General features: G+C 36.3%; 4 protein-coding genes across 4 annotated transcripts; 3 read left to right on the top strand and 1 right to left on the bottom strand.

The window, feature by feature from the left end:
• Positions 1–2036: 2036 nt before the first annotated feature.
• Positions 2037–6302, top strand: LOC110873531 (uncharacterized WD repeat-containing protein C2A9.03). Its single transcript, XM_022122466.2, has 9 exons — positions 2037–2257; positions 3308–3446; positions 3626–3880; positions 3973–4107; positions 4192–4302; positions 4390–4481; positions 4576–4681; positions 4769–4855; positions 5723–6302. The coding sequence occupies exons 2-9, from the start codon at positions 3312–3314 to the stop codon at positions 6134–6136; spliced, it is 1335 nt and encodes a 444-aa protein (XP_021978158.1). The 5' UTR covers positions 2037–2257; positions 3308–3311; the 3' UTR covers positions 6137–6302.
• A 21666-nt stretch (positions 6303–27968) lies between these two features.
• LOC110873548 (photosystem I reaction center subunit V, chloroplastic) lies at positions 27969–28636 on the top strand. The gene has a single exon (XM_022122488.2). The coding sequence runs from the start codon at positions 28082–28084 to the stop codon at positions 28523–28525; it is 444 nt and encodes a 147-aa protein (XP_021978180.1). The 5' UTR covers positions 27969–28081; the 3' UTR covers positions 28526–28636.
• Positions 28637–31672: 3036 nt separating this feature from the next.
• On the top strand, positions 31673–46867 carry LOC110873547 (chloride channel protein CLC-f). Its single transcript, XM_022122486.2, has 9 exons — positions 31673–32599; positions 34082–34478; positions 35179–35373; positions 39803–40257; positions 40344–40448; positions 41731–41949; positions 43515–43724; positions 44858–45090; positions 46407–46867. Exons 1-9 carry the CDS (start codon positions 32225–32227, stop codon positions 46486–46488), a joined length of 2271 nt encoding a protein of 756 aa, XP_021978178.1. The 5' UTR covers positions 31673–32224; the 3' UTR covers positions 46489–46867.
• A 291-nt stretch (positions 46868–47158) lies between these two features.
• LOC110873546 (probable WRKY transcription factor 2) lies at positions 47159–51664 on the bottom strand. The gene is made up of 6 exons (XM_022122485.2): positions 51399–51664; positions 50335–50786; positions 49359–49484; positions 48698–49263; positions 48452–48610; positions 47159–47787 (listed from the first exon to the last, which is right to left on the bottom strand). The coding sequence occupies exons 2-6, from the start codon at positions 50749–50751 to the stop codon at positions 47310–47312; spliced, it is 1746 nt and encodes a 581-aa protein (XP_021978177.1). The 5' UTR covers positions 50752–50786; positions 51399–51664; the 3' UTR covers positions 47159–47309.
• Positions 51665–72089: the final 20425 nt, after the last annotated feature.

Genomic DNA, 72089 nt, shown 5'->3' with positions numbered 1-72089 from the left:
TCTCGAACCCGCTAACCCACTGGCCCCCCATCCCACGAACCCAACCCCACCGGCTAACCCACTGGTCCCTCCCATCCCACGAACCCGCTATGGCATCCTGGACCCATGAAGAAGAAATGACTCTCGTCACAAGCGTCGTTGACGCTTTGAAGGGGCGGCCACCGGGCCAAACAAAATATTGGCCGGAAGCATTCGCAGCCTACCGACATGACGTCGGTAACGACCGCCACAACCTCAACGCGTGCTAACATAAATGGCGCGAGTGGTAAACAAATGCCCCAACCCAAGCCCCACCATACCCCACGATCTAAACACTTGAAAGTGGTAAACTTCAAAATCAACCAATGAGAGTGTGCCATGTCATTCAACCTTAAGAGTTTAAACTATGCAGAAAAGTGTTGGTAATGGTTAGACACCTCATGAATTGGTAAACTTTTTATTTTATTTTTTTAAACTAATATATTTAATATTTAAACATGTATTTTAACATAATAAATGTAGAATAAATTAAGAACAACATTACATTAAATTAAAAACATTAAAATTACATTAAATTAAAAAACATAAAAATTACATTAAACTGAAATAAATTAAACTAGTATTCGTCGGAATTGACCAAAAAGTGGGGTAAATTTTGACTTGCGAGATGATTCATGAGATCGTGTTTTAGTCTCCAATGCGTGTCTTCATCACATTGACGTTCAATATAACTCCTTCGGTTAGATGTGTCTGTGTCTTGAAGTTCGGCTTCTTCGGTGAGATTTTGGAAAAAAAGAATGCTACTATCGGATGAATCGTCGCTACTATCAGGTGGAAAAAATAACGGGAGTTCATCCGCCATTTTGTTCTGTAATGATTGGGTAACTGTTTGGTATTTTTTGGTTTGGTTGGGGTATAAATTTGAATGTATTTGAGTATGATTTATGTTAGGTATTTATAGTTTAATTTTAAAAAGAAAATATAATTCTTTTTTATTTAAACGGCTATATAGTCGTTGGTCATCATCCCCAACGGTCAAATTTGTGCCTTTGTCGATCGTTATGCAGTCACCGAGGAAGAAACCTTACTGCACGGCAAAAGGGGTTGGCGACGGTGTTCCTGAGTGGCAAACCAAGTTTACCGCACCCCTTTGCCACCCACACCATACACCCTAAAAGAGGTTTGTGAGTGGTTTCATTATTTAATTTCTTTTACAAATTTTGACCTCTTATCTTTAATTTTTTACACATTATATACCCCTTAAAAGTTACAAGTTGGACCCTTTCACTTTATTAATCTTAATATTTAAACTTTAAGCTTTTATTTTTACCCTTTTAGTTCTTTTTTACGGTAATGTTTAATGTTTAGGTGTAAATTTTACAAGTTAACACGCTATGTGTGTGTTTGATTAAACGATTTTACGTTTATTATTTCACGATTTAACAACCCCGGCGCAACGCGCGGGTCCCATATCGACTTAGTTATTCTTTTATGTGTTTTGCATTTTGGTATAATTTTTGTGAGTTAACACACATTTTTTATGATAATGTTTTACGTTTCGGTGCAAATGCAAGGTAACACGTTGCGTGTGTGTGGTTTAGCGATTTTACATCTTTTTTTTGTTGTTTAAACGATCCCATTGCAAAGCGCGGGTCCTAAATCGATTTCGTTATTTTTTTATTTGTTTTACGTTTTGTCTAATTTTTACGAGTTAACATGCCACAATATGCATGCTTGGTTCAACGTTGTTACATCTACTTTTTGTTTGATTGAACAGTCTTACCACAAAACACGGATCCTAAATACTAAATACTAGTTAAACAAATACATGAATTTATTATTTTAAGAGTTTTAACAAAGTTTCAAAATTCAAACAATAATAATAATAATAATATTTCAACAATTGGTGAGATAACGGCGTGAAGTAACGATTGTTGGTGAGGTGAATGAGTCAAATAACGGGGTTGGTGAACGGATAAACAATGTTAGAATGATGCAACTGTTGACGTCTATATATAACCCCGTTACTTTCCCCCTTTTCCCTCAAATGTCTTTTTTGCGCCCAACCACTAAATAGAGTTACCAAACGCCCTTCTTTCTCTCTCTTCTTTCTCTCTCTATATATACATACATACACACATATTTCTATATATATTCACAATTTCAGAGCATTTCCGCCAGTGATTTCAAAATTTCTCGACTATAATTCCTACTCCGTGACCTAATTTCCGATTACAAACCGTTTAATCGACGTTTTGATCTTCAAAATTTGACTCAGGTTCGTCGATTATTTTGATCATCATCGTTATTGTGCAATTGTGTTGGTTATATGCATATTATTTTTGGTTGATATACGTGTTAAATGTTGAACTAGGTTTAATTCTGTATTGATTTCTCTATTTATCTAAAAAATGAATTCATAATCTGAGTTGTTCAGTTGTTCATCGTGATTATCGTCATCATCGTGCAATTGTGGTGATTATATGCGTATTTCTGACTGTTATACGTATTAGTTGTTGAATTAGGTTTACTTCTCTATTGATTTTTGTATTTGTTTGGAAAATTAGAAAATGAATTCATAATTTGAGTTGTTCATGGTGATTATCGTTTTCATCGTGCAATTGTGGTGGTTATTTGTTAGCATATGCGTATTCCTGATTGATATACGTGTTAATTGTTGTATGAGGTTTATTTCTATGTTGATTTCTGTATGTATCGAGAAAAGGAATCCGTGATTAGAGTTGTTCATCGTGATTATCGTCATCATCGTGCAATACTGGTGATTATTTGTTATGACATGTGTATTCTTGGTTGATATACGTATTTGTTGTTGAATTAGGTTTATTTCTATGTTGATTTTTGTATTTATGCAGAAAAGGAATCTATAACTTGAGTTGAAACGGTCAAATATGGTTGATTTTGCTGACATCGATCGAATTTGTTTTGATTCAATTGGATAAGTTGTTAGTTTCATGACACTGTGATAATATATTCTAATTTAGATAATTTCGATATACTTTTGATTTTTTTGGATGAAGAAGAGTGGTTATGATTATCTAGGGATAAATTTTAATGGATCTCAGTTTCAGTGCTAGTCGGATTCATTATTTTTCGGTTTTTTTTTTTTTTGCACTATCGGTACCGAACTGGTATCGATACGGCATTCGATTTGTGTTTTTTCACATTTTTGGTTTCGGTATTTACTAGTTTTAGGGTGAAATAAATAGGATTGAATAGGCTGACTATCTGTTTATGCATACGATTAGTTGAAATTGCTATTGAGATGATGGATTTCCTTCATTCCTTGATGAATTTACTTATTTTGTAGAATCATGTCACGCTACCATGAAGATGATGAATATGTGGCTGATGAATATGAAATGGAAGATTTAGATGATAATATGGATTATGAGACTAATGACAGAGATATTGGTTCAGACTCTGATGGGGATGAATACGAGTACATGGTTTGTTTTAAATCCCTTGGAATTTATACACATAATGTTAAAATAATGTTCAACTACAATATACTGTTTTAGATATTTATTACCTTGACTAATAAATAATGATATTGAAATAATGTTATGTTTCAATACACTGCTTAAGATATTTGTTACATTGACTAATAATATCAAATATACTGTAGAGTAATAAGCTGCAAGATACTTCTGCTGCTCAAGCAAGAAGAGGCAAAGATATTCAAGGTATTCCATGGGAAAGGCTCAGCATCACTAGAGAAAAATATCGGCAAACTCGACTCGAACAATACAAGAATTACGAAAATATCCCTCAATCCGGGGAGACATCAGAAAAGGCATGTAAAGCCACAAACAAAACGGGCATGTTTTATGACTTTAGACGGAGTTCAAGATCCGTTAGATCGAAAATTCTTCATTTTCAGGTTTGATTTCTCACTCTTCACACATACATAGGTTATTTGCATCATTTCTAGTACGCATTCAATAACCTTTTGTTTGTTTGTTATCGATGTAGTTAAGAAACCTAGTATGGGCTACATCAAAGCATGATGTCTACTTTATGTCGCATTCCTCTGTCTACCATTGGTCTTCCTTAAAATCCAAGAAGACTGAAGTCCTTAACTTATATGGACGCGTGGCACCATCTGAGGTGCGTGTCTCCGTTCTTTTTCGTTCAAAAATTTCACATCATTTGAATTTTAGTAGATCGTGATTTAGAACTTTCGGTTTACAGAATCACCCTGGAAGTCTACAAGAGGGATTTACTCAGACCCAAGTTAGTACAATTGCAGTTAAAGATAATTTGCTCGTTGTTGGTGGGTTCAAAGGAGAACTTATATGCAAGGTAACATTTTTATAATCATGATTGTATAAATAAACTTGGCCATATAACATGTGTAACATTTTTATAATATTTGGTTATTGACTGCAGATTTTAGGTAGACCTGGAGTTAGCTTCTGCACAAGGACAACTTATGATGAAAACGCTATAACTAACGCTCTTGACATCTGTACTACCCCAAGGTATATTTTTTTGTTTTCTTGTCGTGAAACTAAATTTATGATTTGGAAACCGTCTTTTAATTTTTATTGAATATTTTCCTTGTCTTTTATGCAGTGGTGCGGTCCATTTAACAGCTTCAAACAACGATTGTGGACTCAGAGAATTTGATATGGAAAATTTTAGGATGACTAAACACTTCCGTTTTCCTTGGCCAGTAAATGTATGCTCTCTTGAGATAACGTTAATTCTGTTGTCTTCTTCGATTATGTATGTAGATTAATTTCTTGTTTATTGTTTATGAATGCAGCATACATCTACTAGCCCTGATGGAAAACTTCTTACAGTTGTCGGGGACAACCCTGAAGGATTGTTGGTGGACTCCCATTCAGGAAAGGTAAATTTGTTATTCGCGAATCGCGATATCATTAACTTTGACTATGTTGACTCTTTTTTTTAGTTTGACATTTTTCTAAGAAAGACAACTTTCAAAACTTTGATAAAACCGTTTCAACGTCTAAAAATGTCTATTCAAGTCAAAGAAGGCGATGGCGCCAATAACTTTGACTGTGTTGACTATTTTTGGCATAGCCCTGACATGGCGTTGACATCAACGTGAATCCCGAAAACTGTTTACGTGCTGAGGAGGTTGAAGATGACCTTAAAATTGAAAAGAATAACGTACACAAATGATCCCTATAGTTTACCAAAATTTTGGATTTAGTCCCTAGCTTTCTAAAAGTACACGGATAGTCAGTGTGGTTGGCACTTTGTAACGCATTCAATCCCCAACTTTACCAAAAGTCACGGGGATGGTCCCTTTGCACTTTGTAACGCATTTAGTCCCTAACTTAAACAGGCTGAAACCTTTGGAGACTGTAATTTGGGGACTAAATGCGTTGCAAAGTGCAAACCACAGGGCCATTCGTGTACTTTTGGAAAACTAGGGACCAAATCCAAAATTTTGGTAAGCCACAGGGGCTATCCGTGTACTTTGCTCAAACGAAAATTTTGAAACTCGGATGTTTTCATACAATCTGGTTTCCCAAAATATAAATTGGATTGAAGTTGGCAACATTTTTATACAATTTGATCTATTTTAAAAGTCCAATCTTAAAAAAAGTACAATGTTATTCACTTTTGATATATAAATAAATATAATGTATATAACAAAAAGCTTGTTGAATGTTTGTAGACAATGTTAAAAACCTTGTTACTATTTAGTGTTTTTCGATGTTTTAAATGTAAGTTATAATGTTTGCAGACAGTTGCATCCTTGAAAGGACACTTGGATTTCTCGTTCGCATCCGCATGGCATCCCGATGGTCAAACGTTCGCGACAGGGAATCAAGATAAAACCTGCAGAGTTTGGGATGTTCGAAACCTGTCAGAATCCGTAACAGCGCTTAAGGGCAACATCGGAGCCATTAGATCTATACGTTATTCATCCGACGGTCGGTTCATGGCCATGGCGGAACCCGCTGACTTTGTGCACGTGTTTGACGTCAAAAGCGGTTATCAGACAGAACAGGAGATTGATTTCTTTGGTGAGATATCGGGTACAACGTTTAGTCCTGACGCAGAGTCGCTTTTCATCGGAGTATGGGATCGTGAGTATGGCAGTCTACTGGAAATGGGACGGAAGCGCAATAACTTTTATTTGGATTCGCTATTTTGACGATGCGGAATCGAATAAAGTGATGATTTTGTCAAGTGTAAAAATCTTTTTTTTTTGTCATGTGTAGAAATATAGAGATGTACAGAAGCTAGCAAAGAGACTGGCTATTGAAATCAGAGTTATGTCACAAGACTTTTATATATATTAAACTTCTATTGCATTCAAAGGGGTATTTAGGATTAAGTTATAAGAACATGTGTTGTGGATCTTAGTTGATTGTTGCACTTACAACATAAGGAGTATCACCGATGGCTATATCTGAAGGTGAAGGCGGTTACCGATTCTATTAAATTCTTTGAAATTGTTTGTTCTCAACATTATGGATTAGGTGAGACTTGTGGTTTCAAGAACATTTATATCCTCTTCAATTTTATGATGTTCTTTGACATCAAACAATAAGTTTAACTAAAACTATACAAACACAATGTGTATTATTGTTCATACACACAAGTCAATAAGAAGTTAAGAACATATTAAACATGCTATAGCATATAACCTTCTTACACTAAGTGTAGTGTGTTAACAAAAGCAACTGTGACGTAAGCAATGAGGTTTTAACTAATTTACCATTTCACAAATCACAAGGCTATAGTATTTTAACTAAAATTTTAAATTTTAAATACAAGAATAAAATAAAGAATTTGGTGATTGGTTGCAGTGATGGACCCCATCCCAACTTCGACATTCACACCCTGTAAGATTAAATATATTACGTATTAATATTTAATCTGTAGCCATCATAATCATTTACATTATAGAGATCAAAATATATAATAACCTATTAAATAATTAGTTGGTAATTGTTGATGGACCATATTACCCTTAGTAACTAATTAGGTTTCCTCCTGGGTGCTTATATAAGGAGAGTTATGTGGAGGTTTAGGGGTTACTCAGTTACACAATTACAAACACCCCATTAGACCATAACATCAATAAGTTCGGCCTCCTCTCCGAAACCGATATCCCTTTTCGGTTTTCTTAGCCCCATCATCAGTTAGCATCCTAAGGAGGAACCAGATCACCTTGACAAAGATGTCGAACTCCATGTCGTCTTCTCTCACTGGATTCTCCTCTGCAATGTCTGCGGTGACAGGTATGATTTATATTGTTTTCCTTCATGTATAAACAGAACTGAACCAACATGTGGTATCAGAGCATATGTTGATTAGTCAGTTCTGTTTTGTATCCATAATTCTGGGATTGAAACTTGGAAAACGGAATTTTGAAACCTTATGAATATAACAGCCGGTTTCGAGTCGGTCATGTCCACTCGAGATCTCTGTTTTCGGGAAAAGATTAATTATATGTTCACCGAATTAACTGAATTATGTTTTTTAGCCGAAATCTGTTTAGAAGTCTTAAAAGTTTCAGGTTTCGGGTTCCAGAATTTTATTTTTATGATTAGGGTTCATCGCATGTTCTTAGAAAATTCGAAAATTCTGTTATGATTAGGAATGTGATTCGGATTATGAAGTGTTTTTCCTGATTTGATCTGTTTTGTCCTCAATAGATTTTCGAAAAAACTGTTATTAGATAAACAGTTACTATTTTTTTTTCAAGATATGTTGATAAAATTAGATCACCTTAAAACAGGAAATAATATCTCATAATCCCTTAGATTTCGAATTTTCAGTTATGTTATCACAATTAACAGCTGTAACAGGAAGTTTCGAGATCATCAGATTGCGACTAGAGACCATCAGTCTCGACTCGAGACCATAAGGTCTCGACTCGAAATCATAAGGGAGCAAAAGGTCTACAACTCGAGACTATAACGTGCTGACTCGAGACAAAGGTCTCGACTCGAGACCGTAACGTGATGACTCGAGACAAAGGTCTCGACTCGAGACCATAACGTCACAACTCGAGACCGTGGTTGCGACTCGAGACCATAACGTCATAACTCGAGACCGTGGTTGCGACTCGAAACCTCATTATTTTAGGCTGTTTAAATGTGAACTAAATAAATGGTTTTGTAATTTACTTAGTTAACTAATCAGAATCAGATAATGTTTTTTGCAAAACCAGAATAGCTTAACTTGAATGAGCTTTTGGTATATCATTTCTGGCCAAAGCTGACTTGATACATCTACTTATCATTCAAGTATTACGAAAGCTATGCTAAGTGTGCATCATAAGCATGAATGTTTTAATATCTGGCCAAAGCTGATTTAATTCTTTCATAGATGGCATACTTAGCAAGTGCATAACTAAAGTGATTGTTTCAATTTCTGGCCAAAGCTGATTTGTTACAACCACTTTGCACATATGCTTAAATGATTACACTTCTGGCCAAAGCTGTTTTGTCTTCGTTTAAGTAGAATTTTTTAGTTAAGTCTATTATTTTGATGTTAGTAATAGACATTATCACAGCTTCATTATGTAAAATGGTCATTATTTTGCTTGCCTTAGTTTAACGTGCCCTTAGATCACATTAGGATTTCTTCCTTAGTATCATAACTTGCTCATCTTATTTCCACTATCAGCACCCAACTGCGGGATTCCACCTTTGACTGGTGATAACTTTGCTGCATGGAAGGATGCTCTCATGCTTACTCTCGGATTGCTTGATTTTGATTATGCTCTAAGAGAGAAAAAGCCAGCGGACCTTACCACTCAAAGTACTGCTGCTGAGCAGTTAACTCATGAAAAGTGGACTAGGTGTAACCGCATGTCTCTCATGTTTATGAAGCAATCCATAAGCAATGCAATCAGGGGAGCTATTCCTGATTCTGAAGATGCTAAAACCTACTTGGAACATGTGGAGGCGCAGTTCAAAGGGACGTCTAAGGCGCACGCTAGTACTCTTATTCTCAAGCTGGTGACAACTAAGTATGATGGGAGGAGCGGCATTCGCGAGCACATCATGATGATGAATGACATGGCCAATAAGCTGAAGGGGCTGGAAATGGAAATCAGTGATGGTTTCCTTGTTCATTTTATCATCACTTCGCTTCCTTCGTCCTTTGAAGCATTTAAGATCAACTACAACACTCAGAAGGAAAAATGGACGATGAGTGAGCTGGTCGCCATGTGCGTACAGGAGGAAGAGCGCATGAGGATGGATCGCACTACTGATGTTGCCAACTTCACCACCTCCAACTCTAAGAAAAAGAAGAACAATTATCAGAGGAAGGATGCTTCAAAAGTCCAAAGGCCTAATCCTAACTCTAATACAAGTGCAGCTTCCAGCTCTAAGAACTCCTTAGGCAGTATCCGCTGCAAGTTCTGTAAAAAGACAGGACACATGCAGAAGGAATGCCCTGACTTTAAGGAGTGGCTGGCTAAGAAAGGTAACGATTATTTTATGATACTTGAGTCCTATAATTTAAGTGTTCCTGCTAATTCTTGGTGGTTTGATTCTGGTTCTATGGTTCATGTTACCAATTCTACTCAGGGATTCCTTTCAATCCGGAAGCTGGAAAGAAACCAAAGAACGCTTAAGGTTGGGGATGATCGAGAATTAGAAGTGAAGGCCATTGGAACATTACAATTAGTTATGAAAACTGGTTTATGTATTAAACTTTATGATACCTTATATGTTCCTGAGGTAACTCGGAACCTTGTATCAGGACCAAAGTTAGACATGGACGGTTTTATTGTTTCCCATGGTCATCGCAAACTCTCTATCCTATATGATTCTGTTCTTTATGGTACTGGTGTTCTGGATGGTGGTCTCTATAGATTAGAACTAGATGATGGCTTTTCCAAATCTTTGTTGTCATATAACATTAATGAATCACTCACAAAGATGGAAGAGAAACGAGACTTAGAGACTTCATCCATGTTGTGGCATCAGCGTTTAGGCCACATTTCAAAAGAGCGATTAAATCGTCTCGTAAAGGATGAAGTCTTACCTCCTCTCGATTTCTCTGACTTTGGAACATGTGTCAAATGTCTTAAAGGTAAAATGACATTAGCGAATAAGAAAGGTGCCACTAGGAGCTCTAATTTATTAGAACTCATTCACACTGACATTAGTGGTCCCTACCAAATCGCTGGCATAACAGGACATACTTCATTTATCACCTTTATTGATGATTATTCTCGTTATATGTACTTGTATCTTATTAAGGAGAAATCTGAATCTCTAACAACTTTTAAAGATTATAAGGCTGAAGTTGAAAAGCAATTAGATCGTCAGATTAAAGTTGTGAGACCAGATAGATGCGGTGAGTATTATGGAAGACATACTGATGTGGGTCAAGCTCCTGGTCCATTTTATGAGTTTTGTAAGGGCCAGGGGATTGTGAACCAATACACCATGCCTGGTACACCTCAGCAGAACGGTGTCGCTGAAAGAAGAAACCGTACCCTTATGAACATGGTGCGCAGTATGTTAGCCAACACTAACTTACCATTATTCCTCTGGACTGAAGCGTTAAAAGCAGCTGTTCATATACTCAATAGAGTTCCTTCTAAGTCTGTCCCTAAAACTCCTTATGAACTTTGGACAGGAAGGAAACCGAGTCTTAAATATATGAAAGTATGGGGCTGCATTGCTGAAGCAAAACTTTACAATCCTTTCCTAAGGAAACTTGACCCTAAGACAGTTACCTGTTTCTTTATCGGGTACCCTGAGAACTCGAAGGGTTATCGTTTCTATTGTCCTTCCCATGTCACCCGTATTGTTGAAACCAAGCGTGCCGCGTTCCTGGAGGATTTCAAGGTCAGTGGGAGCAGTACCAACCCTTACGAAGAATTGCAAGAAGTACAAGACGCGGGGGGGGAGAGACTCGTCGCTTACCATTACTCCGATTACTCCTCTTGTACCCAATGCAACTATTGTTCCTGAAGCTACTGCACCAACTCCAAATTCACCTCTACAATCAGAACCCATTATACCTCATGACGAAGGCACATCAAACACTCAAAACCAAGACAACGCTGAACCCGATAATCCACTCAGGAGGTCATCCAGGCAAAGAAGGCCTCCTAATTGGGATGATTATTTTACCTACCTGACTGAAATGGATCCCGGAAAGCTCAATGATCCTATCTCTTACAATGAAGCCATTAGCAGTGATCAGTCTTCTGAATGGAATAAAGCAATGATTGATGAGCTTGAATCCATGAAGAAAAATGACGTTTGGGATTTGGTAGAATTACCCAACGGAGTCAAACCCGTAGGATGCAAATGGGTGTTCAAAACAAAACTGGATCCGAATGGGAACGTTGAACGCTACAAAGCGAGATTGGTTGCAAAGGGCTACACTCAGAAAGAGGGAATTGATTATCAAGAGACGTTTTCACCTGTCTCTCGTAAAGATTCATTAAGGATCGTCATTGTCACACCCCAACCGATGGCGGAATCATCGGGGCGCGGCACTGAGCGAAACAGATTGTTCAGAAGTTTCCACAACAACTATCATACAATTCAGTTATTTAACACGTCCCATACCGTGTCCCAAATAATAACAAGTTATCATAGAAATCAACCAAACAATATGGGAACTGTTCCGACGACTCATGTTCTTAATTATTACAGACCGAATGTAAATATTGTTTTAAGACCTCTAGACGGCTATCCGTAAATCTTACTGACTACAGGTGCCAGTACAAGATCTACAGATAATTATGGCCCTGGAACAGATACGTGGACACTATTCTAAAGTCACGGGCTCCTAGAAGCTTATTATTGCCTCGCTTCCCTAGCACGCTAGTAGCTTAAACACCTGTCACATACGTTAAAATAAAAGTCAATACATATAATGTAAAGGTGAGTACACAAGTTTGATATAGCATATAGAGTTCGAATAGTTTACGCATAACCAAGCACGTACACAAGGGCAAACGATGCATGTAAATTATCAACATGGGACCATCGATACCAACGACTTCGGGTTGAATGTCCGAGACAGTTCGCAATACATGATTACCACCGTAATCCATGCAAGAAATTGTCCTTAGCAACCCCCGTGTGAACGGGTGCTGAGTCCAAACTATAGTACTACGTTGCTAAAGCAGGTAGATAGCACTCCACGTGTAAACATAATGAACAGCAATCATTTAGACAAGTAATACATGCAAGTAGGTTAGCGTTCAAATAGTTTGTGTTGTTTGTGAATTTGATAGATTACGTATGTAACACCCAAAAGTGCTGAAAGCAAAAAGGGATCGAGTATACTCACAGTGGTTGATCGTGGATTGAAGGGAGCACTGAGAATAGGTTAGCCTGAATAGTTCGATAACATAACGATGAGTAACGCGGAAAAAGTAAACAATGTACTTGGATCGAGTAGGCCATTCGATCGGACAGCAGTTCGATCGAGTGGGCTGTTCGATTGGTTTAAAAGTCCGTTCGAACATCCATTCGATCGGCTGGCTGGCTCGATCGGCTGGTTCCTTCAAGTGGATTGTTTCTTCCTTTGATGTGAAGGATGTGTTTGTGTATGATGGTTTGTACTACCTTTCAAGTTGGCCGATCGAACAGCTGTTCGATCGGTTAGCCCAACCGATCGGTTAGCATTGCATTGTTTTCAAAATATGTCATTCGATCGGCTGGTATGCTCGATCGGGTGACATTCCAATGTTTCGAAAAAGTATAAGTGTTTTAAAGTATAGTATCTCATGATCCGAGCAGTAGTGATTACAATCGAGTGGCGTAGTCGATCGAACAGTACCTCGTCAATACTACACTTTTGTGAGTTGGTGGGTCTAAGTGCTAGTCGATCGGTTAGCCTAGCCGATCGGCTGGCATAGTCGTTCGGTTGGGCTGTTCGATCGAACAGCCTAGCCGTTCGGCCAGCTTCTCGATTCGGTTAACCTTTCACCTAACACTTGGTTATTCCCGTTAATTGTTGATGTTTTAGAGATATTTTGACTACGAGTTGAACCACAAAACTAGAGTCCCCATTTAGCCTACTAACTCGAGCAGGAATCACCCAAACTCGGTCAGAGACGGTTTGGAACCCAAGTTTAACGTTTAACCCGGAATCGGTATATCTCTAGGTAGAACCCGAATCTTGAACCATGTGTTTGTTTAGATTGATTTGTAAATCGGTTCAAGTCCCGTTTTCACCTTTTTGAGTGTAAAAGAGTTGAAAGATAGATGAAAACCCATCTTCCAAACCTTTTCCACCGTGAAATGTTAAGATCTTTGGAAGATTTTAGGTTATTGATGTGGAAATCGGTTAGATCTAGCTTATTCATAGTTGAATGAAGTCAAGAACATGAAGTTCTTGATGAACACCAAGAACACCATGATGACATCACTCAAGAACACCTAGATCTTGGTGATTTCATGGATGAAATTCAGATTTTGAAAGATAGAAAGATGGAGAATCGATTAATGAACAAAAACGTACAAGGATTAGAGTGAAATACTTACCGGTTTGAGAGAAATCTGAGATTTAGTGAGAAGAAGAGGCTGGTCGGTCAGAGCTTTTCCAAAAGTGGAAAGTTTGACAAAGACAGCCCTATTTATAGGCTTCCAAAAGAGGAAAGGGTCAGCTGATCGAACAGCATCCCTGATCGAGCAGCTGTCCGATCGAACAGCCTGTTCGATCGGCTAGCCTGTTCGATCAGGTTGCCCTGTTCGATCGGCTAGCCTGTTCGATCAGGTTGCCCTGTTCGAACGGCTTGCCTAGTTTTGAGTGTTTCGCGACGATTTTTGATATTTCGACTTCGATGAACGATGATTTGAGGATGATAGAATTCCTAATCAAATTACTTTTAGTCCTAACTACTATATCTAACATACAAGCATCCTTACAACCATTTTGGGTTCGATTTTCATTGAGTTTGATTCACCTTTGAGTCTTGATTGATTTGATCGATTCACCACACACTTTTAGCATAAAAGTAAACATGCACAAGTAACACATAAGGCACACACACACGTATAAAAGTACTAAAATCCCCACACTTGAGTTTGATGATTGATTTGATTCACCTTGGTTATTGATTGACTAGCTTTATTGCGTTGTTACTTCCTATCATTCACAGTCGGTCGTTGATTCACAGTTCGATTATCGGTCGATTAATTTGATTATACAACACTTACTCCAAATAATACGAAAATCAAAATGAAACTAAAGTGAAATTAATCTTTATTAATCTCTAATTCCAATAACAGTCAACTCTTGACTTTGACTTTGACTTTGGAAAACACGGGGTGTTACAGTCTCCCCTCCTTTAGGGAATTTCGTCCCGAAATTAGGCCGAGAACCGTACATCGCCGTGTGATTTTTACCAATTTGATGCTTCAGATCTATCTGAACAACTGCGGGTACTTGGCCTTCATGTCACTTTCGAGTTCCCAAGTGAACTCCGCGCCTCGTTTGCCTTCCCATCGTACCTTTACAATAGGAATGCGAGAGCGTCTGAGTTGCTTGGTCTGTCGGTCCATGATTTCGACAGGCTTTTCCACGAAGTGTAGCGTCTCATTGACCTGAAGATCGTCGAGTGGTATTATCGCGTCGTTGTCGGCTACGCATTTTCGAAGGTTTGAAATATGGAAAGTCGGGTGGACATTGCTGAGTTCTTCCGGTAATTCGAGTTTGTAGGCAACTTTACCGATCCTTTCCAGAATCTTAAAAGGTCCAACAAATCGAGGCGCAAGTTTCCCTCTTTTGCCGAATCGGACTACTCCCTTCCAAGGTGATACCTTTAGGAGCACGTAGTCGCCAACTGCAAATTCGCGGGGCCTGCGTCGTTTATCGGCGTACATCTTTTGTCTATCCCGGGCCTTTACCAAGTTTTCCCTTATCTGGTGGATCTTGTCAGTCGTTTCTTGTAGAATCTCGGGCCCAGTCAATTGTGAGTGACCGACCTCGTGCCATACAATAGGCGAGCGACATCTCCTACCATACAAGGCTTCGAAAGGTGCCATTTCGATGCTGGAGTGATAGCTATTATTGTACGAAAATTCGACCAATGGTAGGTGTTTGCTCCAACTACCACCGAAATCGATAACACACGCACGGAGCATATCTTCAATAGTACGAATCGTTCTTTCAGTCTGCCTGTCGGTTTGTGGGTGGAATGCGGTACTCAAATTCAGCGTCGTACCTAGAGCTGCTTGAAAAGTTTCCCACAATCTCGATGTAAACCGAGCATCGCGATCCGAAATGATGTCTCGAGGCGTACCATGATTCTTAATGATCTCGTCGGTGTAGATTTGGGCTAGCTTGGCCACCTTATAGTCTTCTCGTATTGGCAGAAAGTGGGCTGATTTGGTTAGACGGTCGACTATAACCCAAATACTGTCGTGACCTGATGGTGTGGTCGGAAGCTTAGTTATGAAATCCATAGCTATGCTTTCCCACTTCCATACGGGTATCGGCGGTTGTTCGAGTAAGCCTGACGGTCTTTGGTGTTCAGCCTTGACTCTTGCACAAGTTAAACAGCTACCAACATATAGAGCAATATCCCTTTTCATCCCAGGCCACCAGTACTTGTAGCGGATGTCCTGGTACATTTTGTCCGCACCGGGATGAATGGAATATCGGGATTTGTGGGCTTCGTTCATGATGATCTTTCGCAAATCTGTCCTCCTCGGAACCCAGATTCGGTCCAGATAATAGAATATCCCGTTGGCTTTGCTCACGAGCTGAGTTCCATCGTGATAGATTCGTTCTTTCTTCAACGTACGCTCGTTAAAGCAAGCGTGTTGTGCTTCGCGGATGAGAGCTTCGAGGTTATACTGAGCCTGGATGTTTCGAACACCTATCACGTAATTCTTTCTGCTGAGGGCGTCTGCAACTACATTCGCCTTGCCTGGGTGATAACGGATCTCACAGTCGTAATCGTTGAGAAGTTCTACCCATCGGCGTTGACGCATATTGAGTTCTTTCTGGTTAAAGATATGTTGTAAGCTCTTGTGATCGGTGAAGATCGTACACTTTGTACCATACAAGTAGTGTCGCCAAATCTTTAAGGCAAAGACAACTGCGCCTAGCTCGAGGTCATGGGTTGTATAGTTCTTCTCGTGGATTTTGAGCTGTCGAGATGCGTAAGCTATAACCTTGTCTCGTTGCATGAGAACACAGCCAAGTCCAAGGTTTGAAGCATCACAATAGACAACGAAGTCATCGCTTCCGTCCGGCAGTGTAAGAACTGGTGCATGGCACAGCATGTGTTTGAGGGTTTGGAAAGCAGTCTCCTGCGCGGTTCCCCACACAAAAGGCTTGTCTTTATGAGTAAGGGAGGTAAGTGGTACAGCAATCTTTGAGAATCCTTCGATGAATCGCCGGTAGTAACCAGCTAATCCGAGAAAAGAGCGAACTTCTGACGGATTCTTTGGCGTAACCCATCCCTTGACTGCCTCAATCTTTGCAGGATCAACGTGTATACCCCGACTATTCACAATGTGACCCAGAAATTGAACCTCCTCCAACCAGAACTCACACTTGGAGAACTTGGCGTAGAGTTGGTTTCCCTGAAGCAACTCGAGAACCAATCGCAAATGCTGCGCATGTTCGGTCCTCGACCTGGAATAGATCAGGACATCGTCGATAAATACAATGACGAAACGATCTAAGAACGGCTTACACACGCGATTCATCAGATCCATAAAGACCGCGGGTGCGTTGGTCAAACCAAAAGGCATGACAACAAATTCGTAGTGGCCGTATCGGGTTCGAAAAGCGGTTTTGGGTATATCTTCCTCTTGAATCCGCAACTGATGGTAACCTGAACGTAGATCAATCTTGGAGAAACACTGAGCACCTTGTAGTTGGTCAAACAGATCGTCGATTCTTGGTAAAGGGTATCGGTTCTTGATGGTCAGCTTGTTCAATTCCCGGTAATCGATGCACATTCGGAACGACCCGTCCTTCTTTTTGACGAAAAGGACTGGTGCGCCCCATGGAGAAGTGCTCGGGCGAATGAAGCCTTTTTCAAGTAACTCTTGGAGTTGGTTTGAGAGTTCTCGCATCTCAGATGGAGCGAGTCGATATGGAGCTTTGGCTACTGGGTTGGCTCCTGGAATAAGGTCGATTCGAAAGTCGATATCACGACTTGGAGGTAATCCAGGAAGATCATCAGGGAACACCTGAGGAAATTCTCGGACGACAGGAACATCCTTGACTTCAACTTTCTTTCTCTTGTCCGTCTCAGCTACAACAATGTTGGCCAAAAAGGCTCGATATTCCTTGCGGAGATATTTGCGAGCTTGAAGACAGGACATGAGCTTGAGATCTTTCGCAGTAGTTTCACCATAAACACATAGAATTTCACCACTAGCTAGCGCAAAACGAATCATCTTATCGGAACACACAACTTCAGCACGGTTTTCACGAAGAAAGTCCATGCCTACTATGACATCGAAACTTCCGAGCTGCATTGGAATGAGGTTAATTGGGAATATATGATTGTTGAGCTTGAGAGTACAATCACGGAGCACAGAATTGACAGCAATGGTTCTTCCGGTAGCGATCTCTACTTCGAAAGGTGACGAAAGATAAGAGCGCTTACGTCTAAGAAGCTTCTCAAATTCGAATGACACAAAGCAGTTATCGGCTCCAGTATCAAACAAACATGATGCATATATACCATTCACGAGGAACGTACCATTGACCACGTTGTTGTCAGCTTGAGCCTGGCGTGCGTTGATGTTGAAAGTTCTGGCGTGAGCGGCTTGTTGTTGAGGCTGTTGTTGTTGTTGCTGGGGTTGTTGAGCTTCTTGTTTCACCACCCTGTTCGGGCACCGGTTTGCGAAGTGGTTAGGGTCGCCACATGCAAAGCAGGTCCGAACATTGTTTGCTGGGGCCTGTGCAGCTTGAGGAGCTTGAGGAGCAGGGAGTAGAGCCTGGTTGACAGCGGCTTGAGCTTGAGCTTGACGGGGACCATAGCGACAACTCGCAGTGAAATGCCCGTAAACGTTGCAGTGGACACAGAAACGGCAGGCCACACCCACCGAGTGATGATAAGAACATGTAGCACAGAGTGGGTGGGGGCCGGTGTACGCACGCTTCGCTGGCGGCGCATTGATCACTGGCGCAGTGCGCTGTGGTTGCTGCTGTTGTGGCGGTACTGACTGAAGAGGAGCAGCATTGGTTGCGGCAGCACAACCCTTGTTCTTCCTTCTTCTTCTTGAGGACTTGGAGACTTGAGCAGTAGGGTTGTCGGTTGATGCGGCAGTAACTTGATGCAATGACTTGAGTGGCTTATCCCAGACACCAGCCTTAACTCGCTTGTCGTTAATCTCAGCAGCGAGTAGGTAGGTTTCCTCGATTGATGCGGGTTTGGCGGCGAACACATAATCTGCAATACAATCCGGAAGAGCACGGATGTATTTCTTGATGGTCATCTCGGGAGTCTTGACCTGGTCTGGACAGATAATGCTCAGTTGTTTGAAACGGGCAGTGAGACCAGCATTGTCTCCCTCCTTTTGCTTGATACTCCAGAACTCATCCTCCAACTTTTGGCGTTCGTGGGGAGGACAGAACTCGTCCATCATGATCGCTTTCAATTCCTTCCACGTCAGCTCGTATGCAGCGTCGTTCCCGCGCTTGTTCCTTTCTGCGGTCCACCAGTCCAAGGCTCGCGACTGGAAGACACCGGTAGCATTGAGAGTACGGAGGTGATCTGGGCATCCGCTTTGACGAAGGGTGACTTCTACCGAGTCAAACCAATGAAACAGAGCCGTAGGGCCATCTTCACCGGTAAACTCTTTTGGCCCACATGCCTTGACTTGTTTGAAGCTAAAAGTAGCTTTGTTGGAGTCTTTGGGCGTGAGGGTTCGGGATTCCTCAGATGACTTGCTTGCGTTCTCGAACACATCACTGACGGCTTTTGCCACGGTCTTAGAGATGATCGCGGCCAGACGTCGATCTCTTTTCTCCTGGCGGGTAAGACGCGAGTGTGATCTAGGTTGTCCAGATGACGACATGGTCTGCAATAGACATCGTCATAGGGCTCAACACAACAAATTCGAATCTCGCACGTCTTAGTTTACTAAGGCTTAGAATCACGTCGCATCTCACGTCACGTAATACATATAAACACGTAAGCACATAATCATAGAGGCACATAAGCACAGAAGCAATTAGAGCACATAAGCAATTAAGCAAATAGAGCACTTAATTTCCTAAACACGTACGCACTTTTATCACAGAGGCGGTCAGAAAACAGAAACCTATAACCACAAGTCGAGTGTCGTTCGTTTTGCGTATCGGATAGCATCACATTGTATCGTCTAACTTAGTCGTATAGCGTAGCATAGCACACCGGTTTCGTTTAGATCACCTCAACAGGGATTTGAATCGAGATAGGATAGCAACAAAGGTCACGCAGATTGATAACAAATGGAGTAACCAACAGATCTTAAAACACGTAAACAGGTAAATCATATAAATTCAACAAAACAACACTCAAAATCGGAAAATGGATTGTCTGCGGCTACTAGACTTTGACTAACCATGGCAAATTAACTATTCACAGTTGACTTGTCGTCACTTTCGACTCTAGGGGACATGTTTCTGCCTCGATTCTTGGGCATTATGCATGCGCATTCTAGGCCATACTCGTGAGTTCAGGTCGTTGGAGTCCGTCAATTGCCTTGGCGAGATAAAATAAAGTTGGAATAACTGCCAAGGTTAGGGTTTCACCCCTAGCTCAGCAATTTCTTCCTTATTTTAAGAAAATTTAGAGGAAGTTTTCATCAAATTATGGGTTTCAGCCCCGAATTTGGTATAACTTTCCCCCGTTTTGTTGATAGAAATTAGCACAAAGTATTTGGCAAAAATTTGTAATTTAGGCAGGAATTTGCGGGTTTCACTCCTAATCCCGTCCAAATTACAAAATTTGGCTCGGAGTTCGGATGTAATGATAGAATAGAAGGGAACAACATAAAATAAGCACATAAACTTGGTCTCTTGGTTCCTAACTATAGTCTAGGTCTCTAAGACAGCGATCCGGACTAGACCGTGTCTAACCTAATTCCCTATAGTTATGGCTCTGATACCAATCTGTCACACCCCAACCGATGGCGGAATCATCGGGGCGCGGCACTGAGCGAAACAGATTGTTCAGAAGTTTCCACAACAACTATCATACAATTCAGTTATTTAACACGTCCCATACCGTGTCCCAAATAATAACAAGTTATCATAGAAATCAACCAAACAATATGGGAACTGTTCCGACGACTCATGTTCTTAATTATTACAGACCGAATGTAAATATTGTTTTAAGACCTCTAGACGGCTATCCGTAAATCTTACTGACTACAGGTGCCAGTACAAGATCTACAGATAATTATGGCCCTGGAACAGATACGTGGACACTGTTCTAAAGTCACGGGCTCCTAGAAGCTTATTATTGCCTCGCTTCCCTAGCACGCTAGTAGCTTAAACACCTGTCACATACGTTAAAATAAAAGTCAATACATATAATGTAAAGGTGAGTACACAAGTTTGATATAGCATATAGAGTTCGAATAGTTTACGCATAACCAAGCACGTACACAAGGGCAAACGATGCATGTAAATTATCAACATGGGACCATCGATACCAACGACTTCGGGTTGACTGTCCGAGACAGTTCGCAATACATGATTACCACCGTAATCCATGCAAGAAATTGTCCTTAGCAACCCCCGTGTGAACGGGTGCTGAGTCCAAACTATAGTACTACGTTGCTAAAGCAGGTAGATAGCACTCCACGTGTAAACATAATGAACAGCAATCATTTAGACAAGTAATACATGCAAGTAGGTTAGCGTTCAAATAGTTTGTGTTGTTTGTGAATTTGATAGATTACGTATGTAACACCCAAAAGTGCTGAAAGCAAAAAGGGATCGAGTATACTCACAGTGGTTGATCGTGGATTGAAGGGAGCACTGAGAATAGGTTAGCCTGAATAGTTCGATAACATAACGATGAGTAACGCGGAAAAAGTAAACAATGTACTTGGATCGAGTAGGCCATTCGATCGGACAGCAGTTCGATCGAGTGGGCTGTTCGATTGGTTTGAAAGTCCGTTCGAACATCCATTCGATCGGCTGGCTGGCTCGATCGGCTGGTTCCTTCAAGTGGATTGTTTCTTCCTTTGATGTGAAGGATGTGTTTGTGTATGATGGTTTGTACTACCTTTCAAGTTGGCCGATCGAACAGCTGTTCGATCGGTTAGCCCAACCGATCGGTTAGCATTGCATTGTTTTCAAAATATGTCATTCGATCGGCTGGTATGCTCGATCGGGTGACATTCCAATGTTTCGAAAAAGTATAAGTGTTTTAAAGTATAGTATCTCATGATCCGAGCAGTAGTGATTACAATCGAGTGGCGTAGTCGATCGAACAGTACCTCGTCAATACTACACTTTTGTGAGTTGGTGGGTCTAAGTGCTAGTCGATCGGTTAGCCTAGCCGATCGGCTGGCATAGTCGTTCGGTTGGGCTGTTCGATCGAACAGCCTAGCCGTTCGGCCAGCTTCTCGATTCGGTTAACCTTTCACCTAACACTTGGTTATTCCCGTTAATTGTTGATGTTTTAGAGATATTTTGACTACGAGTTGAACCACAAAACTAGAGTCCCCATTTAGCCTACTAACTCGAGCAGGAATCACCCAAACTCGGTCAGAGACGGTTTGGAACCCAAGTTTAACGTTTAACCCGGAATCGGTATATCTCTAGGTAGAACCCGAATCTTGAACCATGTGTTTGTTTAGATTGATTTGTAAATCGGTTCAAGTCCCGTTTTCACCTTTTTGAGTGTAAAAGAGTTGAAAGATAGATGAAAACCCATCTTCCAAACCTTTTCCACCGTGAAATGTTAAGATCTTTGGAAGATTTTAGGTTATTGATGTGGAAATCGGTTAGATCTAGCTTATTCATAGTTGAATGAAGTCAAGAACATGAAGTTCTTGATGAACACCAAGAACACCATGATGACATCACTCAAGAACACCTAGATCTTGGTGATTTCATGGATGAAATTCAGATTTTGAAAGATAGAAAGATGGAGAATCGATTAATGAACAAAAACGTACAAGGATTAGAGTGAAATACTTACCGGTTTGAGAGAAATCTGAGATTTAGTGAGAAGAAGAGGCTGGTCGGTCAGAGCTTTTCCAAAAGTGGAAAGTTTGACAAAGACAGCCCTATTTATAGGCTTCCAAAAGAGGAAAGGGTCAGCTGATCGAACAGCATCCCTGATCGAGCAGCTGTCCGATCGAACAGCCTGTTCGATCGGCTAGCCTGTTCGATCAGGTTGCCCTGTTCGATCGGCTAGCCTGTTCGATCAGGTTGCCCTGTTCGAACGGCTTGCCTAGTTTTGAGTGTTTCGCGACGATTTTTGATATTTCGACTTCGATGAACGATGATTTGAGGATGATAGAATTCCTAATCAAATTACTTTTAGTCCTAACTACTATATCTAACATACAAGCATCCTTACAACCATTTTGGGTTCGATTTTCATTGAGTTTGATTCACCTTTGAGTCTTGATTGATTTGATCGATTCACCACACACTTTTAGCATAAAAGTAAACATGCACAAGTAACACATAAGGCACACACACACGTATAAAAGTACTAAAATCCCCACACTTGAGTTTGATGATTGATTTGATTCACCTTGGTTATTGATTGACTAGCTTTATTGCGTTGTTACTTCCTATCATTCACAGTCGGTCGTTGATTCACAGTTCGATTATCGGTCGATTAATTTGATTATACAACACTTACTCCAAATAATACGAAAATCAAAATGAAACTAAAGTGAAATTAATCTTTATTAATCTCTAATTCCAATAACAGTCAACTCTTGACTTTGACTTTGACTTTGGAAAACACGGGGTGTTACAGTCATGGCCCTAGTAGCTCATTTCGATTTAGAGCTGCATCAGATGGACGTTAAAACCGCTTTCCTTAACGGAGATTTGGACGAAGATGTTTACTTGAAGCAGCCTGAAGGCTTTAAACCTGAAGGTCAGGAGCATCTAGTCTGTAAGTTGAAGAAATCCATTTACGGGTTGAAACAAGCATCACGTCAGTGGTACCTCAAGTTTGATGAAGTCATGAAGAAGCAAGGTTTTATGAAGAATCAAGTGGATCAATGCACCTACCTCAAGATGAGTGGGAGCGACTTTACTATACTTGTCCTTTACGTAGATGATATTCTATTGGCAAGTAATAGTTTAGACATGTTGCATGAGTCGAAACGGTTACTCTCGCATAACTTCGACATGAAGGATCTCGGAGATGCTTCTTACGTCATTGGCATTGAAATTCACCGAGATAGAAACAAAGGGATCTTAGGATTGTCCCAAAGGGCCTACATAGATTGTGTCCTCACACGATACAACATGCAACAATGCAAACCCTCCGTCGCTCCAGTAGTTAAGGGAGATGTTTTCGGTTCATTCCAGTGTCCGACAACAGCGGTTGAGAATGAGCAAATGAGCCAGATACCTTACGCGTCAGTAGTCGGGAGCTTGATGTATGCTCAAGTCTGTACTCGTCCAGATATCGCTTATATTGGTGGAATGCTAGGCCGTTATCAGACTAATCCTGGCTTAGATTACTGGAAAGCAGCTAAGAAGGTACTTCGATATCTGCAAGGGACGAAAGACTATAAGCTGACTTATAGAAGAAGTGATCATTTAGAAGTGGTGGGCTATTCTGATTCTGACTTTGCCAAATGCAAAGATGACAAGAAATCCACTTCGGGCTATATCTTTATGTTAGCAGGCGGCCCTATCTCTTGGAAGATTCATAAACAACAGTTGACCACAACTTCCACAATGATGGCAGAGTACATTGCTGTTTATAACGCAACCTGTCATGGAATGTTGCTTAGAAATCTGGTCGCTGGACTCAAAATCGTTAATTCCATTTTTAGACCATTGAAGCTTTACTGTGATAATTCAGCTGCCGTTAGTTTCTCGAACAGTAACAGTTCGACTGGAGCTGGTTTATATCTCGATACGAAATATCTATTTGTACGTGAACGTGTTGAGGAAAATAATCTTTGTATCGAGTATATTAGTACTAAGGATATGCTTGCGGATCCGATGACTAAAGGTCTCCATCCTAAGGTTTATGAAGAACATGTTCGGAATATGGGATTTAGTAAAGACCTTATTTGAGCATATTGTACTAGCTTATGTTTTATGATTAATGAAATTTCCTCAAGTTTGATTTTGTATGTCTGTTAGAATATGTTCAACCGGTATAATGGCATATAGACAAATAAAAGTTACAAATCAAACAAAGGGCTTACGCGTATTTTGATCATGATGATTAGGTTTTAAATTAAGGGTATAGTATGATTAATGGGGGTCCTGAGTCGCATAATGATTCAACGGCTGTATTTTTCCGCTATAGTACTTGTTTAAGGCTAAAATGAGTGTTAACTCCTGATCAGGCTTATCTAATACTCATAGTAAATGATTACTCGGCTAAGTGGGAGAATGTAAGATTAAATATATTACGTATTAATATTTAATCTGTAGCCATCATAATCATTTACATTATAGAGATCAAAATATATAATAACCTATTAAATAATTAGTTGGTAATTGTTGATGGACCATATTACCCTTAGTAACTAATTAGGTTTCCTCCTGGATGCTTATATAAGGAGAGTTATGTGGAGGTTTAGGGGTTACTCAGTTACACAATTACAAACACCCCATTAGACCATAACATCAATAAGTTCGGCCTCCTCTCCGAAACCGATACCCCTTTTCGGTTTTCTTAGCCCCATCATCAGTTAGCATCTTAAGGAGGAACCAGATCACCTTGACAAAGATGTCGAACTCCATGTCGTCTTCTCTCACTGGATTCTCCTCTGCACTGTCTGCGGTGACAGGTATGATTTATATTGTTTTCCTTCATGTATAAACAGAACTGAACCAACACACCCATCAAGGGCTTGGCGACAAAGGCCTTGGCGACAAAGGCCTTGGCGCCCACGTGGCGGTGTCTGGCACCGGGCTTGGATGAGAAGGCGTGGGCATTGCGCCGCGCCCACTATGGATAGTCTTGTGATACTCTTCTGAGCATACGGTATCCTTTAAACCTAGGTTTCATTACTTCACTTCTGAGTTCTGAGCTTGTTTGCTTGCATGAGCAGACCCTGAACTGCTTGTGCATGGGCTGCATTAAATACATATCACATAATTCAACATTTCAAGTTTTCAACCCCTCATTCAAACCTTGATTTGATTGCTTCAGTTGTCATTTTCAGCATTTCAAAGTTGAAACACAAATAGTTGTGTTTGATCTTTTGTAACCATACTTGGTCAATTAAATTTGTTACATCACCATTTTGGAAATTTTAAGCTTAAATTAGGCATAAAACACCATTTTTACCAAAATCTACCAATTTCCATCCTTCAATCAAAACTTTGAATACATTGGTGATCTTTCATCATTCATTCTCATCCATTAACGATGGTTAAAACACTTTACAATGAAAAATCCCTCTTTGAGTCAAATTAGTTTTTTCTTTTGAACTGTGAGTTAAATTATATCGGACACTTTTCCAAAAACTCAAATAGGTATAGCTTGAATTAAACCATATATACTAGATTTGTTGAAGTTGCGTGTTGCGGCGAAACGGAGCAAATGATAAGGTAAAACAAACGTTATTTGAAAAAAAAAAAACATCTTGTTTAGAAAGCCAAACCGTCAGAAAATTGGTTCAGTTTATCATCGTACCGTTGAAAAAGAAGCATCTTGTTTAGAAAGCCAAACCGTCAGAAAATCGGTTCAGTTTATCATTGTACCGTTTTATGATACCAAATAAATACTTTATTTTGAATACATGTTTGTTTTTAACAAAACTTATACGGGAATGTCAAGGGAAAAAAAAATAATGAATCTAAGTTATTAATACGAGAATGTCAAGGGAAAAAAGGAAATATAATTTTGAAAAGGAAAAAATTATTATTAAAAATAGAAAATAAGTAATAGAGGAAATATGGTTTAAGAAAAGAAAAAAAAATGAAAATATGTTAAAAAGTGAAAAACAAATGTAATAATTGAGTATTACACTATTAGTGCTTCCGTAGTGGGGTGCTTTGCCCGAACATAACGCCGGGAACACCAAAACTTGGGGCGGCATGTTTAAAAATTTTTGGGCCGCGCGATATGCATAACGGCGTGATATTTGATTTTATTGTTTTTGACCGTTGGTAAACGGTCATTTATCTAAAAAAAATTCATTTTTTTTCAAACTTTCATTTAAATAATACCCCCTTCTCCTATATATTATTATAAAATTAAAATTACTATTCATGAATCTTCGTCAACAATATATATATATAGGGTGGGGTTCTAGAGTGAACACCAATGTATTTGTGAACTGAGTGAACAAATCCTGACCATTGCTTTACACACATGTATGGCTAGGATTTCATCATCTAATCGTAAATACACTAGTGTATTTCATCATCAAATCCTGGCCATTGGTTTACACACGTGTATAGCCAGGATTAGTTCACTCAGTTCGCAAGATACACTAGTGTTCACTCTTGAACCTAATCCTATATATAATATATAATATATATGATTAATGATATTGACCTGGGGGTCTCACAACAGCCTCTCTATTCCTACAGGGTAGAGGTAAGGCTATCTACATCCTACCTTTCTCAAACTCACCTTAATTTTACTATTAGTGAGATTTAGTGAATATGAAGATGATGATATATGATTAATGAATCCTAATTGTTATGATTTCAAACCTTTAGACATAATAGTCCATAAGTTTTCAGGTTTTAAGTTTTGGGCCAAACATATAATGAAAACCCAATACCCAACATCTTGATTTCAGTTGTCAGCACATACTTGAAACTTCTATATCGTGAATCTGTACGATCACGTCACACAGTCGCGCCGTACTGGCTCACTCTGGTGCGTCGCGTATGTCACATCAGTTTCCATGCGTCAGTGCACGCAGACCCACCTGGGTCATGCGCCATGTACCCCGTGCGCATGTATGCCACGTCACCAGCAACCTGGTCCTTGCGCTTCACCACGCGCACGCGGTCAAAAATACAAAGGCGGCTCTCGGCGTTGCGAGCGTGCGAAGTGCAAAGTGTCACATTGTGCCCATCGCCCACGCCACTCCATCCATGAAACAATTAGGATGAAATGTTCCCACTTAAACACCCCTTTAAGTTTCATCTCTCCTCCTATGTGGGAGTGTGGGACAAGGTGCCACTTTCCCAATTTTTCAGCATTCAATATTTCAAACACCAAACTTTGAGCATCAATATCTCATTCATCTTAGCTCCGTTTTGGACGTGGTTTAGTTCGTTGCGAAACTCTTCCAACATAGAACATAAACCCACAAATAAATATATAAAAAACCCTCAGTTTTTTATATTTATTTCTAGTCCAAAAATAGGAAAAATGCATTTCCTATATTTGTGAAAACTGATATTTTCACAAATTTCCAACATATTTGTTACTTTGTGTACCGTTTTTAAAAATCTAAATCTAAATATCCATTCACTTCACATCGTCGTTCAAAAAAAATCCCCTCACTTTAACAAAGTTACATTCACTTCACATCATGTAATATATCTACATATAAAACCACATTTAGAAAATCAAGCGAATTTACAAATACGTAGTGATACATGTTGTAAAACACAGATCGACTGAAAACCTAATTCGCTACCCATAGATCGACTGAAAATCCAATTCGCTACACATAGCTTACCGAATTTCGAAGAAACATTTTACTAAAAAGATAAAAATCATAATACTTTCATGTTATTTTTTAACATTTTTCAGGACTACTTTTTAATTCCATTTCAAAATAAACATAAAATAAATAAAAACAAAAGTATTGACCCAAGTACCAACTACTTAACTAGATTACCATGTATCTCTGATCCAAAACCATCCAATAACACACCACCACCTAAGCACACCAAAATCTTTCCCCCATCATTTCCCTCCTCACAATAATCTTTATCTCAACCAATATATCTCACAATAATCTTCATTCTTTTCATTCTTCACTCCACCACCACAACCACCATGGCCACCACCTTCTTATCTGCCCCAACTTTCCAAGGCCTCCGGCCACTAAACAAACCCACCGACCACACCACCCTCTTCACCACCAAACCCACCTTAACCATCACCCCAAAGAAGAAGTTCAACTCATGTGGCATCAAGGCTGAGCTCAACACCTCTTTGGTGATCAGTTTAAGCACCGGTTTATCACTGTTTTTGGGGAGGTTTGTGTTCTTCAACTTCCAAAGAGAGAATGTGGCTAAACAAGGGTTGCCGGAGCAAAATGGTGTGACTCATTTTGAGGCTGGAGATAAAAGGGCTAAGGAGTATGTTAGCTTGTTGAAGTCTAATGATCCGGTTGGGTTCAATATTGTTGATGTGCTTGCTTGGGGCTCCATTGGACATATTGTGGCTTACTATATTTTGGCTACTTCTAGCAATGGATATGATCCTAACTTTTTTTAACTTTGCTTGCTTGGTTATGTGGTTTGGATTTCATGTTTTATGGTTAATGGATGTATTATTGTTTATTGTATATTGCATGTATTATTGAACCCTAAGTTTTTTTTTTCTTTTTGCCATTATGTTGTGGTAATGAATTTGGTATGATTTTTGGTAGGGAGTGTATAAGTAAGTAAAAATTAGTAAAAGTTATTGAAATCGGAAACCATAGGGAGTGTTATGTGCTTGTTTGGTTTAGTACTCATCCTACTCGGTTGCTAGATCCACTATATAGGTTCTTAGTTCATGTGAATCGTCTACATCTACACGTGCTTTCAACTTCCCTATGGATTGACTCTATACTAGGGTTGTTCACGAGTCAAACCAGGGTTGGCGAGTGCTTAACTTGGTTTGTAAACGAGTTGAACTGTGCTAGGTTTAGTTTATAAACGATCCAAGTCGAGCTGGCTCACGAGTCAATTTCGACATAATCTATTTTGAGCAAACTTCATATCATTAGCTATATGAACAACTATTAGTATATTAGCAAGTGAGAAACAATTAGTACTTGGTAATGACCTAATGGTATTAGGCTACAATTACGACATGAATATATATATACACACACACATATATATATATATATATATATATATATTCACTTCTTTATAGAACGATGGGTAATTTGAGCCAACCGGGCCTAGCCACCTTGGTTTTGTAAACGATCCGAGCCGAGTTAGCTCATTTTACACGCTAATCGACTCCAAGCGAGCTTTTCCAAACTATTTCCTATCATGATTCGAGCTACCAGCCCCTCTTTGTACCCATAACACTTCGTCCAAGTTGACCATCTTATCGTTGGACTCATCTTAATCTTCCATAGTTCTAAAGCCATGCTATTCATGGCCGTCTCCGAGGATGTCAAAAACAATTTGGGCCCTCGGCGAGGTAAAAAAATTGGGCCCTATATACCCAGTCTACTCTAGTCGTCACGCTGTAGCGCGGTGTTCTTCTTATTGTGTTGCATATTAAAACACTCTAAAATGGATAGATTTTTAGCACTTAAGAATTCGATTCTTCTTCAAGGTCACATGTTCACTTAATTAATTATATACCTATTTATTTAGTACAAATATGCCATACCTTATTTATAAAAATTGCATCAATAGATAGTTGTTTTACATATAATTATATAAGGACTTTATATAATTTTCAACTCAACTAGATAATCATTTTTGCTAGTTATTAGCACATTTTTTTTTCATTTATGCTTTTGTTATTTTACTATTTATTCACATTTCTTACCAAGACCCAATCCAAATCTAATCCTTACTCTTATACTCGTATACTTTTTTCGCTTTTTGGATAATTAGTTATCCTTGCTTTCTACATCTTGTGTGTTTGGATTCTCTACGCAAACAGCAAACAGTGAGTATTATTTATCCCTTTTTCCTTACACTTTTGGGATAATTCATGTACAATCATACAAAATACACTTTTACTTACAAATTCAATTATGCACAATTACAATTAAATTGCATGTTCTTAGTTACCTATGTGTTTGTATATGTTTAAACATGCATAGTTACAATTGTTATTTTGCCAAGGCCATTAACTATGTACAAGCCGATCTTAAGAATCCACAACACTATAGGATTGATGACCGCCTAAGATTCATTTTACCCCTTTCGAAGGGAATGCATGGTCATTGTTAAGTACTTTCTTGACCGAACGTTTTACAAGTTTGGGTGTGTATAACTTCTTCCATTTAGGTTTGGTTTTGCCTTTGTACTACGTTAAAGTGTTTATATGATTACATATGGTATTACTTCAGACATGTGAATTGTTCTTTTCAAATTTACTATATATATACATACATATGCAAACCCTAAGTATGCTCACCAACAATTATTTGTCGACGTTATTTTCGTACGTGTTTCATTGACATAGGGCTTGGACTTAGTTAAATCAATTTAATTTTATTGTTATCTTATGCTATGTACTTGTACAAGTTGTATTTTCTTAATTCCATGTATGACATTTTAATTAAATAATATTTCAACTTTAGTATCATGAGTCTTCGAGCAATCATTCATACATTGCACCTCAATGTTTCTGTCATTAATTGGGGTGTGACAAGAATCGTTAGGCCCATGACAAATGATGAACATGTATGTATAAACGAATAAATATTCTTGTTCATAATCGCATTAAGGAATTGAATCTGTGCATCGTCTTTTATGTTTGTTCAACAATTAATAAGCTAAATGAAACAAACAAACATACATACATACAAACATGCGTATTTATAAACAAACCTTAATAAGCAAACATAGATGAATGTGAATTAAGAAATGCTTTATTTGTTTTTTTTGGGTTGTTTAAGTGAATAAAAAAAGCGATCAATGCTTGCTCCTTTATTAAATAAGGATTCATAGCATCCCATTGAATGGTTCGTTAAATGTTTAGTACATTTTAGTTAATACTTACATGTCTCCAATATATATAAAGTTGCGTTGTCATTAAAAAAAATCCTAATAAAGACATACCCCAAAATCTTAATTTCACACCTTGTATACGAGTTGTATAACGTTATACGACCCGTATAGAATAATTTGACATGACAAATGTTATACGGTTCGTATAGATGGGGAAATATTATGTCGTATAACATTCTATACGGGTCGTATAATATTAATAAAGACATACCCCAAAATCTTAATTTCACACCCTGTATACGAGTTGTATAACGTTATACGACCCGTATAGAATAATCTGACATGACAAATGTTATACGGTTCGTATAGATGGAGAAAATATTATGTCGTATAACATTCTATATGAGTCGTATAATATTATACAGGCCGTATAACATTATATGAGGTTTGAATTGTATAACATTCTATACGGGTCGTATAATGTTTACGACCCGTATACCTGGAGACAAAAAAACATTCTTTGATATTTTTTTTTGCAACACGTATAACTATATACTGACCGTATAGGTATAAAAATAAGATTTTAAACGTATAGAAACAGTGGTAGCCTAAAAAAATGTTTATAAAGTAAAGCAACAATTTATGAACGTGTGTTAAAAGAATTCTTTAAAAACAAATGTTACAAAGTCAACACATTGAGAAACTATATAATAAAAAATTAATAATTTCTGGGTGATTACTTCAGAAATCATTATTAAGCAACACCCACCTTTTCATCACCGTCAATCTCACTCCATTCTGGCATTCTCCATTCACCTTCCACTACTACAGTCATCCTTGTTTAACCACAAATTCAATCACAATTCCACTTCTATTTTCACACAATCCATCTCATCAACAACATCCAGATCTCAATTTGCTCAATTCTAACAACCATTTATGAGATAATGATCCGTACATTTGTGTGTGTGTAAGTTAGGGTTTGAAACTTGAAAGTATAAGATCCAAATCTCGATTTGATCAATCAGAAGCTGATAACGAAGCAGTTGTACAAGTTAGGGTTTGAAACTTGAAAGTATAAGATCCAAATCTCTCGATTTGATCAATCTGAAGCTGTTTACGAAGCAGTTATGAGAGAATGATTCGTACATTAGTGTGTGGTGCAAGATAGGGTTTGAAACTTGAAAGTATGTATGTCTGGAGAATCGATCTGAAAGCAATTATGGGAGAATGATTCGTACATCGTGTCGTGGTGTGTACAAGTTAGGGTTTGAAACTTGAAAGTATGTCTGGAGGTGATCATAATGATAGGGATGAATTATTGCCGTCGAATTCATCGTCTTCAGATAGAGATTTAGAAGGTCAGATTCCAGTCATTTTGTCTCCGAGAACATCTGGAAGAAGTGGTAAGAGTATTAAGCATATATGGAGTAGACTAGATCGAGCGTTTTCTGGTCGACGGCTTAGTATTAAACGCCGGTCGCCTAGTACAAGGTGGTCGGATAGGGATAGGGACCGTGTGTCGCCGAGAAGAGGTGGAGCGATTGGTGGTGATGATGAGATTTTAGGTGATGGTGCTCCACCTGAATGGGCGTTGTTGCTTGTTGGATGTCTGTTAGGGCTTGCTACTGGTCTATGTGTCGCTGCGTTTAACCGTGGGGTAAGTTACTGGTTTTGCATTGTAGTTTTGAATAATTATAGAGGTTGAAACATTTATATATGTGATATGTGTAGTTAAGTCTATATGAATTCTGTGTTTTGTAGAGATCTGATTTGGTTTTAAAGTGAAATGAATGATGCTTGTGACTTTTGAGGGTTGAAATGAAACTATAATTAGTGCCTTGACCTTGAATTGTGCTTTAAAGGGGTGTTTGACATTGTGTTTTGAAAGTAATTATTGTCATTACTGATTATTTAGGTGACGTTTTACTTGTAAATCGACAAACGTTAGTTATCTTTAAAGGGATGTTTGACAATTGACATTGCGTTTTGAAACATGCAGATAATCAAGTGTTTGTATAATGCGAAACTGATTGTCATTGTCATTATTTAGGGATCAAATAATCACTGGTTATTGATTATCTGATTATCCCGGTGTCATTTTACATGTAAACCTTTATTATCTTCAAACATCAGGAGCTCAATTCAACAGTATCTCCTACAGCCCATTTTGTTACAGCTGATTATCTGATTGTGATTATTTCATATCATGTAATCAATTCCAAAACACAATGCCAAACACCCCTGATAAAGGGAGGGGCATTTGGCACTGCGTTTTGAAAATGATTATCTGATTATCGCATTTTCAAATGGCAGATAATCGACTATTTCAGTAAAGAGTGAAACCGATTGTCATTATCTGATTGTTTAAGGATCACATAACTACTGATTCTGATTATCTAATTATTTAGGGGTCTTATTACGTGTAAAGCTCAATAAAACTTAATTAACTCCAAACAACATGATTATGTGATTCTTGGGTTGCAAATGAACCGAACGAACATAGACAAAACCATGTTTGTGTTCGTTTGTTAAGGAGATAATGGTGATCACAATCTGTTCATGAACACTTACAAAACGTCATTTTCTGTTTGTGTTCGTTCATTAAGGAAATGAACGTGTTTGTGTTCGTTCACTAAATTTAGGTATCGAACACAAACAGATGTTCACGAACACAAATGTACACAAACAAATGTTCATGAACACAAACGGACACAAACAAGCGTTCATAAAAGGAATCGAACATATCTCAAAAGGTATGAAATATACACTAGACTGATACTTATTAAATACTTATTAGTGGGAATTTTGAAGTATTTAAATGGAATACAAAAATAATAAACCTTAATGAACTTTTAAACAGAAACGAACGGACATATATGAACACGTTACCAAACGTTCACGAACATAGATGAACGAACGCGACCTCTGCTCATGTCTGTTCATTTAAGTAAACAAATGGAACTTTTTGTTCGTGTTCGTTCATTTATTAAATGAACGAACTTCCCGCCGAACGGTTCACGAACTGTTCGTTGAATGTTCGGTTCGTTTGCAACCCTAACTGATTCCATTTATTTCATATCATGTAATCACTTTTAAAACACAATGCCAAACAGCCCTGGTAATGAGGTAGTGATTACAGGTGCATGTAATACACGGATGGGCGTGGGCCGGGACTCCAAACGAGGGTGCTGCATGGCTACGGTTACAGCAGCTGTCGGACACCTGGCATCGGATTCTTCTGATTCCGGTCACCGGAGGAGTAATCGTTGGAATGCTGCACGGTTTGCTTGAAATCTTAGATCAAATAAAGCAGGCAACTCCTGGAAATGGGTCAAGCTTCCTTTCTGTATTCTTTCCAACAGTGAAGGCTATTCAAGCTGCGGTAACTTTAGGCACAGGCTGTTCATTGGGTCCTGAAGGCCCAAGTGTAGATATTGGAAAATCGTGTGCAAATGGGTGCTCGTTAATGATGGAAAATAATAAAGAGCGCAGGATAGCTCTTGTTGCAGCTGGTGCTGCTGCTGGCATAGCTTCAGGTTTTATATTTATTTCTCTTGATTTTCTCCATTTTGAGTGGTGTTTGCATTGTGTTTTGAAAGTGACTATCTGGTCATTGTGTTTTGAGTAAATTGCCTTTTTCGTCCCTGAATGGAGCCGGGGGTCTCACTGGAAGCAACCTCTCTATTCCTACGGGGTAGAGGTAAGGCTGTCTACATCTTACCCTCCTCAGACCCTACCTTAGCTTTGCTATTGCCTATTGGGGGGATTTACTGAGTATGAGTATGAGTATGAGCATGATGATGATGATGATGATGATGCCTCTTTCGTCCCTGAGGTTTGGCCACTTTTGTGACTTTCATCCAAAGGTTTATTTTTTCGCATCTGGATCCAAAAGATTTGAAATATTGCCATTGCATTCAACTCATTAACTCCATCCATTTTTTAACATCATTTAATCTTGCCATTTTGATATAAATAAACAAAACAAATAGCTAAAATGACGAAAACGCCCCTGACTTAACGTAAAAAATGGATGGAGTTAACGAGTCGGATGAAAATGGCAAGATTTCAAACCTTTTGGATCTAGATGCGAAAAAAAAACCTTTGGACGAAGGTCGCAAAAGTGACCAAACCTCAGGGACAAAAATGGCATTTTACTCTTGTCTTTTTATAAGTCATTAATGATCAGTTGTTAGTGTTGCAGAAAGCTCATTCAAACACTCCTCTTCGTTTCAGGTTTCAATGCAGCAGTTGCTGGTTCATTCTTTGCCATTGAAAATGTTTTAAGACCTCTGCGTGCTGAAAATTCACCTCCGTTTACAACCGCAATGATAATATTAGCATCGGTTATCTCTTCAACAGTCTCAAATGCTGTACTTCGGGAAAAACAGGCGTTCACAGTGCCCAGTTATGATTTGAAATCTGCTGCTGGTATTTTATCCCATTTCACCCTTAATATACAAGTTTATATCTGAATTTAATTTCATATATATGATATATCTATCTAAAAGTTTGAAAGTTTATAAAATTCTCCTTCTAAATTTCATAATGTCATATTTTCGCTTTCCGATAAAATATCGTATTTAGCCATTCTGTTTTAAACAAAATAAAGAGTAAAATGCCATTTTCGTCGCTGAGGTTTGGCCAGTTTTGTGAATTTTGTCCAACGGTTTGTTTTTCCGCACCTGGATCCAAAAGGTTTGAAATCTTGTCATTTTCATCTGGCTCGTTAACTTCATCCATTTTTCTCCGTTAAGTTATTTTCGTCTTTTTTGTTAAATTAAAGTCAGTGGACTTGACTTTTATTTAGTAAGGGTACTTTAAAAGCTTGTACATAAAGTGAAAAAGACCAAATTGCTCTTTAGGTTTAAAAAAAAGACGAAAAGACCCCTGACTTAACGGAGAAAAATGGATGGAGTTAACAAGCCGGGTGAAAATAACAAGATTTCAAACCTTTTGGATCCAGATGCGGAAAAACAAACCTTTGGATGAAAGTCGCAAAACTGGCCAAACCTCGGGGACGAAAATGGCATTTTACTCCAAAATAAAACTAGTAACTTATACTAGTCTGTTTCACTGAATGGACAAACAAGGGTATTACTGTAAACCAACTTAGCGTTTAATGTTAACTTCGTTTATCTATTAAAAATAACACAATGTTATTTTTAGTGTTTTGAAGGGGTAAACGTGATATGATATGAACCTACAATTCAAAGCTTTCTGGGCTGGATCAGTTTGGGCCTAATTGAATGAGCCCATAACCTAAATCATAATTAACAGTTGACCCAGTCAATTAGAAGTTACGTATGTGGGGGAAAACTGAATTAGTGGTTGTTAGTGGGACAATCAGTTATATTTTGTATTATTAATATCTGTTTTTATTTCAGATTAGGGAGTCGATGTTTTATGTTTATCAATATAGGGTTTATACCTTGTATCCTGGAGAATTTGCCCATCTCGAAATAGGGCCAACTATCTTGTAATCTAGTTTGGTTAATCGAAGTTACATATTCTATCAATGGTTCCATTGCCGGGAAATTCGAAGCTGGTGCAGACCCGGTACAGTTCCTGCGATCAGGTTGTGCTTGCTTCTCAATTAGCATCAATTGCAGCCAGCATAGACTCTATGCGGAAGGATATCGCAGAGATCAAGGCTCAGGTAATCCGAGATGGTCGTAACAGTGAAGAATCAGCCAGTGATTTGAGGATTACGGTAGAGAAGGGCATAAAAGAGACGGCAACAGATGAAGGACTGGATGGTCTCAAAGAAGAATTGCAGGCTCACGTGCATATCCAGGAGCCTCAAATCGTGTCTAATGCTGTAGTATTGCCCTAAAATATGAGTCCAAGAACGATCCCTCTAAGCCCACTAAAAGTCTTACATGGAGGCCAAGCCCAAAATCAATCTCAGCCTATGCTAAAAATACTGCTCAGTTTATTACACAAAACCCTACACCCCAGCGCCAATCCCTTAGGACTACGGAGACAGAGAACCAAACTCGTTTTCTTAAAAGACAAGTTGCTGGTCATAGGTGCAAAATAGGTACATTCAACGTGCTGGAAACCACGGAAGGACAAGACGAGCCACTCAACACCAACAAAGAACCGAAAGAAATGGAGGACGCAGAATCTGCAATTAAGAGTGATGTGTCTGTGGATGCTGGCGATATTTTCTTTATCAAGATTCAACAATATCACCAAAATAGTTTGGCAAAACTTGACCCCCAACCCGGTACAGTCCTTGCCTATTGCTCGGTCTTAAACGCAGGCCATCCTATTCTAGAGCTACTTCGTTACTGGGGAAACCGTCCACTAGTGGAAAAGACTTGGAAAAGTTATGATTGCCTGGAAGAACAGTTTCCTGTGTTTCGACTTGAGGACAAGTCGTGTCTCCGGGCGGGTAGTATTGATACATACCTAGTGGCTAGTGCCAAACAGCCCAGAACCCGACCCAAATCCAAGCCCAGAATCTGACCCAACTGCTGATTTGATTAATTAAAAAAAATGGCGGGAACAGTTTCACAAGTGGTTTTCTAGCAGTTAATTAACTTCTGCTTCTTTTATGTTTTATAGGGCAGATTAGGTCATCTTTCTTTAGGTCGATGTTTATTATATAAAATTAGGGTTTTATACCTTTGAAATTGGAGACCTAATCCTTCTCGAATTGGATTATTCTATCAATTTTATCTTTCGATTTCAAGTTTCTATCAAATGGTTCCATTGCCGGGAAATTCGAAGCTAGTGCAGACCCGGTACAGTTCCTGCGATCAGGTTGTGCTTGCTTCTCAATTAGCATTAATTGCAGCCAGCATAGACTCTATGCGGAAGGATATCGCAGAGATCAGGATGGCTTGGATGGATGAAAATAACACCGAGGATGAACCTCAAGCTCCATTGGCAAATCTGGTCAAGGACGAGGAAACTGAGGATGTCCCCACGGAATCGAAACACGGGACTACCGTCATCACGGCCGCCAAAACTACCAACTCTACCACCGCCAAAGCAACCACCTTCTATCAACCTTTTTCGTCGGTGGATTATTATGGGTACAACCCGAGAAACACCGTGTTTGATGATGATGTTAATGGGTTACAACAAGTTAGAGAAGAAAGGATTCCAGAGCTTGAAGAAGAAACAGAACAGTTTAACCATAGACAAAAGAGGGGACAAAACAGAGGTTCCAATGTTCACCAAGATGAGGTTTTAGCTGTTGATGTTGCTGATGATGTATTGGTGAGGTCTGAAACTAAGATGTGGATGCATCAATGTGAGAAGGAATCAAAAGAGCATCACAGAGAGATTATGTATGTTGATGTAAATGAGAAGGATGGTTTGCCACTACATGAGAAGGGACATATGGATGTATCATCGTCATCAAAAGCTACGAATCTTGGAAAACAGAAAACAATGGATAATTGGAAGGAATTTCATGTTAGGAATAAAGATGTACAAGCCGACTTGGAATGCAGGGACTTAGCAGGCCAATTCCCTTCCTCTCGACTTGAGGTCAAGTCGTTTGTCCGGACGGGATGTATTGATACGAACCTACAATTCAAAGCTTTCTGGGCTGTTTGGCACTAGGTATGTATCAAGCCGACTTGGAATCATAGTTATCAAATGCGCTAGGCGCACTCAAGGCGCATAGGCCTCGCCTGGGGCCTAGGCGCAAGGCGCAAAAAAAAGCGAGGGCCCGAGAAAAAAAAAGCGCACATAAATGAAAAAAATAATAAAATGTATTATGTATTGAAAAAGATAAAAATATATCTTATATGTGTATAAAATTAATAAAACCATCCAACTAGTTTAAAAAAAATAATAAAACCTTTTAAGATAATTTTTGTAAAAGAAATTCTAACAAAGTTGAATACTTGCTATAATAACTTAAAATATTTTGAAAGAAATATGAATTTTGGTAGCTGTTGACACAGTCTCCTTTCTGCACAAGTGCACAGAGCCTATCTTTTTCTGCAAAACACTGTTAAAGTAAGTTTTTAAGCAAAAATTCTGCTCTCCTCTTCAAAAGTGAAAACACAGTCTCCTTTCTTGCAAGTCATGCTGTCTCTCATTCTTTCATCTTTTTCTTCCTCTCCTCTTCAAATTTCTGTCTCCGTTGATCCATCCAAAACCACAAATCTGTCCATAAGGAAAGTGGCAATAACTTGGAGAAGTTCGCCGGTAACTGGGCAGGAATCTGGCCGGAATAGTCGCCGGAAAGTCGATTTTTGGCCGGAAGCTTACCAGAACAGCGCCTTTAACGGCACAAGGCGGTAAGGTTGCGCCTCGCCTGAAAATTGCGCCTAGGCGCACCAGGCGAGCGCTTTTGATAACTATGCTTGGAATGCAGGGACTTAGCAGGCCAATTCCCTTCCTCTCGACTTGAGGTCAAGTCGTTTGTCCGGACGGGATGTATTGATACGAACCTACAATTCAAAGCTTTCTGGGCTGGATCAGTTTGGGCCTAATTGAATGAGCCCATAACCTAAATCATAATTAACAGTTGACCCAGTCAATTAGAAGTTACGTATGTGGGGGAAAACTGAATTAGTGGGAGAATCAGTTATATTTTGTATTATTAATATCTGTTTTTATTTCAGATTAGGGAGTCGATGTTTTATGTTTATCAATATAGGGTTTATACCTTGTATCCTGGAGAATTTGCCCATCTCGAAATAGGGCCAACTATCTTGTAATCTAGTTTCAGTTAATCGAAGTTACAGATTCTATCATGATATTATATAATTAGAGATGCATATATATTTTTTTTCAACTTTTAGGGGAATAGGTATTAATATATATAAAATTTTCCTTTTTATATCAGTTAATGGTGTTTGGATAATAAAATTTATTTGTATATGTGCAGAACTACCTCTATACCTGATACTGGGCATGTTGTGTGGGGTGGTTAGCGTATTATTCACCCGTTTGGTAACATGGTTCAATAACGCATTCGAATACATCAAAGAACGGTTTAATCTTCCTGGTGTTGTGACACCGGCTCTAGGTGGTTTAGGAGCCGGAATAATAGCACTTAAGTACCCCGGGGTTCTATACTGGGGATTCACCAACGTTGATGAAATTTTACATACCGGAAAGATAGCTTCAGCACCTGGAATCTGGCTTTTGGCTCAATTAGCTATAGCTAAAGTCGTAGCCACGGCTCTATGTAAAGGGTCTGGGCTCGTTGGTGGGTTGTATGCACCAAGTTTGATGATTGGTGCTGCGGTGGGTGCGGTTTTTGGTGGCTCCGCTGGTCAGTTGATTAACTCGGCTATTCCCGGGAACAATGCTATTGCTGAGCCACAGGCGTATGCGTTAGTAATGCTTTTTTCCGTATTTTTCTTTTCTGATTAATGATATGAATTTTTTGTTGGTGGTTGTGAACTTGTGATATTGTATTGTAGGTTGGAATGGCTGCAACCTTGGCTTCAGTTTGTTCAGTTCCGTTGACTTCGGTTTTACTTTTGTTTGAGTTGACAAAGGATTATAGAATCTTGCTTCCACTTATGGTAATTTTACGGGATAATGTATACGTTGGCCACCCAAATATTGAAACGTCTTACGTCTACACTAAGCTATGCAGTTAATATCGGTGATATATCGGTTATCGGTCCCCATGTAAAATATTGGTACCAATATTATCGGCGATATTGATTGATATTTGACCTATATTGGACCGATGTTTGACCGATATATCACCGATTTTCCCGATATGAGTACCTTTCTTCCTAGTTCTACTATTTTCTTTCTTCTTATTGCTGCTATTAGTATTTTAAGTGTTAATTGTTAGTGTTTTAAGTCTTAATCAGTTCCTACTTGCTACGATTGTTAGTGTTTTGCAAGTTGCAAAAGGTAAATTTGTTATTGGTAGGAGAGTATACTGAATTGTTAGTGTTAAATTGCTATATATTTGAATTCTGCATGATATTAAAATACCGATATCCCACCGTGATATCTGATTAGGTCAAATATCTGATTTTTTACCGCATTAACTGCTTAGCACTAAGGTCATATTGATTATTGAAGAAGTTACACGAGTGTATCAAAAATACGGTTTACGGGCCACCCAAGTTCCAATTTTGTTTCGTTTATGCTAGTTCTAGCACGGATGATGAAAACACGTTCTCAAATTTAAATTGAAATAAAATCATGCTGGTTTAGGCCTTAGGGTTAATGCATGAAATTGTTTTTTAATTATAGGGTGTGTTTGGTATTACACCTTTCAATATTATTAGGCATTATGGGTTTATAATATTGTTAAAAAAAATTGAAGCCAGGGACATTTTTGTCATTTTACATTGTGGCAATGTTTTGATTGGAATTGGCATACATGAAACCAAATGGATACTTAGGTGATGTAACTCTTTTTAGTAAAGTACATGGATAGTCCCTGTAGTTTTCCAAAATTTTGGATTTGGTCCCTAGCTTTCCAATGTACATAGATAGTCCCTGTGGTATGCACTTAGTAAGTCATTTAGTCCTCAGCCAACAAATCCAAAGGTTTCAGGAGGTCCAACGTATGGACTAAATGTGTTACAAAGTGCAAACCACGAGGACCATTCGTGTACTTTTGGAAAGCTAGGGCCTAGGGACCAAATCCAAAAGTTTAAAAAACCACAGGGACTATCCGTATACTTCTACCTTTTTTTTTTGAATTTTGGGGTCTTAGTGTAACCTTTTTAATACTTGATTGGCCTCTGAATACATCAACCCTAATTTAGTTCTTATAAAGGTCAATAAATTGAATTATTAGTTTATTTAAAACTTCGTTATGAATGTAATGTTTTTTAGGGGGCTGTTGGGTTAGCAATATGGGTACCATCTGTAGCAAACCAGTCAAAGGAGAGTGAGGGATCTGATACAAGAAAAGGCTATTCTGTGCTTTCACCTGTTGACAAATTTGAAAATTGGAGACAAACAGGTGATCTTGATGATCTCGAACTTTGTATCATGGGACCCAATGATAACCATGAAACAATTGATGAAGATATTATTCTGGAAGATTTGAAGGTTTGACCTTTATGCTTTCCTTTTATATATAGAACTCATCATGAGCGAATTGCTCGAAATAGAAATAAACTTCACACTTTTCCCAATTTTAGCAACCAACTTTACACCTTGTTAGCAATCAACTTTACACCTTGTTAGCAATCTTAGCAACGAATTGGCTGTTCAATAGGTAGGTCATATATATATAGGGTATATGTATAAGGTTAAGATCATGTGAGAACCTCTAGGGTAATTGAGAACCTTGAGAACAATTTTGGACCACACGTTTTTCCTAAACAAAAATGCAAAATATAAAAAATAAAAAAATGCAAAAACTATTTTTTTTTCTGGCTAAATCGTAGCTTTTTCTGACAGTTTTTTGGATATATACACTTGTGTATATTGTCAATCTTTAACTGTACATATATATATGTGTTTAAAAATAAGTATTACACATCTATGTTTGATAATGTACATATATGTACAACTGTGTATAATTGATTGTACATATATGTATATAAATGAAGATTATGGTTCTGAACATGTTTTTTCTAATGTATATATGTGTAAATACGTGTTTAAAATTATAAAATAATATACACATGTATGGGTGAGGTTCGGCTACAAAGTCTATCTTTCCTACAAAGTGTACAAAGTCATAAAACACCACAATTTCAGCCATAAAATACACTCAAAACCCACAAATAACAGAGTGAAGATCACTAAAACACAATATCCAAACCCTATCAGTCCATAAAAACATCAAACACACCATCATAGAACTATGAATATAAAACACAACATGATAATCAATATAAAACACACTAATCTTAGTCATTCGATAATCAAAGCCTTATCATCCAAAACATAACAGAAAACCCACAAATATGACGTTTTAGTAATCTTCACTTTGTTATATGTGGGTTTTGAGTGTGTTTTATAGCTAAAATTGTGGTGTTTTATGACTTTGTACACTTTGTAGGAAAAATGGACTTTGTAGCCAACTCCCACCCCACATGTATAATTTGAAAATTGACAATATACACATGTGTATAATTAAAAATTGACAATATACACACATGTATAATCCTCCCCTCCCCCCCCCCCCCCCCCCCCAAAAAAAAAAAAAATACTGTTGATAACATGCGATTAGATTTTTTTTTTTTTTTAACTTAGAAAAAATGTGCGGTCCAGAGTGTTCTCACGGCTCTCAATTTCCACTAGGTTCTCTTATATATATGTAATATTTTTACATTTATATGCCTCGGTATCTGATGTTGCATGTAGTTATTACTTTTAATATTATTTTTTTTTAATGCCATCTTTTTTCAAACCTGTAAATAATTTTGTACTCTTTTTTTTCACAATTTTTGTGTAATTTTTTTTCCGGATATGGCAACCGCAATGGCATCAGCTAGTGCTACATCACTGGTAAATCAGTTAAATCGGTTGGTTGCTAAGATCGGTAATAACTTATAAGTTGATTGCTAAAAACATGTAAAGCTTGTATCCTTTCATGCAGTTTGCCAAATTTTTACTAGTACAAATATTTTGTTGCATGATGAGAATTTCGATTTGTTAATCAGGTGTCACAGGCCATGTCAACCATCTACCTTAGCGTGGGATTATCCTCAACTATTAAGGAGGCTATACAATGTATGGATAATGGTCAACAAACATGTGTGCTTGTTATTGACCCTGAAGAACATTTAGACGGAATTTTGACTTACGGTGACATTAAACATGGCATGTTGAAAAACTACGATGAAATCGATGGGGCCTCTTCAACTCCTGATGTATGTTATTAGTTTATATAAACATGCTTTTTATTTGCCTTCTACGCATGCATATATTTGTTATATATATCCTTCAGATTTTCATCATATCATATATATCTTTTCAATATATCCTTCAGATTTTCATCATATCATATATATCTTTTCAAAACCTTAAAAATAGATTTTTTTACCCATTCCTTAGTAAGTAAAGTAAAACCGGTTAATTATTACTGTTTGTTTCACCAAACAAACAAAGACAGTGGTGAAAGTGTGAAACAGAGTAATTAATTTGATTTTATTTACTATGAAATTGATAAATATGATATTTTTTGATGTTTCGAAACAGTAATTATGAGATTTAGAAGGATATATATATATGATATAAACTTTTAGGGCATATATGAAGTTATTCCTTGAATTTTAAACTTATAACATGCTTCACCAAATAAACAAAGAAAATATTAAGCGTCGGGATAATTCACGGTAATAATGCTGGTTTCTTATTTGCTTATTTATTGATACACGCTAGCTTACAAACCCGTGTTTTACACGGATTAACTATAAAAAAAACTTAGATTGAATACCATTTTAATTTATAGGTGTTACAAACTCGTGTGTTACATGCGTTAAATATAAAAAAATGTAAATCATAAAATTCTATATAATCCTTATCACACATTTAAAAAAGTGTAATAATATTATAAAAAGTGTAATAAGATTATAATCCAATTATTGTGTTTTTTCTATTGGTATCAATATAAGGATGGCTTAGTAAAAAGATATCTAATCATTGTAATTTTGTATTTTACGATAATATATAATAAAATACATTGTTGTCTTTATCTAATAATACTAAAGAAATAGTGCATAAATAATATTAAGTCTTTATTAACATATCTAGATTAAATTTGTATAATAGTAACGATAAGGATTAAAAAATATTTTAAAATAATATACAAGTATAAATTGTGATGTTGAAGGAGAGAATGCCACATGGCATTAATTGGAATCCTTTATTAGAAGTTAGATTGTTATGAAATGGATAAACATTATATTTTAATCTTTTTGAAAGAATAGCTATGATATTATGTGATTCAGAAATACATATATGAAATTATTTCTGAATAATATTAAACTGAACTGTTTTGCAGTTTAACGAGTGTCTTGTTTCTTCTGTGTGCACACGAGGAATAAACTATCGTGGGCGAAAACGTGGGCTTTTAACGTGTTATCCTGATACCGATTTGGCAATTGCTAAAAAATTAATGGAAGCAAAAGGAATAAAACAACTGCCGGTGGTACAACGGGCTGTCGATTTTCAAGAGGAAAGAAAACGTAGGATTGTTGGTATTCTTTATTACCATTCAATCTGGAACTGTCTCAGGTGACATAACGTCTTTCATTCTAATTTCTTGTTATATATTTTTTTATCAAGTAAAATGCCATTTTCGTCCCTGAGGTTTGGCCACTTTTACGACATTCGTCCAAAGGTTTGTTTTTCCGCATCTGGATCCAAAAGGTTTGAAATCTTGCCATTTTCATCCAACTAGTTAACGGTTTGCCATTTTTTAATGGATATAGTTAACGAGTCGGATAAAAATGGCAAGATTTCAAACCTTTTGGATCCAGATGCGGAAAAACAAACCTTTGGACGAAAGTGGTCAAACCTCATAGACGAAAATGGCATTTTACTCTTTTTTTTTTCATTTGTGTTTTTGTATGATTAATAGGGCAAACCGTACATAATAGAACCAAACTGTAATTTTTTTTTTGTTTTAGCAACCAACTATAAATTAGACGCAAAATTAGAAAACAACCAACATGCATGTTACATTGATACATATTATTAATTTATTACCAATTGGAGCAACAAATAACTATTTCAACCTGTAGCATATCATTTTTTGCTGATTGTTTTAAAGAAAATGTTGACACAGCATCTTATGTCACATTAATGTTTTGAACATTACGAAAAAATATTTTGTTCTTTGAACTTGTAAATAATTTTTTTTTAATGTTTTCACCAGTGTTGTAAGAATCACTAGGCGTTAGTCGGCCGGTGGGGTACCGACTAGTGATAGTTGGGATTGATCGGATTGAGATTTTATATGTAATTTTCAGTTTTATATGTATGTATACACATTTTTATATGTATTTTTTTAAGTAGACATATTTTAACACCTTCGAAAAATTTTCAAGTAGATGGGATTAATTGCCCGGAATTTACAGGTTTTGGTCAGGAATCTAGCCTGAATCGCTAGCCTGCCACCGTTTTTTCTCCAATTAGGACTGAATTTGACCACTATTGACCGCCTACTGAATAATTGGCCGATTAGATAAAAGTTACTCGGTGAACCTCCGACTAGCGTTTAATTGGCGACTAATCGGAGGCTAGTCGCGATTTTTACAACCATTGCTTTCGCATAAGATATTTTTTTGGCATATTTGACATTTGGCGTGGCGGAGTAGCCTCCATGACATTGAGTGCCACATCATCAGTTTGCAAGTTAATTCAGTTAAAAAGAGGCTGCTTGCTTACTAAAATCATTAATATTGCAAGTTAGTTTCTATTTTGCGTTCCGTTTTAAGTTGGTTTCAAAAGTTAGGAAAAATAACCAAACACGCTTCACAATAATCATAGTAATAACCAAACAAGCTACAAGAATAAGTTTTATCTAATCTTGAACCGTTTTCGTGCAGAGAGGAGTTGCATAACAGGGGGCAAGAGTATCAACCAAGGTCAGAGGACCATACCGAAGAGAAGATTTCCAATGGCCATTAATTTGTATTATTTGCCACGTTGGACATTTCAAGTATCGGTCACCAACCTGGCAGACCATACAATAGCAGAAATTTTGAAAATTAGTCATCAAAATGATAAAGGGTATCCTGAATACGTAAGACTCACGTGTTCTCAAATCAAGATGTTACAATATTATACGTGTAATATGTCGATACAATTTTTTTAGTCATAGTCATAGGATCATCGGGAAAATGTAGCGAATAAAGCCTAATTTAGTACGGTTTGTTCATGTTTCTCTTTTTGTTCGGTCCTTGATGGATACAGTCATCGGTTTTAGTTGTATAATATATCAAACAACGGGTGTTAAATGAGTTGTCAAGACACATGAATCTGAATGAGGCATGAGTTTTAGCGTGTTTATGATCCGTTTAACTCGAAATCTTTTTTTTTTTTTTTTTTCATATTTATACTATAAAATTACAAATTTACGACAATATAATGTAATGATGTACATGCATAATTATGTGTAAAGTTATGAAACCTAAACAGTTTAAATTATGACATCAAACATAGCAAAGAAAATTTTATTCGGGTAAACCTCGTGAGTCGTGAAACAACATGGTTAGTTAAAGGAGTTGGATACACGACTCAAACCCGTTCAGACTAAGGGCAAAGCCACAAATTTCATGTTAGTTTTGGTATCAAAAAAGAAACTAAAACTTCTTTTAAACGAAGAATTTCCCAATATGCTTTCACAGTTCTTCAAATCAAGTACTTGAAATAAAAATTGCAATTTTTTTAAATAATATAAGGTTATGATATCTCATTATCTCTACTCTCCCCCATAACACCACAAAAATTTACATTTGCGGTCCAAGCGGCAACCTATTCATGAACTGATGGTGGTAAATCGACGAACCATTGGCGGCTAGGTTCAAACCAGGGTCCAACACCGGCTCGGCCTTTGGCTCACCTTTTGGCACCATCATTCCCATGTCACTGATTTGTCCAAGAAACGGATGAACTGGCATTTTAGCTTGATTAGGTACCAACCCAGCCATAGCCATTTGAGTCAGGTTTACCCCATAGCCATAGCCATGGGGACCGGGCTGCAAACCGTATTGGGTTCTTTCAAATCTAGCCATAGGGTTATGCACTTGAGATGGTTGAACCGATTGAGCTTGTGTGCTAGTGGAGTTATGACTGCTGTTACGAGCCGCTGGAACATCGTGATTGTGTTTTCCTTCATATGTTGTGATCACGGATTTAAGGTCGTGCGAAGCCCTCTCTACGTGTTTCCTTACTGTGCATCCCGTGCTCGTGCACTTGTAGTAACTCCTAAATTAAAATTGTAACACAAACGTTATTTACGGTTCAAATTATGGTTAAACCAGGATAGGGGTGTAAACGAGCAAGTTGCTCGAGATCAGCTCGCTAAAAGCTCGAGCCAAGCTTAAACGAGCTCAAGCCCAGGCCAAACTTAATAATATTATTATCGTATATAATTATAATACAAGTAACTAAATAATATACATTGTGTTACTTTATAAATTTATGAAAATAATTATATGTATATGTATAAATTAATTAATAAATAGAGTAAAGTACACGGATGGTCCTGTGGTTTACCAAAATTTTGGATTTGGTCCCTAGGTTTTCAAAAGTAGACGGATGGTCCCGATGGTTTGCACTTTGTAACACATTTAGTCCCCAACTTTGCCAAGTATCACATAGATGGTCCCTGTGGTTTGCACTTTGTAACGCATTTAATCCCTAACTTGGACCTGCTAAAACCTTTAGATTTGTTGGTTGGGGACTAAATGCGTTACAAAGTGCAAACCACATGGACCATCTGTGTAGTTTTAGAAAGCTAGGGACCAAATCCAAAATTTTAGTAAACCATAGGGACCATCTGTGTACTTTACTCTAATACATAATAAACAAGTCAAGCATGACCCGAGCTCGAGCATCGTTTACACCCTAATAATGGTTTAATCTATACCTTGGATTTGGATTTCCTTTAACAACTTTCTGCCCGTATTTACGCCAGCGGTACCCGTCATCAAGAATATCCACCTCACTCGTGGTTTGCACAACTACTCTCGGCTCCCTGATGGCTCGAGTGGCCCCACTTACATCGGCTGCATATGCTTCAACCTTTCTGGAGTATCAAATAACATCCACAGTTACAAAATACATTTAAAAATATGTTATATATAGACTGGAAAGACAGAAAAGATCGTTGAACCTTCGTTTCGACTCAGATTCATCTCCTTCACCGTCACAACCCAATGAAACGCTGCCATGTGTCGCCCGATCATCATCTTCTCCTTCTTCATCATTAGAAAACGTCAAAGAGCCATCCACAGGATCACTATTTTCAAACTGAGTTCCATGATGATTAACGGCTGATGACGTCACTTCAAGATTACCATCCTGCCCCCACTCGGTCCCACCTTGAACGTCACTACATGACCCGAACCCTGATCTACGGCCGGGAGGAGGTTTCGGATGATTATGGGCCCCCTTGTAAATAATCTCGGTTATGTGACCCTCATGGGATCGCTCCACCTTCTTCTTAACCGGACAATTTGCATGAGTGCATTTGTAATAGCTTCTCGGAAACTCACTACCCTTCACTTGTTTTTGCCCATACTTTCTCCAATTATACCCGTCATCACTACTGTGATTACCGCTATCGCCGTTCGTTAGTTGATCTCCATCTTCTTCATTATGTTCTTGAACGGTATTCCCATTAACACCACCATTTTGTGCGGTTTCAATAGTTTGCCACGGCATAAAAGGCGGATTCACCTAAATGTACATAAACCGCAAGAAATATAACGAATGTTCAACATTTCCTTCGTAAGGTAGATGATATATTTGAATGACTATAAATATATAATTACCTTGTTAGAAATAGGGGCGGGCTCGGGAACAGTTTTAAATGCAAAAGATGAAGTGTCGAATTGCTTGGATAAATGATCTTTATTCGGAGCAAATTGGAATTTTCCGGTTGTTGGAGATGGTTGAGCCTGATAAATAAAGTTTAAGAAAATCTCTACATATTTAGCTATTTGGCATTGTGTTTTGAAAGTAATTATCTCAGTAATTTATTATTCATTTTGTATGTAATCCTCAAAAGAATTCAAATTTGCCAAGCATTTAAGAAAGTTGATTGTCTGATCATCACAACTAAGGGCGTGAACGAGCTGAGCCGCTTGTGAGCTACTTGAGATCAGTTCGCTAAAAGCTCGAATTGAGCCGAATTTAAATGAGCCCAAACTTAAAGTGGAGCTCATTTAATAAACGAGCCTCGGACCGAGCTTCATATACTAAACTTGACTAGGCCCGCGGGCCTAAACATTATAAATACAATAATTTTTATTTAATTTATTTAATATATAACTGCATGATAAATAATTAAATATCATTACATATATAATTATGATAAGATTAACTAAATAAAATATATTATGTCATTATATATATATATAATTATAAATATATTAACAAAAATATTAGTATGTGTATTTAGAAAAAACTTAAATAGTTAATAAATAATATACGAGCCGAGCCCAATCAAACTCAATATTAGTCACAAGCCAAACTCGAGCTTTAGAAATAGAGCTAGAAAGTAGAAACAGATCGAGCTCAAGGTCGTACTCTCTGAATTTAAACGAGCCGGGCTCAAACTTAGAAGAGCTCGGGCTGGGCTCGTTTACACCCTTAACACACCAACACTCTATCCTGCAAATCTGCAATCGGTTCTTGTCATTTCATATCAGATAATCACTTTCAAAACACAATATCAAACGTCGCGAAAACAATAACCAAAATCTTCGAATCCAAGTTAAACAAGACAATAGTTGTAAAGAAGTTTACCAATGAGTTCGACAGAAAAACCGGCGAATCTAAAAGCGAAGTCGGACTAAGACCCGGAGGAATCGTCAAATAAGGAGATTGCTTCGCCACATCAGCAGATGGTCTAATGCTATCTGTATCCAACCTAGGAGCATTATAACCAGCTCTAGCAGCCATTCTTTCAACAAGACCCGACCGCGAGCCTGCTACTTTCGGCTCACCAAACCCACCATTTTGCAACCCAAATTGTTTATCCGGCCCATGAAAGGTGAACCCATCGGCTCGGTTATCATCCTTAGGCGGTTCTGGTTCTGGTTCGGACTCAGCCACTGGCCCTGAGCCCGCTTCGCGCAACATAGCCGAAAAGAACGATCGCGGGCTCGGGCTAGGAGCCATCCAATCTCCAATTACACCAACATGGTCATCAAATCCACCCATCAAATGACCAAATATCAACTCCTCACACAGTCACACTGAAACATGAAACATTTTGATATAAATAACTAAATACACTAACTTTCATAAAAATCTGCAATTTCTGATAAAAAGATTGTAAATTTTAGAACTTTTACTAAAAATGGAAATGGGTTTCCAATTGTTTTCACCTTACACCCAAATTAAGTGGATCAAAACATTTCATCATCTTGGTGTTCATAAATTATTAAAATCACCCCCTAATTTAAAATATTGAACCAAAATCCAAATTTCTGAAAAAAGATTGAAAATTTAACAACTTTTTCTAAAAATTGAAATGGGTTTCAAAATTCTTGAACATCCACCCAAATTAAGTGGATCAAAACATTTCATTATCTTGGTGTTCATAAAAATATTAAAATCATCCTCTAATTTAAAATCTTGAACCAAAATTCATATTAAAACAAACTCTAGCAAACAAAACAATCAATCCCATTTCATCAAAAAAAAAAAAAAAGATCTACACAATACCCACAAACCCTAAACAAATAATAAATAAAATTAATCACATTAAAATTGGCAAATAGGTATATAAAAATTATATAAATTCAAATTCATATGAACAATAAAAAAATACCCAATAAAAAAGATTGTGATTAGTGAAGACCCACCTGGTTAAGAACACAAAAGATGGATGAATGAAGGGAGACAGCCAGTCAAAAGGGTAAATTTTGTTGCTTTTTTTAAAAATTCTTTACAGATGAACTGATTCTTGTGTCGCTGATTCACAACCAACGGCTTCTTTCATGAATTCATTCCAAGAAAAAGTCTTTTTCAACAGAGAAAAATCTGAAATCTGTTTGTTTTTCTGCCAATTTTGAAGACAAATGTGCAGAGAAAATATAATGGTAAAAACAAAGAAAAAAGGTTGGGATTATTGTGGTGGACCATAAATGATTGGAATCTTTGGGAGAGGGAGAGCTAAATTGAGTTATTAAAGTTTTTCTTTTTCTTTTTTTATTTTTAACAAATTTATTGCATAATGAAAAGTGTAGTAATTATATTTATTATTTAATGAATGCTAATTGCTAAAACCATAACCATATTTAAGAGCATTTATAAAAATAAATAATTGGGGTTATAATATTAAAAACCATAACCTATATTTATAATTATTTTTGTTATACTAAAAGTTAAATTATTACTATTAAAATTCTATAATACATGGCATGGTTGCAAAAGTTGTTAGGTGTTCTCTAGTCGGATTTGAAAGTATCCGGGAGTATTCGGGAAGTACTCGTCCTAGGCGGAGATTACTCGTGAAGTAATCACCCTAGGCGAACAGTACTCAGAACCTAGACGGAACTTTTACAACCATGATATATGGAATGAGTTAAGTTGAGCATGAGTTATGGTTTAACTCGTTTTAAGTTTCATTTTTTAGGCTCGAGCTTGGATTATGATAGTTTTTTTTTTTTAACTTATGTTCGGCTCTTTTATTATTTATTATTTATTAGTTATTAGTTATTATGTTAATTTATTTATTACATTTGTAATTGTTTTATATCTATATTTATAATTATGATTATATATATATAACATAATATATACAATTTAGTTATTTTTATCATAAGTTTAAATATAGTAATTATTATACGTATATATATTTAATACAAAATAAAAGTAAAACAAATAATGTGGCTTGTTTAGGCTCACGAGCCTACTAGAGCTCGATAAGTAAAGGTTGAACTCGTTTATTAAACAATCTTATTTTTATGTTTGAGCTTGTTTGAGTTCGAATTTTTAGCAAGTCAAGCTCGAGCAACTCATAAACGCTTGGCCATTTACACTTGATAAAAGTGGAATTGAATGTATAATGTTTTCTATTACAATTCTTTAGAATTTTTTTAGTCAGTTACAGTTTGAGAGTTCATTGTATGAGTATAATTAAAACATATAGTATTTGTTTCTTTGTAATTTAACATATGTATCAATGTATTACATGTTATCTACAAATTATTTTGTTTATTAAGTGAGAAAAGAAAGAAAAATAATGCCATAATAAGTGTAATTAAATATGTATACCGTTTGCCGGGTGTTTGCTTTATTGTCAAGTCATTTTTGGTATTGCCACACAATTAAGTCAAAATGGGTTGTGCTAGACTATAATGGGAAGAGGACAATAATGAAATATAAAACATATTAAAAGACTATTTATTTGGAAGCATACGGCTGAAAATTGGACCATATTAATTGTATGTCACCATTGGCAAAAACAACCATAAACTATACTAGTTTTTGGCCATCATTCTTCTATAGTTCCTCACAGTTTTTTGGTTTTTAGCCCTCATGTAGTAAAGTGGATGTTTTTTTTACTTGTTTAACAAAATTACAAAAACGTGGATGTGTTTTTTTTGCTTGTTTAACAAAATTACAAAGGTTGTTATTTGTAAATTATAAATTTTCTTATATTTAAGTTACATATGATATGTAACACTAATAGTTCATTTGTGAACCTCACCCCTATTAGTGAACAAAACAAACTCATCTTGGCCCTTGATCTACTTTAAAAGCAATAAGGGTAAGATTGTAATTAGCCATGTAAACATGATTTGTTATTAAAAAGCAGTTATCAAAATATACGTAACTCCCCTAAAAACTTACGATTTAAAATATTTACCTTCTAATATTTTATCATGAATTTAAAATGCCAATAGATGAATTTGCGTTTTGAATGCATTCTACAAAAAGTATTGCAAAATAGTTTTTTTTTTTAATTTGTTTATCATCAATAAATACTAATTCTCACTTTTTAATTCTTTTTGTATAAATAGTTCGAATATTTGATATTAAGTATGAAGAAGGCTATATGTAATAATGTGTCTTTTCCCTAAATTTTTTTCCATCTTTTGTTCAATACATTCCCTTCATATTGTTGTTATACATATATGTATTTTTTTAATTTACATGTGTACGTATGTGTATAAAAAGGATATACATATGTGTATAAAACAGTTTGGCTGAATAGAAAATGTGTATAAAATATACACAAACAGAACTAATAAATTGTTTATACACATATGTACGTGTGTTGAATACTCAAAGTACACATGTGTATTATTCAAATTACATATGTACGCATGTGTATAAAACAGATATACGTATGTGTATAAAACAGTTTGGCTAAATAGTAACTATCTATATTTTTAAATTAATAAATTAGTTAATTGGTGAGAGAAATTAAATATTTAATTGGAAAGAGAATTAGTTAACAATTTACCTTATACTCTTTTCATTTATTTTCTACACATAAATAACTAGAAATTTGTCATTATTATAAATCTCAAGATCTCCTAAATCAATGGACAAGATTTATTCATTTTGTTCACAAAAACAATATGGTTCACTTTTGAACCCTACCCTATATATGTGTTTGTGTATAAAGGCTAGTTAACGTATAAAATGGCTTAACATACATTGCGTACGCGATTGTATCTTCAACGTGCGATATAATTCTTCAACATGCGATTTGTAAAAAAATACAACATGCGAATATATATTAGAATATATTCAACATGAGATTGCAAAAATAAATACACTTTTTCGATGTAAAAGTTACAACATGCGAATATATATATATATATATATATATATTAGAATATATTCATAGGGAGAAGATCATGTGAGAACCACCTCTTATTGTGAGAACCGCGAGAACCAATGTGAACACACCAAAAATTCCTAAAAATAGCTAAAAATCACAAAAAATTTTTTTTTTTAATATTTTTTATATAAAAATCGCTACTTTTCGAAGCCAAAAATTTTTTTTTTTAAAAAAAAAAAAAATTTTTTTTTGGCCACTAAAAGTAGCGATTTGAGCATAAAAAATATTAAAAAAAAATTAGATTTTTTTTTATTTTTTAGGTTTTTTGGGGGTTTAGTTTTTAGTATTTTTAGCTGGGGGGGGGGGGTTTAGGTTTTTTTTTTTTTTTTTGGGGGGGGGGGTGTTTAGGTTTTTTTTAGGTTTTTTGGGGGTTTTAGTTTTTAGCATTTAGCTTTGGGGGGGGGGTTAGGTTTTTTTTAGCTATTTTAGGTTGTGTTCATATTGATTCTTAAGGTTCTCACAATAAGGGTGGTTCTCGCATGAGCCCCTCCCTATATTCATATATTGGGTAGGGTTACTGTAAAAAAAGGGATTTGTGTGAGAGGTGTAAGAATGGATATGGTGAGGACATGTGGCACTAATTAAAGTTAATACTTGAGGGTATAATTGTAACTGCATCAACAATTCAAATATGGTAATAAATATACAGTTACAAAGCTGAAGAATTTTCAGGGTTTGATAACCACCAATACGTATAATACATCATTCACAACACATTAGAAATAAATTCATAACATGTTGTTTTAATAAATTCGTTTGATCGATGTCGTAAGGTCGGTCAAAAATAAAGTTAAAAGTGTCCTATTCACCTTTTACTAGTAAAGGGCAAGTAGGGTGTCGAATCCACGGGGAATCAGTGGAAAGTATGAAAGTTCGTTGCTTTAATTACCATCTACGTCTAAACTAATTGCTTTTTGCAGTTTTTAGAATGATCGTGAAAACAAAATAAATTAGATTTGTAAACAATTGTGAGAAGAGGGACCAATCTCCGGGTTTTCAGGTCGTGTAGAAATACGGGTAACCTAATTACTACCAATTGGAAATCACATAGACATTATTTGCTAACTACTTGTTTTGATAAATAATTAACAGATAATATATTTGATTGCAATGATCCACGATCGAAACCGAAAGATTGATGCAACTGAATAGTAACCTAGATAATTACCAATCCTAGATTTCATAAACATGAACAAGTTCAATGGTTAAAAGTTGAAGAACAATGACAACTTAGAATTTAATCCCATTTGTTGATGACAAAACCAAATAACTGATGAACAAGTATGCAAATGATAATCCAAGAATGTTTAATCAAAAACAAATAAACAATAAAGATAAACTAACCGAATGATTAGTCAAATCTCAATCCAAAAGTTTGTAAAACTAAGTCAACCCGGTTCCTAACACAAACCCTAGTCCCGGAGATGATCAAGGGTGGTTTAGCCGCTCATGTTCTTGATTTGATCTTCAATCTTGGTGAGGAATTGCATGATTGATGATTGGATTGAGGTTTGGAACTCCAAAATTCGTTCTTGGGAAGTGGAAAACGGCTAGGGTTAATGATAATTACGTTTGGGGAATGTTTGTGCTTAAATATGGTGGAAAAACAAGAAATTCGCAAGTCAGATCTGGGTTCAGCGCCCAGTGCGCCAAAAACAGCACCTAGTGCGCCAAACTATACTTTCCTTCTGTGGTGCGCTGAAATCAGCACCTAGTGGCGCCGATTGCTACCGAACTTCCCGTTTTTCATATTTTGGCCTTCCAACTTGTGTGTATGCTTCCAATACTCCATAATGCTTCCCGAAAACCTTCCGTCAAGCTCTAAAAGCCATCCGTTATGCTCCGAGTACATGCAAATCAAAATCAACCCAAAGTAAACCGTTTCCATACACATAATCATGTAAAGCCTCATAATTAAACACTTTAAAAAACGATTAAACACCCTCACATCACATCCCCACACTTACCCTTTGCTTGTCCTCAAGTAAACCGTTATGGAATTACTCACCATAGTAACAACACCTCTAAATCCCTAAACCAATGCAACCGTTTAAGTCCCAAGTCATACCCATTCCATAGATTGACACAATCAAGATTGACAGTCCGACAAGCAATTGATGCAATTTCTAAAACTTAAGACTTGTTTATTCAGAACTAACATGCTTAGGATTATACACATGCTACACGCCCCTCACAATAAACTCTCCTCTCGGTTTAACAACTGAACTAGCGTGTAATGTGCCAGTAATTATAACACTCAAAACCAAACATGAAATTCTGTAATCATAGGCTTGAATGACAATTACACCTCCACTGTATCATGTAACACAGCACATATCAAAAGGACTTTCGGTTTTGGGCTTAGGTTAAGGTAGGAAATTTTTCGGCTCTTTTTTTTATATGGCGAACAATAAACGACCAAACTGTGACAACTTATTTGCAAAACATAACATACTCACACTTTGGGTTGGTTTTTACCCAAGACAATAAACAATATTCACAAAACTTCTATTTTTGCTCTTTTTTTTTCTATTTCTGATTTTTTTTTTCTTTTTCTTTGTTTTCTTTTTTTTCTCAACTATTCATACTTTGTCGTTCACGGTCGGTATCAAACAATTCACATTGGGTGGACAAACGAAAGGGTAAATAGGCTCAACAGGGCTACTAAGGGTAATAGTTAGGTAAACACAAAACAAACAAACGGTGTACGGGATATCCTAATGCCTTTGTCATTTACGTGCACGTATCAAACCACGGTCTCAACATGCATCAAATCATACAAGTTCTAACACAGAATAACATGCGGCCTGTTCTCAACAAATGAAGTCATTATGTAAATCATTCTATCATTCTACATGCTCAAAATTCTCACCAAGAAAGGGTAAAAAGGTTGCCGACACGTAGCATATGCAATCTAAAGCATGTTACCCCTAAATAGACATCTCTTCTCAATTCTTTTATCCTAAAAATACGTGTCGGACCTACTCTCATGAAACTTAAAGGAACGACCATGACAAGGGACTATGTTAGATTACTACCGGCAAGGAACCCATTAGTGATTGAAACATTCGGTTTTCGTATCCATTTAGTTCACTTACGGAGATGAAATTCTTTAAAATTTTCAAAATTTTCAAAATTTTCAATCTTTTCTCTATTTTCATCGTTTTCAACCTCTTTCAAACTCAGTCCCAAACCTTTCCCTCCCGGGTTTCCATATCCCCACACTTGGGCGACATTGTCCCCAATGTATAGTGCTTTTAAAAACAAAACCCGTTAATACCAACTAACAAACCTCATGAGTGAGCGACCTTTCCTAACACAAAGAACATAAACACATTCCCTAACACAAATTGTTTAACACCACCAAAAACAAAAACAAACCTAAAAGACATGATCACCAGGCAACAAACTAAGATAAAGGAAAGAGTACATGTACCTGATCAAGCGAAACTTCCCCACACTTGCTTGCTGCCACGGTGAAGAACAAAACAGACACTGACACACAAACTCGGGTTGCCTCCCAAGAGCGCTAAGTTTATGGGTCTTCAGCCAGACCGTACCTGACGTTCGTTCATGGAGGTCGAAGTGAACATTTACCCACCGAGTTTCCTGCATATGCTCGGTGATTGACATTCCCAATTCCTAGCTGCTCTCTTCTGCCAACGATATTTGTCGAATCAAATCGGAACAAGTGAAATCCACATTTGCCTGCCGAATTTCCATGGTGTGTTCGATATTTGACATGTTGAGTCTTCACCTTCTTTCCTATCATGAGTACGTCTGTTGGATCGTTGTATAGCCACTTCAATATGCCCTGTCCGAGGTCTTGTGTACTCACCTTTCTCTTATTCCCACTCGTGCCATCGTCCCCAACTTTGTTAGTTGGAGTAATCAAAATATGCAGCGGTTCGGAATAAACTTGGATTACATCAGTCTCGAGTTCTTCAGTAGGTGCTAAGTCTTCATGTAGGTTTAAATAGATAACTTCTAGTTCGGGAAGACTTCCAACCTCTTCTTCATCTTCATCAACTAAGACAGGTATTTCTTGTGTTTCTCCAACAAATACGGGAATGGACGTGGTATTATGCTTCACAGCCTTCAATGTTGCAATTTGTTCGTCTATTCGATTCGATCGTTGGACCATAGCCTCCGTTCTCAACCTGCTCTCTTGTGCCACCTCCATCATAATATCCATGATTTCGTCAAGTTTAGAATTTTGGTGTTTACCTTGACAATCATTTTGACTTTCATAAGGCTGGTATGAACTCTCTTGGTAATTACCATGATTAAACCATTGATTTCGTATATTAAAATCATTGTATCTTGACTCAGGGTAGTCATGGAAACGACCATTATAATCTTCTTGATATCTTGAGAAGGGCACCGCCTCGGATTCGTACTCATCATAATCCAAATTTTGCTCATACCTTTGGTTGACATTTGACTGATAGTGTCCCTCATATGAAGGTGCCTTATACCCAGACATCAATTTTTCTTTCCAAAACACTGGGTCTGTCCAAAACACTAAGCAATCTTCATCTGTGTGAATTTTCCCACCACAAGGGCATAACTGATGAGCTCTATCCATGACCCAAAGATTTCACTTCCTGCACAAACAAACTAAAATACCCACGTAGTAAACTAACATATAAAAAAAACTAAAAACTACACGAAATATTTTTGGATTTTTGGTTTTTTCTAATTTTTTTAATTTTTTTTAAGAAAAACACTTACTACACACTAAGCGCACCGATTCCCCGGCAGCGGCGCCATTTTGATCGATGTTGTAAGGTCGGTCAAAAATAAAGTTAAAAGTGTCCTATTCACCTTTTACTAGTAAAGGGCAAGTAGGGTATCGAATCCACGGGGAATCAGTGGAAAGTATGAAAGTTCGTTGCTTTAATTACCATCTACGTCTAAACTAATTGCTTTTTGCAGTTTTTAGAATGATTGTGAAAAAAAATAAATTAGATTTGTAAACAATTGTGAGAAGAGGGACCAATCTCCGGGTTTTCAGGTCGTGTAGAAATACGGGTAACCTAATTACTACCAATTGGAAATCACATAGACATGATTTGCTAACTACTTGTTTTGATAAATAATTAACAGATAATATATTTGATTGCAATGATCCACGATCGAAACTGAAAGATTGATGCAACTGAATAGTAACCTAGATAATTACCAATCCTAGATTTCATAAACATGAACAAGTTCAATGGTTAAAAGTTGAAGAACAATGACAACTTAGAATTTAATCCCATTTGTTGATGACAAAACCAAATAACCGATAAACAAGTATGCAAATGATAATCCAAGAATGTTTAATCAAAAACAAATAAACAATAAAGATAAACTAACCGAATGATTAGTCAAATCTCAATCCAAAAGTTTGTAAAACTAAGTCAACCCGGTTCCTAACACAAACCCTAGTCCCGGAGATGACCAAGGGTGGTTTAGCCGCTCATGTTCTTGATTTGATCTTCAATCTTGATGAGGAATTGCATGATTGATGATTGGATTGAGGTTTGGAACTCCAAAATTCGTTCTTGGGAAGTGGAAAACGGCTAGGGTTAATGATAATTACGTTTGGGGAATGTTTGTGCTTAAATATGGTGGAAAAACAAGAAATTCGCAAGTCAGATCTGGGTTCAGCGCCCAGTGCGCCAAAAACAGCACCTAGTGCGCCAAACTATACTTTCCTTCTGTGGTGCGCTGAAATCAGCACCTAGTGGCGCCGATTGCTACCGAACTTCCCGTTTTTCATATTTTGGCCTTCCAACTTGTGTGTATGCTTCCAATACTCCATAATGCTTCCCGAAAACCTTCCGTCAAGCTCCAAAAGCCATCCGTTATGCTCCGAGTACATGCAAATCAAAATCAACCCAAAGTAAACCGTTTCCATACACATAATCATGTAAAGCCTCATAATTAAACACTTTAAAACACGATTAAACACCCTCACATCATAGTACAATTCATAGTGTTTTACAACTGCGTTTCAGTACATATTCATCGTATGGTGTTTTAAACATCGTGACTTAAAACCCGTGTGTTAACACATGGTGTTTTCCATCTGTGTTATCATGGTTAGAAAGAAATCGTTGATGTTCGTAAAAGGAGGTATAGGTTTTTTTTACGGTGCCTGGAGATAATGATTAATGGCGGATTAGGGGGAAGAAGAGAGATAATCTCTGGTTTGTGTGGAGGAGAGAGGGAGAATCATGATTTTAGGGATGGAAGTTATACATTTTCTTAATTTAAATGATGTTTATTGACACTTATACCCCTATCAAGACAAATCAATTCTTAAAATTCAAACAAATTTTACATTTTTGTCATTATGATCTCCACCATTAAAAGTCAGATCTAAGGGTGTAAAACACTTCCTACACTTCTCACATTTAACATGCGATTGTAAAAATAAATACAACATGCGATTTCTAAAAATATATCCAACATGCGATTTCCTGGTTTTACGTATGCACTTTTTTCATATAACCACTACAAGATACAAGATACATAGTTGTTAGTTTATACACATGTGTACAGTATCGGTAGTATCAGTTTATACAAGATATACATGTGTTAGTTTGTACACATTTGTACAGTCTCGCAAACTATCAGTTTATACAAAATACACAGCTGTTAGTTTATACACATATGTACAAGCTTTTATACATCTGTGTATTATATTCAGAATTGGTTACATTTGTGTATATTAACAACAATATAGTATACTATACACGCACACGAGTAAATTCATATAAAATTGTGAAATTAATTAAAACCAAACAAGTGTACACATGAGTATCAACGATTAATACAAAAGCTATGTGATACATATGTGTAAAACCAAGTGGAATACATAAAACAACAATATTTATGAAACAAATCAATTTATACACTTGTGTACGATTACAGAGCTGTTTTGAAACGAAGGAAATATAAAAACAATTATCGATCATGTTATGTTGCTATGAATTGATTTTTAATTGATTTTCGAAAATGTTTTCTCAAAAAGGAAGACTAGAGTCTTTGATAAATTAAAAGATAATTTTAATTATCTTAATTATAGGAACATGTAACTGATTATGCATTAATAAAGAATAATGAATTAATAAATAATTAAATGTTAAATTACAATCCTATCATTTTATCTAAAAAAATAAATGAATGGCTAAGATTAGTTCACTAGGTTCACAAACAAGGGGTTGTTCACTAATGAACCTAACCATATATATATATATATATATATATATATATAGGGGAAGGTTCATTTGAGAAGAAAATTTTATTGAGAAGAAAAAGAATAAAAGGGTACAATTGTAAAACATTAAATAGTTTTTTTTTCTTATCTCATTTATTATTATGTTTGACTAATTAATTATTCATTAAGACTATAATCCTCCACACTAAATATTTTTGCCTACACACATCAAAAGTTATCCTACACATTTTGAAATTTATCATACGCATATTGAAATTTATCCTACACAACTCGTAATTTATCCTACACGCCTCGTATTTATCCTACACTATAAATGAATTTTTATTTTTCATTTTTGTGAAAAATATATATCTTAAAAATAAGTTACAAATTTAATATAGTTAGTTATTAAAGATGAAACTACCAATTAATGATGTATGTAAGTTTACTAATATACCCTTATAGTTACATTAAGTACAAATATTAAATGAAGTCTAATGAAGGATTCCTATTGGTTGAAATTTCTTCTTCTTTTCTTCTTACAAAGAATTTCTTCTCATTTGAACCCTCCACTATATATATATATATATATATATATATATATATATATATATATATATATATATATATATTGATGTAACATGTATCATACACAATAGTGATCCGTCGTCTTACATTCTCTATCATTCACAATGTCTAAAATATCCTTGGTCTCTATTCTTTTATAACAATAGTTAAAATGACACCTCAACCCTCAAATCGATCCCATGTCATCTTCTTAGCCCCTTCTGTCACACCCCAACCGATAGCGGAAAGATCAAAGTGAGACGAACGAGATTGCTCATTGTATCATAACGCTATTGTGACAATATTTAATTCAAAACCAATTTCATTCATAGATAATAATTGTCAAATACATTCAAAGAAATCAAAGTACAACATTGGAAATTTCAAAATACAACAAAGTTTAATCAAAATATGATAATAAATCTAGTATTTCGATGTGTTTCTAAGTCGTCCCTACTAGATTTCATCAAGATCATCATGATCAACCTGCAACATGTTTAAAATTATAGTTCAACACACAATGCATTGGCGAGTACACAAGTTTAGTACATAGCATAAGTATAAAAGATTTAAACAAATCCACATGGCAAACTAAATTATCAAGATTAACGTAAAACTGGCAAGTGAATAATCAAGTCAACCCAAGGTTTAACGAAACGTTTAAAGACTATACATGACCTCACGAACACGGGCGGTGCGTTACTCCTATAGTGCTATACATGTTAAGGGTAGGATCGTATGAAGTTAATGACATGTTTATCACAAAAAGTATAACCCCAGATTAACGAATCAAGTATAATGCATGTATGCATGTATGCATGCATGTATTGGATTGTTTGTGTTTGCATAAAGTATAAGTGTGATCGTGATTTAAATAGATTAAACATATTGCACCCAAAAGTGTAAAAGCATAAAAAGGGCGTTCGAGTGTACTCACAGTTTTGCAAGCTTTCCTTTGGAATCCCGTGGAGAGTTTGAGAGTTGGAGGATGGAACACCGAGGTCACCCTACATGGGGTAAACGAAGGTGTGTAAGTAACAGAATTAAACAGAAGATTTGGATTGGAATTTAAAGTACAAAAAGCATATATACATAATAGTATTATCTAGTCTAAGTACTCGTTTTTGACACTAAGTTGTATGTGATTTCATGGGTCCTAGTTTGCCTATTAGAATCATCAACGAGTGACTTAGATTCGTAGATAAAGTAGCTTAAGTTTATGACGAATAACCATCACTCGATTATCATCATAAATTCAGCCATATTCATATATATATATATATATTTGTATAGTTATAACATTAATCCTAAGCTAAGTCCATCATAAGTATCATAGATTATCATGTAAGTCAAGCATGGAGGTTCAACCTCGTTGTATGATTCACCCCTACACAAATCATCACAAGGATGATTCAGAGGGTCATGAATAACAAGAAATAAAACTAACTAATACATTCTCAAGTAGCCAAGTAAGTCTTAACACGGGTGAACCACCACAACATGGAAAGTTTTAACTAAGTGTTGGAGGCTAGGCGGGGTTATGTTACTTTAATACTAGGAAGCCACTTGAGTGTTCATACAAGGTTCGCAAGTGATGTAGTGGAACTAGATTGGAAAGCCAAAGATCCCACGGTTTACACTTTTACAAGTCACAAGTTCAACCATATGGAAGATGGTGAATCGTGATTGTTTTCAACACTTGGATTATAACATGTATGAACTTTAAAGTAAAGAGTTTTGAACTCATAACTTGATGGAAATCAACCTCAACACAAACCCACAACTATAGGCTAAGTTGTGAGCTTGGTGGGTACAAGATTTCACCAGGTTTTAGCAAAGAAATTGAAGTTACATGAACATTGTACAAAACAGAAAATAAATCTTACTTTGGACCTCAAATATGGTGAGGTTTCACCTTAGTTTGCCATGGAAAACTTGTGAAAACCTTCTTATAGGTTATCCAAGTAAGATAGAAGAAGAAACAAGCAAGAATGAGTGAAGAAGTGAGCTAGAACTCACTTAAAGTCTTGAAAGTTTTTTGGCCAAGATCAGAAGTTTGGAGAGTTCTTGAGAGGATTTGAGAGTGTTTGTGGTGTTTGGAAAATGAAAAGGAGTGTTAGAAAGGTTGTATTTATAGTGGGTGATTAGGGTTAGGAGTTATTAGTGTTTTAAATGAAGTTAGGTGGGAGATATGGATGAAATGGACCATTCCCGTAACTAAAAACAACATTCTGCGGATTCAGGGTTTTCATGGGCCGCGATAGATAGGGCCTAGGGTATTGCGCCCCGTGAAACCCTACGTTATCAACCCTAAGTTTTATTTATTGCATTTTGGCCCCTGAACTTTGATATTCTTATTATTTTAAGCCATAACTTTCATTTTTAGCACATTTTCAAGTATGTAACATGTATGCAACCATAATTTGAGTGTCGTGAATGCATGTATAAGTATTTGCACGTATGAAGAGTATCGAAACACATATTTAAACGACTGATTGTATGTATAACAAATAAGTATAAAGAACAAATTTCATTATGATCAATTCTCGGATTACAAGGCTGGAAATGAAATACGATTACAAAGAAAATAAAAGTTTCCAAAAATAGAAGTACGAAACAAACTTTCTAAATAAGGAAAGTTACAAAAGTGAGGTGTTACACCTTCCCTCTCAAAAGCTCCTCCTCACCATAAATGCTTATAACTTGTATTTTTCTCGTTCTTTTTGGTCGCTTGTCTCATTCATGGGTAAACGAGTCAAAATGACATCTTAGCAACCATTCTATTGTGTCTTTAGGCTATATCCATTGGTGATCTAGAGTTAGGTTGGTCACCAATAAGACAAAAGTTTGAGTAATTAAAAAAATTAAAAAAGAAATTCACACCAACCTAAGTTGGCAACTAGATTGGTGAAGCAAATCTAGGTTGCAACCCAAACTAACTCCCTTAATAATTTAGTTACTCAAATAACTTATAATATTCAAACTTAAAAAAACTAAATTCATGGAATTTCTTAATTGTTTTTGAACATCCCGGTATACATTTTATTAAAAACAAAGTTCATTTAAAAACCTATATTTTTAGGTTGGGATGGATTGTGAATGTGTGTTAAAAATTGAGTAGGGTTGGGTTGTGTAGATGGAAGAAATAAATATTAGTTTTTTAATAATAGGTTGGATTGGGTCACCAATGGACATAACCTTATGAGAGTTGATGTGGTGGTCATACGAGGGGAGTGGGGGTTACTTGTTGAGATGTTTAATGACTTAATACTTAAGTTCTAAAGATTGTAGTGGTTATTATTTAACATTTTAATCGTTCAATAAATAAAGCTTTTCATCTTGTAATGGAGTAGTATTTCCCACAACCAAGCTCTAACGTAAGAATATGGTTGGTTACACATATTGTTCTTGTGGTAAGGTCAAATTTTTCACACCCCCACCCAACCCAATAATTTTTCGTTCTTCCCTTTAAACACCACCTTAATCGCCCCTGCCCCCTCCGCCATCGATGCCATCAAGCCTTTCCTCTATTTCTTCCCCACAAGAAACAATAGAATCATTCCCTCCATATATACTCAATTAAAAAAGTACAATAAGATCTAGTCGATTGTTTGAAGCCACTGAGGTCAAAATCTAGACTTCTTTTACGACATTTCTCTATCTGTTTGATCAATCAACACTGAGTTGATTATTATACTTGGATTTTATCATAACTCTTACCGGGTTTAGTTTTGTGTTTGGTGATCATAGGATTTAAGAGCAGTCCAAACCCATTCCCCATCCTTAAATTTAAGGAAATCACCTAAAAACACCACTCCATCCCATTTCATTCCCGATCCTCATACCTTATCCCGTATTATTAAGGAAAACTAAAACGAATTCTCATATTTGGAGAAAGCTCAAGTGAATCTTTTATTTGTAGGGAAAAGTAATGAGATGTATGAGGTTTTTAGAAAATAAGAGATAAGTTTAAGGAATGGTGATTTTTAGTTAAACTATAAGAATGAGGATAGTGATCAGTGAATGTTATGTGAATGCTCTTTAAAGCAGGCAATCACGAGGCGCCCCAAGATAGGGATGAGCATTTGGTACTGAGTATCGGTACCGAACCGGTAACGTATCGGGTATGTTCGGTACCTGTACCTATTTTCCCTGTTTTTCGGTACCGGTATTTACGGGTAAAACACCGATAAATACCGGTACCGAACCGGTATATTCGGTACCGGTACCCACTTTTCCCGTTTTTCGATACCAAACGAGTACCATGTTCATCCCTACCCCAACAACCCTTTTTATCCTCTACATGTCTTCCTTTTTAAATTTAAAATTTAGGTTTTCTCATTTTTTTTTTTACTTTTTGATTGTTTTGCTTACTTAAAATTTCTTAACAATTTCACACAGAGCATTGACTTCTTCCTTGAGGTTCATGCGAGAACCACCCTTATTGCCAGAACCGCGAGAACCAATGTAAACACAAAATAAAATCTAAAAAAAATCAAAAAAACAATCAAAATTTTTTTTAAATATTTTTCTTAAAAAATCGCTATACTTCGTTACCATAAAAAAATACTTTTTTTTTCGAGTAACAGTTATCCATGCACATGTGCATATGTATCATATTTCGACAAATTCGGTAATACGTTATCAGGAATAGACAATTGCACTTTAATTTACAACACCATTCGTAATACACTACTTTTTACATTACTAATATTCAAAATGCACATGTGTATCATTAGGTATAACCATGATATAACGTGTTTTGGTACAAAAAGTTTGTGATTTTGAATGGAGAAGTAGGCCCATATACATGTTTTTTGGTTAGTTATATCTAGTGATTGATGGTTTGGTTATAGTTGTCAATTTATGATGTAATATGTTGATTGGATGATATAAATGGTGTTTACATACATGTAATAAAGTGAAAATATTGGTAATGGTATTGTATCATGCCTGGTAGGAGGTAATGGTATTGTATTATGGATGGTAGGAGGTAATGGTAGTGTATTATGGATGGTATGATAGATGAAAGGGAAAGTGTATTGAAAGTAGTGTACCAAAACACCTTATTTCATCTTGATACATATAGATGCACATGTGCATTTCTAGTATTGGTAACGTAAAAAGTATTGTATTACACATGGTAGTGTAAATGAAAGTGCAATTGTCTAATAGCTGTAATGAATTATGGAATTTGTCAAAGAAATGATAAAAATGCACATGCGCATGTTTGTGTATTATAGATGGAATGATAGATGAAAGAGAAAGTAGTGTACCAAAACACCTTATTTCATGTTGATACATATAGATGCACATGTGCATTTCTACTATTGTTAACGTAAAAAGTAGTGTATTACACGTGGTAGTGTAAATGAAAGTGCAATTGTCTAATATTTGTAATGAATTACGGAATTTGTCAAAGAAATGATACAAATGCACATGTGCATGGATAACTGTGACTCGGAAATTTTTTTTTATTGTAAACGAAATATAGCGATTTTTACAAAAAAAAATAAAATTTTTTTGAGTGTTTTTTAGATTTTTTAGGTATTACTGTTTGTGTTCACACTGGTTCTCGCAATAAAGGGTGGTTCCTAACGGATCCTTCTCCTATATATATAGCATTTAGCATTTAGCTTGGGGGGGGGGGGGGTTTAGGGTTTGGGGGGGGTTTAGGTTTTTTTTTAGGGGGGGGGGGTTTAGGTTTTTTTTTTTTTTTGGGGGGGGGGGTGGGGGTTAGGTTTTTTTAGGTTTTTTAGCTATTTTAGGTTGTGTTCACATTAGTTCTCACAATAAGGGTGGTTCTCGCATGAGCCCCTCCCTATCTTATAAAATTAATATAACATGTTAAAAATCATTTTTTTTAAATTTTTTTCGGCGCTTTTTTTTATAAAGTTGGGTAGAAACTATTCGAAATTAAAAAAAAAATTGTAAATTTTCTTGACCCTTTTTAACTATTTTTTTATATTTTTAGATTTTGATTTTTTTATTAAAAATGTTTCTACAAGTATTTTAATGAGAATCCCTGAAAAAAATTAAAAAAATTGATTTTTATTATGTTAAGTTAAATTTTTAAAAGTGTTCTCCGGTTCCCTAATGAACCTCACACACTATATATATATATATATATATATATATATATATATATATATATATATATATATATATATATATATATATATATATATATATATATATAGGGTCAGGATTTAGAGAGAACGGTGAAAAGTGTGAGAACGGTGAGAACAATTTTGGTGGTGACATGTGGCATTGATGTTAAATTACACTAAGGGGTAATATTGTCAAAAAACCCTCTCACGTGAACTGGGTGTTCAAATAAAACGCCATAACAAAAAAGCTATTTTTTGAGCTATAATTTACAACAGCTCAAAAAAAACCATTTTTTAGCCATATAGCTCAGCCATAAAGTCCCAGTTAAAACGCGCCATAAACTCCCAGTTAAAACGCCACGCTAAAAAAAGTTATTTTTGTTGAGCTATAATTTACAACAGCTCAAAAAAACCATTTTTTTTAGCCGTAACAAAAAAAAAGTTTTTTTAGCTATAATTTACAACAGCTCAAAAAAAACCATTTTTTGAGCCATATAGCTCAAAAAAATACCATAAGCTCAGCTATTTTTTTGAGCTATAATTACAACAGCTCAAAAAACTATTTTTTTTAGCTAGCTCCTTAACGACAAAGAGCTATTTTTTGAGATATAATTTACAACAGCTCAAAAAAACCATTTTTTTTGAGCCATATACCATAAGTTAAAACGGCACGCCAAAAAAAGCTATTTTTTGAGCTAAGCTCAAAAAAACCATTTTTTTGAGCCATATAGCTAAAAAACCATTTTTTTGTGTTTAACCCCCTAAATTAATATCTTTTGAGCTCAGAAAAATCATAATTGGTACTGTAAAAACGTCATAAAACACCCAGTTCAGAAAAACGCCATGAAAAAACTCAGTTGAAAACGCCATAAAATACCCAGTTCAGAAAAACGCCATGAAAATAACCAGTTAAAACGCCATAAAAACACCTAGTTCAGAAAAACACCATGAAAATACCTAGTCTAAAACGCCATAAAACATCCGGTTCAGAAAAACGACATAAAACCCAGTTAATTTTGTTGGAAAAGTATATCAATAGTATACTCGTTGGAAAGATAAAAAAACGCTGAGTTTTATGGTGTAATTTTTTTTTGAAAAATAATCACGTATAAAATAGTTATTGTCGTTTAAATATGATGGGGGAAAATGACATGTGAATAACATGTGCACCTTTGTTTGAATCTTCTTATTTAACCCCTCCTGGAAATTCCAAGGCCCCTATTATTTACAAAAATGCCACCGTATCAATCTCAGCCACAAACCACTAAGATCTTGTGGCTGAGAATCGTTCTCACCGTTATCCCACTTTGAGGGGTTCTCTCCTGTTCCTATATATATATATATATATATATATATATATATATATATATATATATATATATATATATATATATATATATATATATGGGAATGTTCAAATGAAAACCACTAGTTATCGCGAAAACTAATTAAAAAAGCCAAAAAAAAAACATATAAAAATCTTTTTTTGAATACCAATTTTTGCTATTTTTTATATATAAAAAATTTTTCAAAAAAAAAAAAGAAATTTTTTTTTGTAGTGCACATGTGTAATACTAGACATGTGTATTATTACACATGTGTACTACAATTTTTTTTTTGAAAAAAAGTTTTTTTTTATATATAAAAAATAGCGATTTTTAATAAAAAAATTGTAAATTTTTTTTTTGTGTGTTTTTTAGGCTTTTTTTAGTTAGTTTTCGAGTTTTCACAATAAAAGTGGTTTTCATTTGAACCTTACATATATATATATATATATATAGGGAGAAGATCATGCGAAAACCACCTCTTATTGCGAGAATCGCGAGAACCAATGTGAACACAACCAAAAATGCCTAAAAATAGCTAAAAATCACATAATTTTTTTTGATATTTTTTATATAAAAATCGCTACTTTTCGAAGCCAAAAAAAAAAATTAAAAGAAATTTAATTTTTTTTTGCCACTAAAAGTAGCGATTTGAGCATAAAAAATATTAAAAAAAAATTTTAGATTTTTTTTTTATTTTTTTAGATTTTTTTTTTATTTTTTTAGATTTTTTTAGGTTTTTTGGGGTTTAGTTTTTAGCATTTTAGCTTGGGGGGGGGGGTTTAGGTTTTTTTTTTTTTTTTTGGGGGGGGGGTTAGGTTTTTTGGGGGTTTTAGTTTTTAGCATTTAGCTTGGGAGGGGGGGGTTAGGTTTTGGGGGGGGGGTTAGGTTTTTTTAGGTTTTTTTAGCTATTTTAGGTTGTGTTCACATTGGTTCTCGCGGTTCTCACAATAAAGGTGGTTCTCGCACTAGCCCTCCCTATATATATATATATATATATATATATATATATATATATATATATATATATATATATATATAGGGGACGGTTCATTTGAGAAGAAATTTAATGTGAGAAGAAAAAGAAGAAAGGGCATATTAGTAAAATACTATTTTATTTATAACTCATATTATTAATTTTTAACTCTTTAATTAATTAGTCAACTAATCATTAATTATCCTACATATAATCTACAAAACCTACACATATCAAAATTTTCCTACATATACCCTACACATTATAGAATTTTATCCTACACAGTCGAAATTATCCTACACACCTCGAAATATATCCTACACAACTCGTAATTTATCCTACACAATTAGTAATTTATTCTACACTTTAAATTAAGTTGTTTTTTTTAATTTAGAAAAAGTACATATTTTGAAAAGGAGTTACAAATTAATTTAGTTAGTTATTAAAGGGGAAGAATACAAATTAATGATTTTTGTAAGTTTACCAATATACCCTTATATTAAAATTAAATGCAAATATTAAATGAAGTAAAATGAAGTATTCTTATTGGTTGAAACTTGTTCTTTTTTCTTTTTACAAAAAAATTCTTCTCATTTGAACCTTCCATTATATATATATAGGGAGAAGATCATGCAAGAACCACCTCTTATTGCGAAAACCGTGAGAACCAATGTGAACACAACCAAAAATGCCTAAAAATAGCTAAAAATCACACAAATTTTTTTTTAATATTTTTTATATAAAAATCGCTACTTTTCGAAGCCAAAAAAAAAAAAAAATTTTTTTGGCCACTAAAAGTAGCGATTTGAGCATAAAAAATATTAAAAAAAAATTTTAGATTTTTTTTATTTTTTTAGATTTTTTTTGGTTTTTTGGGGGTTTAGTTTTTAGCATTTTAGCTTGGGGGGGGGGGGGTTAGGTTTTTGGGGGGTGGGGGAGGGGGTTTAGGTTTTTTTTTTTTTTTAGGGGGGGGGAGGGTTAGGTTTTTTTTAGGTTTTTTGGGGGTTTTAGTTTTTAGCATTTAGTTTGGGGGGGGGGTTAGGTTTTTTTTTTTTGTGGGGGGGGGGGGGTGGGGGTTAGGTTTTTTTTAGCTATTTTAGGTTGTGTTCACATTGGTTCTCGCGGTTCTCGCAATAAATGGAGTTCTCGCATGAGCCCCTCCCTATATATATATATATATATATATATATATATATATATATATATATATATATGGAGAGATGCTGTGTCACGGCCCTAGCCCCGGTTTGACCCGGTCAAGAGCCGCGAGACAGGAACCCCGTGGTATTTAATTAATGTGACTGCGGAAGACGTTATCAGGATCTTTTTAAACTTGAAATGCTCGTTTAATTTATTTCATAATTCGGGATAAACCCTGAAATTTACAATAAAGTGATTTCACTGGGAAATCTTTATTTTACAAAACACGTTTCTTTATTTATATTGAGCCACTTCCTTAAGCTTGTAGTTTGGATTGATTGTGATTTGTGTTTGAATTAAGATGAATAGA

This window comes from Helianthus annuus, chromosome 8 (genome assembly GCF_002127325.2).
Source record: "Helianthus annuus cultivar XRQ/B chromosome 8, HanXRQr2.0-SUNRISE, whole genome shotgun sequence".
Lineage (NCBI taxonomy): Eukaryota > Viridiplantae > Streptophyta > Magnoliopsida > Asterales > Asteraceae > Helianthus > Helianthus annuus.
This window is presented reverse-complemented; position numbering and strand designations above follow the sequence as displayed.

Excerpts from the sequence above, each read along its gene's own strand:
- LOC110873548 (XM_022122488.2), top strand. The coding sequence starts at position 28,082 with ATGGCCACCACCTTCTTATCTGCCCCAACTTTCCAAGGCCTCCGGCCA.
- LOC110873547 (XM_022122486.2), top strand. The coding sequence starts at position 32,225 with ATGTCTGGAGGTGATCATAATGATAGGGATGAATTATTGCCGTCGAAT. Across the intron at positions 32,600-34,081 it reads TCGCTGCGTTTAACCGTGGG|GTGCATGTAATACACGGATG; the intron begins GTAAGTTACTGG and ends TAGTGATTACAG. Across the intron at positions 41,950-43,514 it reads TTATTCTGGAAGATTTGAAG|GTGTCACAGGCCATGTCAAC; the intron begins GTTTGACCTTTA and ends TTTGTTAATCAG.
- LOC110873546 (XM_022122485.2), bottom strand. The coding sequence starts at position 50,751 with ATGGGTGGATTTGATGACCATGTTGGTGTAATTGGAGATTGGATGGCT. Across the intron at positions 49,485-50,334 it reads TTTTTCTGTCGAACTCATTG|GCTCAACCATCTCCAACAAC; the intron begins GTAAACTTCTTT and ends TTTATTTATCAG. Across the intron at positions 49,264-49,358 it reads CCGCCCCTATTTCTAACAAG|GTGAATCCGCCTTTTATGCC; the intron begins GTAATTATATAT and ends ATGTACATTTAG.
- LOC110873531 (XM_022122466.2), top strand. The coding sequence starts at position 3,312 with ATGTCACGCTACCATGAAGATGATGAATATGTGGCTGATGAATATGAA. Across the intron at positions 4,108-4,191 it reads GACGCGTGGCACCATCTGAG|AATCACCCTGGAAGTCTACA; the intron begins GTGCGTGTCTCC and ends TTCGGTTTACAG. Across the intron at positions 4,482-4,575 it reads GACATCTGTACTACCCCAAG|TGGTGCGGTCCATTTAACAG; the intron begins GTATATTTTTTT and ends TCTTTTATGCAG.